Source organism: Sciurus carolinensis, chromosome 12 (assembly GCF_902686445.1).
Source record: "Sciurus carolinensis chromosome 12, mSciCar1.2, whole genome shotgun sequence".
Taxonomy (NCBI): Eukaryota; Metazoa; Chordata; class Mammalia; order Rodentia; family Sciuridae; genus Sciurus; species Sciurus carolinensis.
In genome coordinates, this window is record NC_062224.1 from 19,177,705 (window position 1) to 19,249,793 (window position 72,089).

The window sequence follows — 72,089 nt, forward strand, 5'->3', positions numbered from 1 at the left end:
TCCAGTCTCAAAATAAAATTTAAAAAGACTAGGAAATGTCGCTGGTTGTAGAAATGTAGCTGCCTAGCATGTGAGACCCTGGGTTCAAGCCCCAGTACCCTCTCCCAACACACTCAAAGTATTACCAGTGATGGGGCATCATGTAGTAGTAACTTACTCTCAAATAGTACGGGAAGAAAAATTTTGGACTTTCAACTTTAATAAAAGTTGAAGTGTATTTCAAAATAAGAAAGAAAAGAGAAATTAATAAATAAATGGAATAGCTAAGAAGTTTTTAAGAAAATTGATAGGAATAACTTGCCTGTTCAGGTATTAAAATGGACTGTACAGCTCTAATACTTTAAAGAAAATGGTAACTGGCACAAATCCAACAGTAATATCAGGAGAACAAAATAGACCATAGTTCATAAGAACTTAATATAGTTTGTAGGAACAACTCAAATTGCCAGCATTCAGGGAGTGGTATATAAATTGTAGCACATTCATGTAGTCAAATGGCAAATCACATTTTTTTAAAAAATTATAAATGACAGGCATGTGATATAAGTGAAAGTGGAGTACAAATAATCTGTGGGCCCATGGTGAGCTTCTGGCAATATTCCATGACTTGATCTTGGTGATAGTTACATGGTTATTAATTTTGTTGCATAAAGATACTATATGTATTTTCCTGATATAGCTATATTAAAAGAGTTTTAAAGGTCATACAAGACTAGCTTTCTGGACTATATTCCAGCAGTTGAGCTGGTTTATATAGATGCAGAACCAAATTCTGAAAGGTGACCTCATTGCTCTCTGGGAGCTGATAAATAATAGGCCAGGATGTACGCCTATCCAGGCTCTTGCCTCAGTACTGCCCTGGGCCCCTCATACAGTTTGGATCTAGAATATTTTCCTAAAATCTCATGATCCCCAATAGAGCAAGGTTTAGAGGTGGGGCTTTTAGGCAATGATTAGGGTTCTGACCTCATCGGGGGGTTAATTATGGGGGTGGGTCTTGGACTGTATCTGTCCTTGGTCTCTTCAAAGACTCCCATCTGGGGCTGGGGAGATAGCTCAGCTGGTAGAGTGCTTGCCTCGCAAGCACAAGGCCCTGAGTTCGATCCCCAGTACCGCAAAAAAAAAAAAAAAAAAAAAAAAAAAAAAACTCCCATCTGCTCCCTGGCTGCCATAAGCTAAGCAACTTTCCTCTGCCAGAGGTTCTGCCTTACCTCAGACCCAGAACAATGGACTCAGTTGGCCACAGACTGAGACTTCTGAAACTGTGAGCCAAAATAAACTTTTCCTGCTAAGTTTTTCTTGTCAGATATATTGGACACAGTGATGCAAAACTGACTAACAGTACCCTGGTTTTAGTGATGCAAGAACTAACAATCATCGCAATAGTCCCTGTGACTGGGTGTCCAGGTGCTGGGAACTTTATACATATCCCTGCTGAACCCAGACAGCAGCCTGGATGGTGTTCTCACCTCCAATTTACAATGAAAGAAAAGGGATGCAGAATCAGTGAGGAATGAGGCTGCAATTGCCATCCTGGTTAATTCTCTCGTTTAAATAGACCAAACTCTTGTCACACAGGTACTATGTAGCAGTCACAAGTTAAACCCTGTGGACTTCAAGATTTAACTACAGGCTATGCTATTCTCTAATCATTTAATCAAGCTATTTGTTAAGTTAAATGCTACTTCTTCTGAAAAAATCTGTGTTATCCTCCATGTCACTAATGGGGAAGTGATACAAGTTAGCAATAGGGTGTCTGATCATACGAGAGAGGAGTAATCACCTTTGCAATTTTTCAATTTAAAATTGTGTTTGCAATATAATAAATGTGGATTCTGTTTGTATTATTGTATGTGAGTTGGTAACAATAATAACTCTAGAGTTCTTTTTATGATTAAAAGAGCTTGAAGAGTGAGACATTTTGACTAAATTGTTCATTGAATTTATTAGATGCTTAGAACTATTCTGAATGTAGGATAAAAATGGTAGAAATTAATACAAAGTGAATGTCTTCAAGCAGTTAAAATCCTGGAAAGTTTGCAGTATGGTCTTTGGCAAGTTAATATCTCAGGTACTCTTTGTCTATATAAGGAAAGAATTATTTAGTTTCTATTATATTTTGTAATGTACAATATTTTTCTAGATAAATGATTAAATATAATGCAATAAATAAATAGACCAAACTCAGTATCAGCTGTATGACAGGCACTGAGAAGATTCTAGAGTTATGACACACAAGACGTGCTGTTCCTATCCCCTGAGAGCTTAACGTCCTGAAGAACTCCAAGTTTAGGCCACTCCATCTCTGGATACCATTATTCTTCAATAGAGAAGCTGTTCTGCTATTATTTAAACATGGTCCAAAGTCAGATAGCAGCAGTAGCAGCCTAGTTATCTCTCCCACAGTGTCCTGCCCCCAAAGTTAACAATAGACCAAACAAGCAGAACCCCCAAAAGCTATGAGTCAGTTATCCTACTTGAGTTCGGAATTTTCTTTTCTAGTTGACTGCTATTTAAATACTGTGTATAGGGAATGGACCCAGAAGGCCTAAACAGAGATGAAATCAAAAACAAAAGATACTCTTCCTATTAAATAGATCATATTTCCTAGTCCTGTGGGGCCTTTCTTGGAGGTTCCCAACGTGTAATGTAAATGTGAACTCATTCTTCCTTCTGATATCCTTGGGAGGCAGGAAGCCAATGTTATTTCATAGATAAAGAAGTTGGTGTCCCCAGAAGTTGAATGCCTTGCCCGGGGTCACATAACTATAGGCAGTTGGGGGTGCTGAGAATGGGCTTAAGTTTAGGACTCCCTGCCTGGGGTCCCCTGGCTCCCTAATGGGGCTTCTTTTCTAAGAGATAACTTAGTAGTTAAGCCTCCAAAGGAATCTTGTTCTATAAAAGGACTGTTATGGGAACATGGAGATAAAATGCACATTTTCCTTCTCCGCACATTAATATATGGTGTGTACTTAGGAGGCAATTTTAGTACATGAGCCACTGTCTATAATAATTCCAAATTCATTCAGTTTAGTTTAAGTGATCCTTATAGGACTGAGTCCATGATAACTCTGTCCTCTCAGGACAGGATAAGAAAAAAAGAATTAAACCCTTGACAGACATCATAATCTTTGCATTTTAAGTATATACATTTCTGAAAAAGAAGGGCTAGGTTTGGAGGTGACAGGCATCCACATAAATACATTGCTCCTTGTCAGGTGCTATAAGCATTTCAGCCAAGCAACACGCTTGCCCCACACTCTATGGTCATGTAGAAGCATTGCCAAAGGCCCTTTCATGGTGACAAAATGAAAACAGTGGACTCGCTGACTTTTTCAGGGAAGTGATGTGAAGTTTAAGAGCTCCTGCTTTAAGTCCATCAAACCCAATTCCCAACATCTTCTTGTTCAAATTTTCAGATATCAAATGGAAACAGTAGGCATCACCTGAGCACTTTGACCTTGATGTTAATCATTAAACATTTATATTTCAATGAATAGCTTTCAATACTTACCTGTCAACTAATACATGTAAGTCGAGATTCCAGGCATGGGTTACAGCAATGAATGAGACCCAGGCCTGCTTTGCACACACAGCCATCAGTAGTCAAACTGGTGTGATCAATAAGGTGAGGAGAACAAGATTAAGCTCTGAAGATATGACCTTCACCTGGAAAAGAATGATTTGAAAATCTCATTCACTTTGGAAATGCCTTCATTCAAATGTCCACAGCACCGACAAGGCTAAGAACAAGCATACCAGAGTCCAGGTGAGTCTGTCCAAAGCAGAACTTCCCTTCATACATCAGAGCAAAACAAACCTTATAACTGACAGTGAGGAGGGGCTCCTTGACCTTCCTTTCACATCTATGTCCTTGGAATAAAATGAAAATAATAATAACAATCCAAGTTCAAGAGGACTGGAGAGGTATGTAGTTACTATCTTAAAGCTGCTCTGGGCTTTCCTGTTGTGCTGCCAGCAAGGACTTCTTTCCCAGAGGAAGTGAAGTCTCTTGGGGATGTGGCAGAAGTCTTGATGAGTGGAAGAATGGAGCAAAGTTCTTAAAAGGGGAAAGTCTTCCTGCCGAAGGGAAGACCTGGCAGCTGCCCCATGCAACTGCTGCTGACCACATTGTCCCCTCTGATGGATTGCCTGACATCGCAGTACATCACAATCTGCTCCGGGAATATGTGAAGCTGGTAGAAGAGCATACATGGGAAAGTTTATAAAGACTTCCCACATGCATACCACTGTGTGTTTCAATTCGCTTGTTCAATGTGTCTGCAAGCTGCCCAGAAGTCTCAAGGTCCTGTTGAAAAGCTTACTGGAGGGACAGTTTCTCATTCCCGGGAAGGATCTCACAGGATTTTCAGCTTGGTAGGACATCTTGATGGACTGTTGAGAAATGAATAGAAAGTGTGGATGAAGTTTGGTATTCTTATATTGACTGGAAAGATAGTGCATTAAAGAGGTCAATAAAGATTGCTCTGAAATAGAAATAAAACTAGACTTCAGCCTTCTTTTGGCCTCAAGAAAAAGTCCAACTGGTTCATTCACAAGGCCCCAAGCTGTCACGATTGGAGCACTTTTCCCTGAGTGATTCTTCACTTGCTCTCAGCAGGTGTTGGCCTGTGTGCTGCCATTTCAGAGGCGCAATGAGATCAGGATTTCAGCAACTTGTACTTCTAAGGTAAGTTACTTTGTGGGAGGATATTTACTTTGTCAAAATTTTCCATGACTGACTTCGGTCCATTTAAAACTATCATAACTTAGTACTGGTGATTGCACTTCACACATTATTGCTTTTAAAACTAAGTTTCCCAAACCTGCATTCATAATATGAACACTAGATGTGATAATTGACCCTGAACAAGGCATTCGAATGTTTGTTGAATGGACATGTCCTATAACTAACTATAAATGTGCCATTGGAGGTTCATTTGGCACTAAAACAGTTTATTTACCTTAAATGTTCTCTGCACATTAAGACATATTTTAAGAGGTAATTTCAGTGCATGAGCCATTGTCTATAATAATTCTAAATACATCTAGTTTAGCTTAAGTGATCCTTCCAAGACTGAGTCCATGATAATTCTGTCCTGTCATTTTAGTACAGGTGACCTTAGTACATTTTATCATGCACTTTGTGTGTTCAAACTAAAAAAATGTAGGCTAAAAAATGGAGGGTAGACTATAGCTATATAGCTATAAATGTTCCACTCATCATTTGCAAAATGTAGTTCTTTGGGAAATAACAAAGTTTAATATTTACCAATCAAAGTAGATGTGTTTGTGGAAACCCTTTTTAAAATTAATCCATCCAGAATAATAACATCATTTCCTTTCCTTTCCTTTTTTTTTTTTTTTTTTGGTCTTATCAGTCACAACTTAATCCTACAGCACGCTCCAGATTTTCACTTCAAAGCTTTTCTCTTCACTTTGGTCTTCTCTTGAAGTCAACTCTCTCCTAGTTCCAGTATCAGGCTTTAGGCAAAGTTGGCTTCAAAAAATACTTGCAGTTTTTTTCAGCAATAAGTTCTGAGAGTTTTAACTCAAATAAGAGCTCAGTCCTGTGACTAGCTGCTCTTAGTCTATTGCTAAAATAATTCTGCCCAGAGGTGTGGTTTCCTGTGTTCAGTTCTCTTTCCTCTTTTCCACAGGGTAGAACAAAGTGAGCAATGGAGAGTGATCAGCCCTCAGAACATGACCCTTTCCTCCTCTCTCTTTGTGGCTTCCCAATCTGCCACCATCCAATGGGTAGGTTCTCTCCAAGAAGATGGATATTGCAGAGGGGTGGAATTATTGAGTTTTTCCCTGCTTTTCCACTTCTCTAGCACTTTCCTTCCCCGATCCGGCCACAAGAGATGAAGAATGACGATGGTAATTGATAACAGCTTAGGGCATTCACTTCTTCATCTCTACAAGTGAACAGGCTCATGGTTCCATTATAGTCAACAGGTGAGCCATTCTCTCTCAGCCTCCTCCTGAGACTGCAGAAGCTCTCTTCTCAGAGTCAGTTTCCCTCTCTCTTTTCCACATTGTCCACACCTGTAACAGCGTGCATAAAAACAGCCCAGTACCTGATTTAAGAATCCAGACTTCTCTGACACGTTCCCTCCTCAAACTTACACCCAAGTGGTTTGTTGACAAGATTTAAATCCAGAGTGAAAAGAAGGAAGTCTCTCTTAGACCATGAGCCTAAGTCACATGCTTCAACTCAACTTTTCCAAAAAGTCCAGCATCAGTTGGTACTAGGCCCTGTTCAGTCATAAACTGAATAGTGCAAGGACCCCTTACTCTGAGAATCCACTATCTGGATTGTTCAATAGAAACAAAGTCATGATAAATCAAAACCATCTATTAATAAACTGGTCATTTATAATGTTAATCCCCAACCAAATATTCCTCCTCTCAAAATATTGGTATCTATTCACCAGCTTAATAACAGAAAATAAATTTAAGTATAGTGGAAACCTACTCTGAAAGGAAATTGTAAATATATTGCAAAAGGAGAAAGTTTTTATAAAGTTGATGAGAGTACTATTGCAGACATATCCCACTATTAACAAATAAGAACACAGCACTTGGGAGTGTGAGGTCACTTTTGTCAGGGGCGGGCTCTGAGGGCCCCAGAGCCGTACCATGGCCTGATCTCTAACATGGCACCTGGCAGCTTGCCAGACTTAGCTGCACTCGTAAACAAGTTTTAGGAAGTAACTCTGATTGGCTGCTGTACATGAGGCGATCCTGGTATCTGCCTGGAGACTGTTCCTTGATAGGCTGACTTTCCTGGTAGTCTACTCTCTGATAGGCTGATGTTCTCAATATAAGTCGGAGACTTGTGGAATAAAGCGGCTTTTTGGTTCCTGTGATCAAGAGCGTATGTGTTGTGATTGTCCCCGCGGGCGGTGGGCGGTCACAACTTTTATTTATGTGCTGTCACCACCCACCTGCCTTAGGGACCCTGAAACAGCAAAGGAAACATTTTCTGAATTTAAGTTCTGTCAGTAAGGTGAACAGTGAATGATTTTTCACCCCCAAGAAGTTGAAGGTTTAAGTTTGATCATTGAAAACTTTGTAGCAGTTCATCACTGGGACAGTTGGAGGGTGCCCCCTAAGGAGGGTCTCCAGGAACATTTGATTTCTTTCATGATTAGCCTCCTCCCCAGAGAAATTTGGAGGTCTTGAGGCATCTTTTCATTTTAAACTTTCTCTGCCTTTTTAGTCCAGGCAGATACAGTTTACTTGATTTTCCTTTGTAGTTTCCTATGCATCTAATTGTAGTGCACTACATGCAATGAAGCTGCATTCACAGATCTCTTCAAGGCTATCCTCTTTTCTGGGCCTGCAAATCAGAGTGAACAGCCCTAAGGTTCTTACAAGTCTTTTGCATCTCTGAGAGGATCTTGGAGATATTCCTTAACTCTTTCTGAGATCTTGACCCAGAGGTTAGATTTTACTATCAGTATCTGGGTTTCATCTTCCAACCAATGCACTGTCTTATTTTGAAATTTCTTTTCTGGGAAAAACCGGGAATGAGAAACAGTTTTATTATCGGACCCAGCACATCCTAGCTTCTCTTTCATTCTGGGTCTGTGTGAACTCTGAAGAGTTCCTTCTTCAGCTCACTGTGTTCCTCACCAGCAGCTAAAAGGAAGCAGATGGCACTTTCAGCATTCTGCATGGCAACCTCCTTGACCAGACCCACAAGTTCACCAGCTATGCTTCCTATTTTCCACATTACCACAGGCAACAGTTCTGATAATTTTTCTTCCACTGAATAACTCTGATTCTCCTTTCTCTAGCTCTCAATAGGAATGTCCTCGTCCATCCAGCCCCATAACAGTCTCCTTCTTATTCTTCCAAATGTCTCCATTTCTCTGCCAGACTCAAAGTCAATGCCCCATATTATGACAGGATCCCACTTTTAGTTAAGCTTCTGTTTTAGTTATATCTATTGCTGCAAAACTGAGCACCCCCAAATACAATGGTTTGTAACAATTTATGACTGCTTATAATGGCTCAGGATTGACCAGAAGGTGATTATGCTTCACATATTATTGACTTGGAGCTGGAATTTCTAGAAGGTCTCAAATGACCTCACATACCTGGCTGGATATTGGTGCTACCTGCTGCCTTGAAACTCAAGTAAAGTTGATGAGGGGCCTCAGTTCTCCAAACCACTGCCTGGGCTTTCCCACAACATGGCAGATGGGTCCCAAGAAGAAACATTCTGAAAGGACAAGCTTCAATGAGCAAGGATTTATCAAGCCTACTCTTGCACCACTCTAACTAATACGCCATTGGCCAATGGTAGTCACATGGCTGAACACAGAATCAGTAAGAGAGGGATCTCATAAGCGTGCAAAAACCAAGGAGCATGGTTCATTAAGGGTCACCAAAGTCACAGTCTATCACTTCCTTCAGATCAACACTTGCTTTATTTCTGGTTGAGCAAATGATTTGGGGATAATTGTCATTTAAACCATTTTCTTAATTGTAAGACAAACACTTTTTATAAATTTTCATTTTATTTTTCAGAAAATATACCTAAATTAAATGTCTGCTATAAGATTTTAAGTGTATTCCATTTGAGTGGTCCTTTTCTAGATCAGTTGTCCTCAGATAGAAGGAGGTCCCACATTTTGTTTTCCATTTAGCTTCTGCACCTTGAGTCTCACTGTCGGGTCAAGAATCCTCTGGAGAGGAGGAATGAGTCATAAAACAGAATCTGGGCATTGCTGGTCTCTGGAAAAAACACCATCGTAACAGCACCAAACACCAACCCTCATCCTGATGAATATCTTTTGTTTGTTTTAACTTTACTCTTTAAGAAGAACTAAATGGACACTTTCCCACCAGCTTTATAACTAGACACTGGCAATTAGGTTTGACTAGAAATTATATCCAAAATTCTTTCCTTGCCATGCCTTAAAAACAGCAGCTTTTATAAACTATTTGAGCAGGAAAGTGCTACCAAAATGAATTCTAAAGGTCTATGGTTTTTACACAGAAGATTTTAAACAAATGTATAGTTTTTAAACAGGAGTTTGATTTTGTGCTCTACTATGTAAGCTTAAAGTGAAAGTTTTAAAAAATAAGAGTACTCAAAATGCATTCTACTGTCATATATGACCAATTAGAACAAATTTAAAATTAAAAATTAAAAAACTAAAATTAAATGAGAAAAATAAATAAATAACAACATTAAGGAAAAAAATTTTAAAAATAAGAGTACTTCATGTTTTATAATGCAGGCACTCTGCACCTAGCACTGAATACCTGGCATGTGTCTTTTCACATTGCTGCAGGAAAAAACCCTGAAGTGATTGAATTTGCTAAAACTTAGGAAACTCTCTATATTCTTATCTAATCCTAAATGAAACTATAAGTAATGTTTTTAAAGGGATTTAAAATCCAGTCAAGAAGTATATTTACTACCTATTTTGTTTTTTCCCCCCAGAGATTCTGTTTCATCTCCTAATAGTCAATGTAACGCAAGCTTCTCCCCAACCCCATCATGAATCTGAGGTAGTTGAAGTCCAGCTCTAATCAAAATGCTTCCACAGAGCTGGTGATTTCAGCAGTGCTGTTTGGGGGCCTCCCCAGGGGTGTTGTTACCTCTTCTTCCATTTCCTCTTCTTGACGAGATCTATTACTTTACCAGACCTGAGATTTCCTTTCCTTTCACATATCTTCATAAGCAATTAAGCAATGGATACTTCCCCTTGGAGTTTTGTCATTTTGTCTTTCGTTTCCATGGCAATCTCAGTAACTTGTAGAGAACTAAAGAACATATAGGTGCTGCTTTAGAATTAGCTCTGTTTCTGTCAATCTTGAAAACAAAAGTGAGTGAGATCAGTGAGTTGTTTATCAGCAAGCTGGAAGTTGAGACTGCAATGAGGGATGAGCTTAGGAGAAGGGTCATGGGCAGGTTCATCAATTCCTCTGCTAAGAGACATTTCCCAGAATCCAAGACACGCTTCAGAAACTCCAGGTTCTATACCAAACTCTTCCCCAAAATGGAAGCTGTCTCATTCTGAAGAGTTGAATGATAAAGAGATTCAATAACATCCATCAGAAATGATTCCCATTTGCCAAGATTTATCAGGAATTCCTGTACAATCCCAAAATACAAAGTCTTCCCCTTTGTCCCTTTCTCTCTGAATTACTGCTGTGCTAAGACATTAGTGAAGACATTAACCGTTAATTCATGAATAACCATCATTTACTGAACATCCACCAATGGCCACATTGTAAAACAACAATCCCCTGAGTACTTACTGTATGTTAGCTCATTTAATCCCTAAAACCTTACAAGGTAATTGTTATCAATCCCATTTTATTGATAATGAACCAAAGTCATAATTTAGAGAGGTTATATCAATTTGCCCAAGTCTCATGGCTAAACAGAGTAAATACTGGAGTCAATGTATAAACCCATGTACAATCTTCTCAATTAATGCTGGATACCCACGTTAATACTCTTCTTGGGGGATGTCATTACTCCACAGTAGTGTGTTTAACACGTGTAACCAGGACCCTTTGGTTACAATGACCAGGCCAACACCCTATATAATATTTCAATGCAAAAATCAGCAGTGTAGCTAGAACAGAATCTAGAACATGAGAGAACCAGATCACTGAGAGAGTTGAACAACCTCACTGGGCTTTCAAGTTTATTCTTTTTTTTATGTAAGAACTACTCAGTTCTCAATTCATGGAGCACCCACAGATGATAGGGCAGAACCAAAAATTCAGGGTTTTAAGTGGATTGTCCTATATCTCCAGAAAAATGATATTGCTGTGAATTCGTAGACTATTGCTAGTCCTGTAGCCCCAAACACTATATAACTGGCATGGGTTGCAGTCCTAGGAGGATGAATTAATGGCTTACAGGAATAAATATTTAGGAACAGAGGGCTGTGGAGGCTAAGTCAAAGGGCACTGTCTGTGTCACCAAGACCAACATTCAGCCTCCTGAAAAGTAAGAAATTGCTCTAGGACCAGGAGTGTCACTCAGTGGTACAGTGTTTGCCCAGCATGTGCAAGGGCCTGGGTTCCATTTCCAGCACCAAAAAAAACCCAAAAAACAAATAAAGAAATCAAGAGAAAAATAAGGAATTGGTCCAGACCTTTGCAGGACAAGAAGCATGGTGTCTGTGACCTGCCATACCACAGCACCTGCCACATGCCAACTGGATCATCAGCTCTCAACAAGATGGATTGGCTCACTGAAAGATTTAGCAGTGTGTGAAATTTTCTGACAGCCGCCATTCCACAGCTAACCAGGATGTGTGGGCATGATCAGCGTGCAAGAGAAAGGTTCTGGCCTCTGCCCTGGGTGCTCATGTGGTGACCTCTCTGCATTCAACTCCAACTCCCAAACTTTCTGGTTCCTAGGAAAGCTGTTTCAACACTGCCTCAGGGACCATTTCTTCTTATCCAATTTGGGTAGAAAAGGAACTGGAGGAAATCACTGTGAAAGCCAGTCTTGGCGTCCTTTCAGCATGCCCAGCTAGAGATCACAGTTTCTGTGTTTCTGGGTAGCAATCTTCCAGACTGAGGCATGCTGGGTCACAGTGACCCCTTCCTTTTCTGCTGTATTTGCTCTAGCATGTCTTACATTATTTTTTCTGCTCACTTCCTGAAAGCTATACAAAAAAATTCTCACTTTTTGGTGTGACCACAATGATGGATCTTGTAGCTCTGTGGTTAGACAATAGATACCAGAGACAAAAACAAAACTAAACAAACACTATGTAATAACCAAGATAAGTCTCAACTTGGTTCTGGAAGGAATGACAACATCCTTCCGAAACACTGCCAGGACAGCTCTCCTACCCTGCACATGGCCCTTGCAGAAGTTTTCCTGTGTTTCCACATGGTCTTTTTGGTTACATCTGTCAACCAGTTAAAGACAAGAACCATATCATGTTTATATATGTTCTGTTGAATCAAGCATGCTCTGCTTGTTTGATTCATGTTAGAGAAAGGACTACATTATCCCAAGGCATTTTTTAAAATACCAGGAACATCCAGGTCTTGTGGTTACTGTTCATATACAATTCATGGTTCCTTGACTTAAGATGCCCTGGAATTGGCACTACTTGGATAGACATTTCAGAAAAGGAATTGGATAGACAAAGCAACAAACCAAATCCTTCCTCTAGGAAGAGAAGCTGAAAGGAGCTCAAGGGTCTAATACTGCAAAAGCTTAATTGTCCATCAATCTGAAGTAAGAAGAAAAAGGAGGACATGGGAGAAACATTGCTTGGGCGGGGAGTAAAAAGTGTTGTAGTAAATTCCACCCTCTTTTTTTTAACCAGTTGACACCACTGAAATTCAGCAATTTTCCCAAAATCTATTGAAAAATCCGTAAAGCATATATATTTTAAACTTCAGGCAAACCACCCCAAACTTTGAAAATGGAAATCTTTTTCCCAAAAAGCTTAAATAAGACAACTTCTAGACCATGCTCTTGCTAGGCTAAACAGAGAGGGAAGGCCTTATGTTCTCAGAGTACCTATATCATATAGCTAACTAATTCCTACATTTTTTAATTAAAATGTATAATTTCCTTTCTTGTTAATGTTTTTAGTAGCAATCTCCAAACATTCCCCAAAATAGAATACAACAAGGTACCAATTAGCCAGTTTCAATAGCCACCAACATTCTGTCATATTGTTTCATCTGCATTTACATTTTTTTTTTGCATTCGCATCTTTGAAGCTGGAACATTTTTAAGCAAATCCAAGTTTTCAAGCCATTTTACTACTAAATACTTTATTAGTCATCTCAAAAGAAGGGACTATTTCGAGTATAAAATCATAATGTCATTAACCCACCCAGCAAAATTAATCAATTGATACTAGATCCTTCATGAAAAGTTCCCCAAATGTCTAAAATAATCTTTGCCCTAAGTTTATTCGAAACATTCTATGCAGTTATTATGTCTCTTAAGTCTCCTTTATACTTCTTTCTCACTAGAATCACTAGCACATTCACCTCTCCCTTTCTTCCCATGTCCCTGGGTAGCTGAGGGAACCAAATGAACTCACCACAAAGCAAAAAAAAAAAAAAAGAAAGAAAGAAAGAAACTAAAACCAGAAAAAAAAAAAAAAAGAAAGAAAAGAAAGAAAAAGAACTCACCACACTCTGAATTTGATCACAAAGTCATTCCTTAAGTTTTGAATACTCTGGTCACTTAAAATTTGCAGAGAAGCACCTTTTGATGCTGTGGAACTCAGTGCTGCCTCAGTGAGTGCCACTGGAGAGCATGTAACCTGAGTGTGTGCCCTGTCCCCCTCCTTCCTGGGATCACCCTAAAGGAACGGAGCCAAGGGCTTAGATCTGTAGGAGAGAGTGTCCCTCGAGGGGAAGTCTCCAACAGATTTCAAAGGAGAGCGAGAGGACCCAGAGAGAGCTCCACAGCTCAGCAAAGAGAAGGGGATGCCTAGGGGCTGTGGAGGAGCTTTGCTGAGAAAGAACAAAAGCTGATTGTTTAAGGGTGAAAAAAATAAATAAATAAAAAGCATTTCAGTTCCAGAAAAGGAAGCGCCTACCACAAACGCTCAGGACTTGTTGAGGCTTACCAAGAGGCAAGAGGCCTAGTGCTTCTCACTGGAAAGGTACAGGGCAAGAAGCAGCCTGGGGTGCTCAAAGCACAGCCTTCTCCCTACCCAGCCCCATTCCTTTCTTTGTTTACAGACAGAGAGCCCAGAATCTGCAGATTAGAAGCCATAATGAGGAGGATGTTTGTGCAGCTCCTTGTCCCAGGCAGCTCAGGGCGCTTGGCAGGCAGCATCTCACTGGCACTGCTTGGGCTCCTGGGAAGGGGAAACTGGCAGACGGGGGCTCTGTCTGCACCACCTGGCCCAGCAGCTCTAGGCCCCATGGCGGCCACACCTGTGCAAGGTGGCTCTTTAACCTGATTCAGTTCTGGGATACTAGTTTTCCCCCCTCTACAGGGGAAAGAACTCAGGGGCACTCTGAGGTACCCCTCCCCATACTATTTTTATGAGACGGTGTCTTGCTAAGTTGTCCAGCCTGGTCTCAAACTTGTGATCCTCCTGCCTCAATTCTCCAAGTCACCAGGATAACAGGTGTGTGCCATTGTGCCCTGTCTTTGGGCTACTTGTGAAGGCCTAGTTTCCCACCTCTATTCAGAAGACCCTGAAATAGAGTCCCTGGAGTAGTTAAAAGTGAAGCCCCAAGAGAAGCCATTTGGCCAAATATCTGGGTAAAGAGCTCAAAGGTCAACGTGCACATGCTTCAGTTCAGATGGGCCAGCTGGGTGCAGAGAGAATGCACCGCAACCGACTTCTAGAAACTTTCAGTCAGGAGCACAGCTGTGTTCCTTCAGCCATCCCTGATCTATCTTTTTTTTAAAAAGTATTTCCAGGTGGATTACAACCTAAATTATTAATTACTCATATCAATTGTGCCTTGAGCTATAAACAAATGATAAATAATTTGGGATAGTTTAGTATCTTTTATCTCAGACTTTAAATTTCATGAACACTAGCCACGTATAGTAAATGAATAAGTAGATCTGATTTCTAACATTGGTAAACGATCACTAATGTCTTCTCAACTGGACAGGTTTCGGTGCCTACAAAGTCCAGTCACAGAGATTAAGTTCTGAGTTCCGGTTGCCTATGATGGGAATGAGGAAGACATTTCAAAGCTGGAGGTGAACAGAAAATTGAGATGCAGTTACCATCTGCAAGTTTTTCAGGTTACCCAAATTTCACTTGGGATGCCTAGGGGCTATGGAGGATCTTTGCTGGGAAAGAACAAAAGCTGATTGTTTAAGGGGGAAAAAATACAATATGGGATTTAATAATTGGTCCCCAACTTACTACTGTTCAACTTACAATCTGCAACTTTACAATGGTATGAAGGTGGGTCTGCATTTATTAGAAACTAAAACTGGACTTTTGATATTCTCCCAGGCTCACTCTATGCCCTACCACACCCTCTCACGATGCTGGGCACCAGCTGCCTGTCACAGCTCCCCATCAGTCACCCGATCATGAGACAGCACAAGGGATACCTTCCAGTGTACTGTGTCATGAAGCTATGCTATTTGGTGGATTACCTGGAGTAAATACACTTTCAACTTATGGTAGTTTCAACTGATTATGGATTTCTTGGGACATTACCCCATCATAAGTTGAGAAGCATTTTGTATATTTGTAATACTATCTGTTTATGTGAATATGTTCACCAGTCCAAGTCAGACTCTGACCCAACAAAGTGGTGCTAGCTAGAAATTGAGGCTGACTAACTCTCAGGGTGGGTTGTGCTCAGAAGTAAATAATCAGCGAGGACATGTGAGATAAGTTCCAGGTTATTAAACTCCTGACTATCTTCAAGCCCAAACTTTGAGGATGAGACTTTGAGGGTGACCTTCTACTGGGTACAAAACTGTAGTCTTTTCTTCAGTAAATTATTTCATGCATGCATTAAGTGAATGAAAATTATTTACTGTGCCTCTTACCTACAGATATATTCCTTTAAGGCCTGGAGAAGCAGTCCTTTTTAGAAATCCCAGTTGACTTTACAATGTTCTTAAGGGCTCAACCTCAAATGATACACCTCACTCTAAGAAACAAAATATCAAGCCCCAAAGACTGAGTAATCATTTTTCCAACATGGATGTCTTGAAGCCTTCCCAGTGAATACAATAAAAAAAATTCTCAAAAAATTTTCACATACAGAAAGTATATAGTTGACCGATTCAATCAGAAGGGCCTATTCAACTAGACCCTTTAAGGTAAGCAGAAACAGAGTCAGCACTTCTCTTGGTTTTAAAAAGCCTTTGTCTTCAATTAAAAATACAAACAAATGCTAGATGACTGGTATTTTGACATCTGACCAAGTCTTATTTCTGGTACAACTATGACAGACTGAAACACCACTTATGGCAAATCTTGCACATTTTTATGGGAATGTTTATGTATACTCTTTTTGTCTTGGCTCCACACCACACTATCTTGTTTCACATTATATGTCTGTAGTTGATTTCTTCCTTGCTGTCCATAAGTCCATCCAAGTGTCTGCCAGAGAACCGATGGAGGATGCCCAAGAGTGGCCTGGCCATCTGCCGAAAACTCTAGGAACACCTACCATCATCTCCAGAAGCTGAGCTAGTAAGGGCACTGAGGCGGTCACCAAGACTAGGAGATCCTAATTGTTAGGCTTTGGCTTTAGACCAAAAAGACTCCCCAGAAGCAAGATGTCATAGACAAAACAGAATTTGAAGACCAATGGCCTGGATCCAAATATTAATTTTGCCATTTCCTGCAGTGTAATTTCAGGCAAATCACTTACCTCCCCTGAGCTCCAATTTCTCCATCTATCCCAGCAGACTCTAGTGAGGAATAAATGGGATAATAGAGAGGGAAGCACGTCGAAAACTGCAATCTACAGATTACTGCTAACTGCCGAGATGGCAATGGATAGACTAGGGTTTGGGAATTGGGATCAGTACGGGATTCCCTACTGGCTGAGGCTTTCTAGGATTTAAGGCAAGAATGAGGTAGGAAGTGTGGGGCAGGGAACCCTGCACTCTAGGACAGTTTTCATGCAGTGTTCTGTCTTACTCTGTTTGTGCTGCTGTAATAAAATGCCTGAGACTGAGAAATTTATAATGAAAAGAAACACTGACTCATGGTTCAGAACACTGAGAAGTCCAAAATCAAGGGGCTGGCATATAGTGTGGATCTGCTTGCTGCATCATCTCACTTCAGAAACGCAGAGTAAGAGATGAAAGGCGACTGAACCTTCCTTTTGTAAGGAACCCTCTCCCACTGTAATGAGTCCGCTCCCACACTGGTGGCATGAACCATTCATGAGGGCAGTGCACTTGTGCCCTAATCATCTCTCAGCAGGACACACATCCAAGTCTGATTGCCTTAGGGATTAAGTTTCCAATACTTGCTTTTCAGGGGACACAAGTGAAGCAGAGAATTGTCCTACAGTCAAGTCAATAAGGTAGGTTAGCAAATATGAAAGAAATGAAGGAACAGCTCAAAGCCTTACAGAGTCTGAACACCACAGCAGGCATGGAAGACGAGGCTACATGGGTCCCACCATCCTCCCTGCAATGGGTCTCTTGCACCCTCCACTTTAAGCCCAGGACCCAGACTCAGATGCCCAGTTGTACTGTGGAGTGAAGGGTCAGAAGGGTGATTGGCATTCATGCTGTGAGCTTTCCTTCTGGTTGTGGCAATAGCAAAGTCAGAGATCCAGAGGTTCCAGTGGGAACAGGTTAGGAGACAGACCATTGTTCTCTCTCCATGAGGAGCAGCTCTTATCAACAGCCACACTGATAGGACCTGTATTTTGGAAAAGGACTCTTGACTTAGAGCCTGGGTTAGAAAGATCTCAGGAACCACTGGGGTCTCCTTCTGGAGGCTGTAAGAAGCAGTGGTTTCCCATTTCCGAGGGGCCACCATCCCTGGAGAGGAGCAGGAAGCTTTTTGGAACCTGTGATGAAAACTTTCCTGGAGGAGAACACTGAAGTCACCTCACTTGCTGAATCCAGTTGTGGCTTTTGACCCTCAGATACAAGTCCTGGTGGGAAAGAGCTGACCTGCGGCCACACAGTGATCCTTACTGAGCCATCTACTGGTCAGGAGGCTGTCTAGTTGACTTGACGAGCATGCTTAGTTTTTTATGTGAAACTGTTCTCACACCTGCTGAAGAGAAAGATCAGACAATGATGTTCTCTCTACTGCCACCTCTGCCCAGCCCACCTCTTCTCATTCTAGCCAGGACAACTTGCGACTTATCTTTTGGATTATCCAATGTTGTTGAAGGAAGAGCTGTATAAGATCTTGGGAGTGGTTGTGGAACATAAAGTACTGCTGCTCAGAAGAGTGGAATGTCGGGCCGGGGAGATAGCTCAGTCGGTAGAGTGCTTGCCTCACAAGCACAAGGCCCTGGGTTCAATCCCCAGCACTGCAAAAAAGAAAAAAAAGAAGAGTAGAACATCAAGGGTCCTGGCTCAGGACACAGACCCTACTGCAGGATTGGGGAGTACGCTAAATTGTGAGTCAAACCCTCTGAACACTTTTCCCACTTTAGCAAAATATATTTCAAATTTGGAACAAGATGAATGGGACATTGTTGTAGCTGGAGACATGTTTTAAGATGAAGAACCCACAAACAGTCTCCATCAGTGGTTGCTTTGGATCTACAGAACTTGAATGCTGATTGGTGACCCTGGGTGGTCCCAGTTCAGGGGACATAGCACTCAGCAGCACTTGCACAATTTGATATTGATTTAATTCATTTAAATATACATGAACAGGCTCATTCTTAACAGACCAAAATGTATTATTGTTGCTTAAAATTAATTTCCATTCCACTTTCTACTATGTAATTTTGTGTTAATAGGTTATATTTTATGCCTGAAATTCTTTTATTGATCACACAAATAAAAATATGAATATAAATTGAAATTAATTTTTTAAAATTTCTTATGACCTTGAACTTCAAGATAGCAAAGAGATACTTCTGGACTGAATTATCTTTATAAGTAGTCCTAACATACAATTTATCAAAACAATAGAAATGTATGGTTTTTAACAAATGATTAAACACAAAAAGTGGAATGTTATTGGAAAAATCACTCTTCATCAGATTTCTTACCAAAATTACACAAGGTTCTTCACCAACATTATTCCTATTTCGCAATTGTCATTGCTGCTATTATTACAAGTCCATGAAACCTCCTTCATCTAAATAAGTAAATGATAATGGAAAAGATTTTTTCATAGCAATGATAATTATTCAAACTCCTTCTGATGTGATGATCTGTCACCAAAGTTATTTAATGATCAAATTCCCTGACAACTCAATTAGGTCTTCTCTCAGTTTTCATTAAAGCAAAGAATTAGGAATCATTTGAGTTTAAAAGATATTTATTATTCCATCAATAGAAATAATTGACTTACTCAAAAAAAAAAAAAGTAGAATTTGTCTGGCATCCAGAGTTTGGTCCACCCAGGGACCATGCGTGCTGGCAAGCTGAGGGAGAGTGAGGGGCTTTCTTGTGTCTAAGAAGTGGTGGAATGAGACAGACATCATTTCCCTATGCACATGTATGATTACCCAAATGGTATGAATCTACATCGTGCACAACCATAGAAACAGAAAGTTGTACCCCATTTGTGTACAATGAATCAAAATGCAGCCTATAAAGAATAAAAAGTAAATTTAAAAAAGAAGTGGCTATTAAAAGGGCGAGGTTAGGAGGGAGAGGCTGCATTCCACTGGGCTCCTCACTGCCACCCCATTCTCAGCTGAACAATGTGGCAAAAGAGTACACAAGAAAGTAGTGTACCTAGAATATTTCTAAAACTCCAAACCAGGTGCAGTGGTAAATGCTTGTCATCCTGGCTATTCTGGAGGCTGAAGTAACAAGATCGCTTAAGCCCAGGAGCTCAGGACCAACCTGGATAACAGAGGTACCCCGTCTCCAAGTAAATTCATTAAATTTCATTTAAAAATCCATGTACTTGTGTGCCCTTGGAAAGTCTCTATGCACGCCTAAGGATGTCAGTACTCAAAATTGAGGCTCCCTGGTTTGGAATGTCCCCACTGAACTGTGAGTGGGAATGTCACCACTAAACTCATTCTCAATGGAGCTGGGCGACAGGACAGCTGGAGCTTCCCTCATGTCTCTAAGTGGTGTTCTCTACACTGGGTTATGCAGGTCCTAGTGAGCTGAGAAATGCTAGAGATTTCCAGTGAAAGGAACTCTTAGAACAAAAGGATTTAAGAAACATGCCCTATTATTTCCCACCCCCTTTAGAGATTCACAGTAAAATCTGCATATTAAAGGTTTAAAAATTTGTTTAATGCAAAATTTAATAAATTTCCTCGATCCCTCTCTCCCTTTCCCCTGCAGAATACTTAGTATAATGCAACAACTGTAATCTGATCTAGAGTCTGGTTTGGTCCCAAGTGTTTCAAGGTAAATCTCCTGTGCCTTGAACAATGCTATTCATGGCAAAATTGGGTCTCTCTCAAACTCTCCTGAGACACTAAGATCTGATGTGTGTGTGTTTCCTTGCTTTTTACCCCATGGGCCATTACATACTCAGAAAACACCATGCTGGGCATGGTGGCACACACTCCAAATTCCAGATACTCAGGAAGCTGAGGCAGGAGGATTGCAAGTTTGAGGCTAGCAGGGGCAACCTAGCAAGACTGTCTCAAGATAAAAAAGACTGAGGTATAGCTCAGTGCATGCCTAGCATGTGTGAGGCCCTGAGTTCAATCCCCAGCACTGCCAAAAAAAAAAATTAAAAATTAAAAAGAAGACATTACCTTCTGCTCTTGCTTTCCTACTGATGTCATCCATTTTCAGATGGAGATTCTAGTGTAAAAGGAAGTATTCTGTTTAACCTTGAACTTGAAGGTGCTTCCTAAGCCTTATTGTCAGTTACCAAATAGCTACAAGAGGATGGTCAATGTGGTGATTCCCTGGTTACATTTATGAGTTTCCTGCCAAGAGGAATTGTAATTAAATAAGAATAGAGTAAAAATACAAACATATATAGAGTCCCATATGTGTGTGCCTCTATAGGGGTGCAGGGAATTGTGTCGGAGAGTATAGGCCTGTCTTTCATTATACTCAAGGCCACATTTTTTTTAATCATCTGGTTTTAATCATCCATTTTTCATTGTAGAACATGAGGAGCCAGCTATATAAAAAATGATGAAGATGAGCATACAAATTTCAAGGGTCACAGGTGGGGAGAGAGACCTCCTAAGTTGTTTATTGCATAGAATGAGGGTCCGGTCGCCTGACTTAGTATGTGGTTTAGGACATCTTAGGCATCCTCTGCTGTCTCTAATCCCCTGAAGCTACACGTAAATCAGCCCCTGTTATCCTTTCCCTTCATTCACCAGGAAGACTGGAGGTTAGAAATGAGTCAGCAGTCCATGCACTAGCCATGAACATTTGTGGTAGCATGGAGATGCAATCCGACTCTCCATCCTCCACCGGAGCTCAAAATTCAAACAAATCATCAGTCAGTGTCTGCTGGAAGAAAGGCTGGGGAGAGAACGTGGAGGACGTCTTGCAATACAGAATCCCTGAGACCTCTGCCTGTGTCTTAATTCTCTTCACCCATCCAGAGCAAGCGAACGGATGGAGTCAAAGGCTAACGATGTGGATTACAGGCTCTGACTCACCGGAATCCAGTTTGCTCTTTGGATACCTCCGTCTTTGCCTGTAAAGTTCAAAAACAACTAACCAATTTTCATAAGCCTCCAGAAGCCAAGGAGAACAAAACAGAAACTAGATGGAAGAAATGAGATAATCAAATCTAGCTTTTTATTTTAAGATGACTTGAGATTTCTTGGAGAATTATACTTTTTAAAAGTCCTGTTCGTGGGAAAACAAAGGCAGCAGTAATTCATGTCCTTACAGTTGAAGGGAGAGTTTGGTAGGTAAAAGGGGACCAAAATGTCTTAGCACTCAGGTCACAGAGAAAGCTGTCCCCAAAATGCCCCAAATACACACCACCAGCGCCACCACTGGCCACCTGTTTGCGAGGGCTGATGCGCTAAGTTCACATGGAAAACTTACCCGAGGTAAGAAAATTGCTAAAACTGATTGCCAGCAAGACAAGGAAATCATGTTTCCTTCTCCACCAGTCCTACCAAGGAATAGCTAAAGGTGGGGAGAAGCAGGAGAAGCAGGAGTGTTTCTCCAGCACTTTCTGACCCAAAGGCATAGTGCGGCATCAATCTGCCATCAGAATTTCATTGGAGACATCGCGGACCCTGAAAAGTGAAAAAGAAAAAGAGCCCCGCGTTTGCCTGTGTTTGTGGTGGTGTGCAGACACGCATCCTTTGTCACGGCTACAGGTACAGATTTGCGGGTTTCTGTTTTTCAGCCTGTGAATGTGTCTGTGCGGACAGAAGTCTCAATGCCTTCTCCCTGTGAGTCTGTGAAGCTGTCAGACTGCAGGAAATCAAACCATGGGGGCAGGGTGCTGGTATTTAAATGCTTGAAGAAGCCAAGTCTCTTCGAGGACTGAATGCGTGGGTCACTGCTGGCCTTTGGGCTTTGAGAAAAGTGATCACAGTAATCAGTGGGTTAGATAATGTTGGGATTCCTTTGGATTTATTATTCCTATTATGCCCCAATCAAGCCTCAAGTATTTCCAAGCATCTTACTTTACTCTATTTTATTGTATTATCTATTTTAGTCACAGCCTGTCCATTTGCTTGTTGTGGGGAGGTGGGGTGTGATCTCTTACCCAGCAAGGCCATTCCAGTGCAAATTTGGCATTAAAATAAACTAATATCCACCATCCCATGTCCTACAGTGGTGTTTTAAAAAAAGGGTGTGCCAGAAAGATTTGGGCTTTGGTGACAGGTGGGTTATTTGTGGCAATTCCAAGTCAGATATAAGGCTTTTGTTCTCAGCCTCAAATGTCTTGTCCCTAGGAGGTCACTCATAAAGTTGTTGTGCGACTGGAGGTTATCTTCCAAAGTATAGGACATCTAGGTAGAAAAAATGGCAGCTACCACTACATTATTATTGTATTATTATTTTCCTTTAGTCAAGGTAACACTGTCACTGGGTGGAGCACTTGTCCATTAAAGCTCCCTGTGCACAAGGCTGTGGAAGAAGGGGAAGGCATTTGCTAGAGAGACGGGTAGAGGTGCTGAGCATCGGTACCTCAGAGCCAGAAAATGAAGGAGTGAGGACAGTCCACGTGTCATGGTGAAGTCATCCGATGGGAGGGCCATCTCTCAGCAGGAAAAGGAACAGTCTTCAGGGCTCCACAGTTCTGCCTGGACAAGTCAAAGCAGAAATGGACTGAAACCAAGGAACCTGCTGGGGCAGGATAGGAGGAACTATGTCCCTGGTGCCTCCGATGGATGCTGTATATGGAGCTATGGATGAGGACAGAAGGATAGGAGGGTGGCCCTCATGGGACTTCAGGATGGTCCTGGAAGTGCAGACTGCTGCAGAATATATTCTCCAAACTTTGTCTATTGCTTAGCTGATTGAATCAAGTACCTACCATATGTGTGCCTGTTTATAATGTATTAATAAATACTAATATACTAATAATATATTCAGTGTGTGGCTTAGATTATAAAACAAGCACAAAGAGATCTGCTATAAAATGCTGTGCTTATAGATGACTATACTGAATTGTGCACTTAAAATTTTGTAGAGTAAAGGTTATTACCACAACACACACACACACACACACACACACACACACACACACACAAATAGAGGTTAAATGTTTTCCTTTAACCCCCTCAGTGGATCTTTGTAACCAAATTTGGATATGTGTGGTCCCCCAAGACACAGAAGGTGGGGTCAGGGAAAAGGGTTTTCCCCTCTCACCTCAGAAGGGTAACAGAACTCATTTTTCATCCTCTAACACGAACAGGCTGAAAAGAGGGCAAGTAGAGTCACACCTTTTTGTTGGTTTTGTAGGTGGAAGAGTTCAAATTATGGAAATGAAAATATTTGAGGACCATTGATTTGCATAATAATAGAGTTCAAATTGAGGCTGTTTACAAAAACCAGAGGCAATGCCAACATAACTACCACCACTTCTAGTGAGGGATGTTGATGAGCCCAGTGAGCACTTTTGATTCATTTGTCACTTGCAAACTGGAATCAGACACTGCATTTGCATGTCCCTCTCCCATGAGAGCCACCTCATATGTTCTGGGTAAGCAGGGTGGGCAGTCATGAAGGGCACACTCAGTCTCATGAGCTGTCAGGAACAAGGGAACTCTGCAAGGGGTCCCTCTGCTTTGCTGCTCTCAGCCCTCAAATGCAAACTGTCTGTGTCCCCTCCAGGTACCCGGATGCTCTCCTGGCTGTCTTTGTGCATGATCTCCCTCTGCTTCCTGAGAGTCCCCTTCAGCTACCCCTCACTTCCCACTATCTTTTAAACTCAGCTTACATGCTTGAGAAATGGATCACTTTCATGTTTTTCTCTGCCTCCAACTCAGCGGCAATTCAGATAACTAGATATTTGTCTGCATCTCTCTGTCTGCTTTGCTGTGAGTTCCATGAGGACAGGAATTTTATCTGGATGATCTTTGCCCCTCCCCCATCAAATCAAGTCCTAAGGGAATTCGGTGATTTATTGTTGAAGGATTTTCTTCGCTGCCCCACCATGTCTGATTCCCTGCCACACCCCTGGGGCGTCCACCTCTTGCATTAAGAGCATTTATCATTTATCCTGTGCTTCAGTTATCTATTGCCACAGGATAAACCACCCACAATTTAGTCACTAACAACATGATTTATTGCCTCTCATGGTACCACAGGTAGGCTGATCTTAGATCAATAACCCTAATGCTCCAGGTGGTGTGGATTGTGGTTCCCTAATGCAGCTGCATTCACTGGGAGCTCAGCTGGGGTAGGACATCCATGAAGACTTCACTCAAATGACAAGCAGGCAGTGCTGGCCTTGGGCAGGGGCCTCTGACTCCTCCCCCCACCCCCTGGCATGGCCTCCCTTCTGCACCACCCCAAGGTGACGGGCAGCTTACTTCCAAGGGAGCAGAAGCTGCCTATTCCTGAAGCAGCCCAGCACACTACCAGGACTTGTGTGGCCAAGGTAAGTCACATGGCCAACCCAGATTCAGGGGGAGGGAAATAGCCTACCTGCTTGTGGAAAAATGAGTGTGGGGGATGGGAGAAATAGCTGGTGGCCACCTCTAAAGACCATGTCCCCATCAAGAGTAGTTCCTGACACAGCAACTTTGGTTTTCCTCCAGGGTTGACTCCACTCCTCAATACTCCACCATATATTGGTTTTGCCCACAAAGTGGACCACATGGTACAGTTCTCTGTCTTTATCCTGAGCTAAGCTGCATTCTTCCTGCCTGCCTTCCAGTCCACACATCGAGTCCTCTGCTTGCTGAAACAATTGTGGTGGCGAAGTCTTTGACATTTCCATTAGCTGGGAGCAGTCTCTTCCTGTTTGGAATCTAATGTGGAAACAAAGATCCCTATCATGTAGAAATATGGATATTTTCTATGAATATCTTCCCCAGGAATACCATGTGGGAATTAGGTTTTCAATAGTTAATTTTTTTTTTTTTTTAATGCAGTGCTGGGGATTGAACCCAGGGCCTTGTGCTTGCCAGGCAAGCACTCTATAAACTGAGCTACAACCCCAGCCCCTCAATATTTAATTTTTTATTGGTTGAGGGAAGTGATCTCTGCCACAACAAACCTTAAGTCTTAGGTGGATTAACACACTAGAACTTGTTTCTTACTCCTGCAGCACCCTGACGCATGACCGAGCAATGAGTGGATGAGGCTCCAGCAGACATTCAGGTACTCAGGGTGGTGGCAACTCTGCCACCTTCCACCTCCAAGGTCTTCCTGGTCAAGGATATCCAGTTTCTGGAGGGAAAAGAGCCTGGAAGTATTTTTTATGCACCACGCCTGGAAATGGTACTTATCACTACTTTTTGTATTTCACTGGTCACAACTTGGCTGTGTGGCCAAATCTACTGGAAACCATGAAACTAGTCCAGTTGTGTGTCCAGGAAAGAGAGGAAGTAAGTTCAGTAATGAACCAGCTGTCTATGTCACCATACCCAGAACCATGTAAATTCCACATATTTAGACAGTGTTACCTGTGCCTGTTGGCATCCAGCTCACTCATCAGGAGCACTCCAACCGAGGAGAGGAGAGTAAAGATGTCCATGAGATCAAGGGGGTGTTTACAGAAAGCTTCTGAATATAGAAAGTGTTTCTCCAGACTTGTGCACAGTGCCATCTGCTGCTCGGAATAAAGAAAAGGAAAGGTGGTTGCCCTGGGCTTGGGATTCAGAGTATCCAGGTTAGAAGAATCAGAATTTAGTACTCTGAAATCTTGATCAGTTTGGTAACCACTGGAGATTAAAGGATATCCATACAACCATCATTTTCCTTTGACAGACACTAACCAAAAATTGTGAGGATACAGCAGAGGACTTTTTTTTTTTTTAATTTCATTTCATCTTTTTAGTTTACCTTTCTATGAAAGTAAACTAGGAGGGAAATACAGGAAGGAGAATCAGGGAGTATATGAACATTCATATATAGAAAGGCAGCTGTGTATAATAAAATGCTTGACTAGAGTGGAAAGACCTAGATTCTAATCCCAGCTTTGCCTCAGTTCTAGAATGAGGGAACAGGAAGACTTTCAAGATGCTGCTGGCTATGAGCTCTGATCCAGTCGTAGATGACCCATTTTCAAGATGGTAGTTGAAGCCAAGTGAATGGCAGCTGGATCCCTCAAAGACAGTGATTTTCTGTTCTCTTTTTGAAAAACCCAAGTCCATATGTTATGATTTCCATACAGAAGCATCTATCACTTGCCTTTAGGAAAGCATAAATATATATGAACTTTCAAATTGGATAAGTAGGACTTGCTGACTGGAAGTTGGAGATGAAGAAAGAGTTTCTAGCTTGGTATAACTGGGTGGTTGAGGAAAACCTGTAACTAATGGTGACAATGATAGTTAATCAACTACCGAATATCAACTATGAGTCAGGAACATTCTACTTATTCTATATAGATTATATCAATTGGTGGGGTCTAAATGCTTGAGTCCCTCCAAATTCATATGTTGGTACCCAGTCACCACTGTGATGGTATTAGGACCTGGAGCCTTTGGTAGGTGACTAGATCATGAAGGCAGAGCCCTTGTTAATGAGAATCAGGCCCTTATGAGAGTCTCAATGAAGCTCATCTGCCCCTTCCTCCTTGTGAAGATGCTGAGAAGATCCCATCTATGAACCAGAAAGTGAGTCCTTGCCAGACACCAAATTTGCCAGTGACTTGATCTTGGAATTCCCAGTCTATGTAATTGTGAGAAATAAATTTCTGTTTTTAAACTGCCCAATCTGTGATACTTTATGATGCTCAAATAGACTGAGACATCAATTTTCAAACCTCTGGGAAGAGTATCATTAGCCCATTTTATGGAAGAAGAAACTGAGGCACAGGAAATACTGGTGGAAGAGCAAATTAGGAAGGGAGAACATAAAAGACGAGTAGTTGTCCATCAACACTGGGTGCTGTGCTCCCCTTCCACAGTGTAGATAAATTTCTGGGACAGGAATACTTCCCAACATGTATCACCAAAGATGAGATGTGCCCTTCTCCACCCTCTCTTCTGCTCCACTTTCCTGTCTGATTATTGACACCAAGACGAATTTAGAGACTGTAATGTTGAAGATGGCAGAGTCTTCTTTAGTCTGGACCTCTGAATGACTTTGTGGAACAGATCTCCAGTACCCTAACTTCATCCCCCACCTCCTGGCTCAGAACACCTTTACATGTGTTGAAATATTATACAGATGAGATATAAGTTTTTACTGGTTAACTCAGAGCGAACATCTTGCTCCATCTAATTAAAACTGGATGAAAAATAAAGACAAATTAAATATAGAACATGTTAAGGACGACCCAATGGGAATGACTAGTAGACACTTGGAGTTTGGGTAGAAATACATGGAGTCACCATTATGCAAATTCACCTGTATGTGTTTAGTCCTAAATAAATAAATAACACAGAAAGAGAGAATGAATTATTTAATTTTTTCCCTTTCTTCCATTTCTCCCCATGGCTGTGTGCTCTAAACTGACCATGAAACGAGAGTCTGAATCTACTGTTCCTCCAGATGGTTCCATTTCTCTGTGTGACCTCACAATGTGAACAACGCACCTCTCTAAGCCCAGTTTTTGAAGAGATATATTTTCACTATAACAGCCCCAAATCTGAGCCAGTTGTTTTATCTCATATTCAACTGGAAAACATAACAAAACAAAACAAAAACAGGGTGCAAATTTCATGGTGAGGAAGCGCCATTTTTACCTTCGACCCTGACTTTGAAACTCAGTGCCTGAAAGATGTGCTTGTTTGGGAAATCCTACTTTCAAGATGGGGCTGAGTCACGAAAGGGAATGGGATGTCTAGGGACCAAAGATGGGACCCTAGGGAACTCCAACATCTGGGATGGGGGGTAGAAGAGCAGCTACTCATAAAGCCTGCTAAGCAGAAGTAGTAGGAGTGTAGTGGGAGAAATAAAGGTAAATGGTGTCCCAAAAGTCAGAGAACAAAATTCCAAAGAGTGAACAGTTATTATATCAAATTTTTAAAGAAAGGAATCACTGGATTTGATAATAAAAATATATCATTTGTGACTTTGGCAGTAGCAACTTTGATGGATTTACAGATATAAAAATCCCTTTTTTTGGTGGTGCTGGAAATTGAACTCAGGGCCTTGTGCATGCAAAGCAAGCACTACCAACTGAGCTATATCTGCAGCCCACTAAAAAAATAAAAATCACATTTTAATGAGTTAAAAAAATTAATTGGTGGTTAGTAAGAGAAAAGGAACTCTAGGAGATATGAGGGTAAAGACAAGGCCAAGGAGTAGAGAGGGAACTTGGGGGTTGTGCAGGATCCACAAAATTTCTCAGAGCTTCTCCAGCTGTCCAACCCTCTCTGTTTTAAATTCTTCCTCTGTAAAATGGGTTTTATAATTCCTGTTTCTGAGGGGTATCTGATGATTAAAGAAAAGGATAGAAGTGACAGTGCTTTAAGAAACCAAACCACCAGGAATGAGTGTAAGTTATATTATCTCTAGACATTCTAAACCCTTCTCAATAAAGCAGGAGGGACAGAGAGCTGAGTTCCAGAACCAGACAATTCCACCTCCCCATTGAACTATTTCTTCTAAATGGATTTTGGGGCTGCTTTGAAAAATGTTATGAGAAGCATCATCGAGAAATGCATCTGTTTGTTTATTGTAAATGTTTAGTATGTCACATAACCTTTTCTCCAGGATGGTGTTCAGAGGTACCCTCTCTGGACTCAATGTAAGGAATAGTTGTTTTATTCCTTGAAAATTGGTCTGTTTTTTATCTTATGAGTGGCTGATCGGCTTTCCCTTTCTGCAATGATTGCTACAAATTTCAGAGTCCAACGTGAACCACCCAGTGCATTAGACAAGACACCAAGGTGTGCATGACTAGATTTATCACTGGTCTCTTGGGTTCTTGTGCTTGCTGTTCTCATATTTTAAATCTGTGCCACATGATTGTATGTTTTGCATTCCTATAAACAGTCTTAAATGTTTTCCCTTACATGGAAGACAAATAATAGTGGGTGTGTTATTACTTTAACCCTACATTTATATTTGCTTTTGAAGTATATATTAAGGCATGTCTAGTCTACCTGAAAATTTGGTGAAGAATTAAACTTCTGTGCCCTTGTGTACCTTCCTTAATTAACAGACAGAGCTTATGACAGTAGCTAACACTGAGTGAGTCCTTAATGGGCTGATCTAAGTGGCTTATGTGTATGAATGTATGTGGATTTATGTAGTCATCATAATCCTTTCATGCCTATTTTACAGAGAAGGAAACTGAGACACAGAAAGGTTAAGTTACTGCAGCAAAGTCAAGCACACAGTAAGTGATGGATCTAACACCAAAATTGCAATTGTCTGCTCCAGGCACAGCACACCACACCTGCAATCCCAGCTACCAGAGAGGCAAAGGCAGGAGGATCACAAGTTCAAGGCCAGCCTGGGCAACTTAGGAGACCCTGCCTCAAAATAGAAAATAAAAATGCCTGGAGATGTAGCTCAGCCAACTCCTGGGTTCAATCCCCAGTACTGTGAACAAAACAATGTCTGGCTTCAGAATCTGCACCTTACCCACCATACCACACTACCCCTCTCAAGCAGGTGTCAGCTCGGGGGCACACTACTTAAATGCTTGCATTTGATGTTTCATAGGATGTCAGAAGGAAGAGCTAGGGAAGGAGAATGAGATAGCTAGGTTAAAGTTTCTTTCCTGTAATAAGATGAAAAATAGGGTAAAAAAATCGTGTTTCTATGTAGAAGTCTTAAGGTACACAGATCTCTTTGTTAAATAAGACACGATTTTTAACTGGACTAATCTACCTCCCTAACAGTCCTAACTATCTTCTTCAGGTGCTAATAGTTGCTATCCTTCATTTGTCTCATGATCGGAATTTTAACTTTTTACAGGTAGCTGAATGAACTAGATATGAATCTACAAGAAAAATGTAATAATATAAATCATGTTAAAGTATCCTCCTATTTGTCAACTTATTGCTGTAAAAAAAAATGGTTCAGTTGGCTTCAGAATATTAAGAAACCAAGGAGATAATGCTGCTGAGTCAAGAGCTTTGGGCTTCCCTTCATTTCCACTCCTAAGTCAGTTAACAATGAAGTCCCAACTTTTTTTATTTGTTCTAATTAGTTCTACATGAGAGTAGAATGCATTTTGACATATTATACATACGTGGAGTATGACTTCTCATTCTTCTGGTTGTACATGATGAAGGATTACATTGGTTGTGTAATCAGACATGCATATAGGGTAGTAATGCCCAATTTATTCTACTGTCTTTCCTATTCCCCTTCTTCTTCCCTTCCCTTCATCCCCCATGGTCTAATCCAAATTACTTCTATTCTTCCTAACCTCAACCCTTATTGTGAATTAGCATCTGTATATCAGAGAAAATACTTGGTCTTTGGTTAACAATTCTGCAAATATGTCAGTAAAATTGACATAGGTGCCAGGCATGGTGGCTCACAATGTAATCCCAGCAACTCTGGAGGCTGAAGCAGGAGGATTGCAACTTCAACACCAGTCCTAGCAATGTAGGGAGATCCTATGCAACTTAGCAAGACCCTGTCTCAAAATTTAAAAAATTTTAAGACAAGGGGTCTGGGGATATAACTCAGTGGTTAAGCATCCCTGCTGGGATCAATTCCCAGTACCAGAAAAAAAAAAGAAAAGGAGAGAAAAAAAATTGACAAAGGTGCATTAAAATAGATTGGAAATCATAATCTAGAGTTCATTGTATAATTTATCATTAATGTTATCATTAGTATTAATGTCAATATTTTAATGAATATAATTACTAATTATTCACCTATTACTTTTCTCAAAATCACAGAACTCTAAAAACATGAATATTTCTTCCAAAGTTACCATAAGATATATAAGAGGTATATTTGTCATTCCATTTAATTTTTTTAGGTGTCTTCTAAGTGGGACAATGGGCATCATGGGTTAAGGAGATTATAGTTTTCAGCGCTGACCATGTCTTGCTGCTCTGCTCTGTGGACACCATAAAGGATACTAATGCTCCTGTTTAGCAAGCATGATGTGAAACTAACGCTGCTTCCCAGCCTCCAATCATGACTTGCTCACTCCTCGTCAGTCAGGACTCAGGTCATGCCCCACCTCAGCCACAGAGCAGCTCCTCCCCACAACGGTCCCCACACTAGGCCCTTGGTGACAGGACTTCCTTCTAAATCCCTGTAACAAGAAATCCCTGCAGTTAAGATGGGAAGATCACAAGTTCCAGGCCAGCACAGGCAACTTAGCAAGACCCTATCCCACACTAAAATTTTTAAAAAGAGGTGGGGATGTAGCTTAGTGGTAAAGAGCCCCTAGCTTCAACCTCCATTAAAAGAAAAAAACCTAAAAAGTTAATTTCTGCAAAGCTTTCAAAGGCATCAGTCCAATAGTAAGAGGTTACCTCCTAACATTAATATTCATAGAGATATTTATTAGCCATTAGATAGAAACTCCCTTCAGGCAGGAACAGAGATTATATTTACAGTGTCCCACATCACTGAGTACAGTGCTAGAGCACCAAAATGTCCCCAGAATTAATGACTTCAGGAGAGAATGAATGAATGAATGGGAAGTGAGTCTGAAGGCCTCCCTGTGAAGGGTTCTGGAAAATAATATCCCTATAAGACAGCCCCTGGGAAAAGCAGAAACTCAGTGTAGCTCGGGAGGAGGGAGGGAAATTAGCCAAACACTAAACCTCTCCCAGTAAAACCTTTCCCTGAAGGAAGGAGGTGGATACTGAATGCTGGGCTCTAAACTTTGGCCTTCTCCTGAACGGAGGCACAGAAAATAGCGAAACTCTGGGAAACAATGAATCTCAGAGGAAGAAGAAAAGCTCTGAGCGAGATCTGAGCTCCTATCTCTCCCGGTAACCACGAGTTTCAAACTTTTTGCAGCTGCCTTCCTGAGTTAAAATTTTAACCTGCACAACTAGTTCCCTGACTGCCCGATCAGCCCATCCGCAGTTTCCAATGATTCAACCCACCCTCATTGTACCCCATAAAACACAAACCCCCTCTGTAACTGACGGCCATTTTCATACCCAGAAAATGAGTCCCTGTGGTTCCTGAGTGACCGAGTCCGTGAATGCATAAATGGTTTTGCTGAATCTGTTGGGGTCTGCATCTGTCATTTGCACTTACATTTTGGTTCCCTGACCAGGAAGTGGGGCCCTTCCTGTTCTCCCCAAAACCCACATCCTTTCCCCACCGTCAAGTTAAATGGCTAATCAGGCCTGGGGAATGACCATTGAGAGTCCAACACTCCTGAGGCCCTCTGAAATCAAAGGCCCTCTGAAATCAGTCACTGCTCACACTATGAAAGAAGCCCCAAAATAACTATGCACCCATCCTATAGAAAGAGACCCTCCACACCCTCCGAGTCCACACTGGCTGCCAGTATGTGACCCATAACCAACCCCAACCCTGGGCTAGATTTTCACAGTCTTACGCTATGTGGATGGAGCAGGGATTTGTATGGAATCCTTTGTTGGTGCTGGAGGCATCCTCTCCTAACTCTTGCCATCCTCTCCCCAGCCCTCCCTTCCCCAGCACCCTGCAGACCTCCAGATCAGAGACCTCTTTGCCATTTGGTTCCTGCATTCAACACCAGCCTCTCAACTCTCCAGAGAGGTCAGACCCCATCCAGTCTCCAGCAGACAGGTTCCCTGCCCTGAGGCCCTCCTGCCTTTGGGCCTACCTTTGGCCTGCCAGGACCCCAGGGGTCCCCCACTATTGAGATTGAGATGAAGACGTTCTCCCATTCTCTGTAGAACCTTCCAGCCTGGTGTCGGGAAAAGTTTGGAGGATGCTCTAATCTTAACCAGCATCCCAGTCGAGCCTATCCCCAACACAGAAGTCACTCCGTCAATTCCACGTGACTCCCCTTTGGGTTGGCTCATTAATATTTTTAAGACCCTTTATTCCCAAACTGACCTCAAGATCAAATGCTTCATTAACCTCAGCACTCAAATCTGGCCACAATACAAATGAGATGATCTGTACCAATGGCCCAAGTAGGAGACCTTTGATCAAGAAATTCTCCAAAATTTAAAAAATGACCTATGACAGGATGGCAGGTGGTCTGAGGTTCCCTACCTCCAAGGCTTTTCTGTCCTTCGCTCAAACCCCTCGTGATACAAATCTTGTCCTGCTTTGCAGTTCATTCTTGTAGGCTCACAACTTCCTTCCTCATTTACAGCCCTGGAAATAGCAGATGAATCCCCTCCTTATAGATCCCAGGGTCCCATGGCCCACACATCAGATCCTTCCCAGAGTCCCCACTGGTCCCCCGTCAGGTTCCCCTCTGCAAAGTCCCACTGCCCCCCCATCGGTCTCCTCTCCCCAGAGTCCCACTGCTTCTGCACCAGAGTCCTCTCCTCAGACCCCACACACATTCCCCCTTTCCCCTGACATCCCTTCCCCATACGCAGTCTAAAATTCTCCCGGCAAAACACATGTTCCCTCTCTTGGAGGTGGCAGGGTCTGAAGGTATGGTCTGGGTCCATGTTCCCTTCTTTGTGACAGATGTGTCCCAAGTAGAAGACAGACTGGGCTCATTTTCTGAAAACCCTGATCAATATAGAAGGAGTCCACCCATCTGACTCAGGTCTACCACCTTACTTGGGCAGACATGAACTATGTATTAACATCCACCCTGAACACATTTGGCAGGTGGCCGGGACTATGAAGATCTCCTACATGGTCAAAACCCCCATAGCTACCCTGCAGCAGAGGCTGCCATCCCCACAACTGAACCCGATTGGACATATCAGCCTCCAGATGCTGGAGTCTAATGATTACTTTTCTCCTTGAAAGCATGGGAAAAAATCATCACACCCAGGCTCATCGTCACAAGGTAAAGGAAATCACCCAGGGGCCTGATGAAAACACCACCCTCTTTTTTGGCCTGGCTTACTGAGGCCATTACCAAATATTCCAACCTAGACCTGAGTAGCGCTGGTGGCATTCTCTTTCTCCATTTTAACTTGATCAGAGGGTCTGCACCTGATATTCATAAAAAACTTAGTTAGAAAAGGGCCCCAAGACACCTCAACGATAGCTTTTAGATACTGCTTTCAAATTTTTTAACAATAGGGAAGATGAAGCCAAAAGGAGAGAGACAAACATCTTAAAGATAAATATCAGCTCCTGGCCTCCATCATCCAGAGTCCAAAGAGAGACCCTGCAGCTCACGGCCCCACCCGACCCTCTAATATCCCCATGGCTCATGGCCCCGCCGGACCCTCTAATATACTCCTGGGTCCTGTTTCTGATGTGGACGAACTGGACACTGGGCAAAAGGCTGGTCTAACCCAAGGCCCCACTCCAAGTCCTGTCCCAATTGTGGACAATGGGGACACTGGAAGGTGAACTGTCCCCAGGGAAGGACACCCCTTCACCCCACCTCCGTACAGCCACCCGATTCCCAAGTACCATTCACCAAGTACCACTCACCGAGTTGAGGAGGCCTGGACTTCATTGTCCTGCCACCTCAGGTGGCACATCCGAGGAGCCCCGAGTTACAGGGATGGTGAACAGCCACACAGTCTCATTAGTGGTGGACCCCAGGGCAAGACTTCCACTTTTAACTCAGTGGCATGGACACACTTTCAAATCAAATACCCCAATTACGGGAGTATCGGGGACTCCTACATGTCCACTACAGACCCCCCCTTTTTTTGCACATTTGGGTCCCTTTCATTATCCCATTGTTGTGGGGTGCAATTTTAAGAACAGACTGATCACCACCAAGAAGTCCAAATCTGAGAGTCTTTATCAGCCGTCCACTGACTGTCTCACACAATGCCCAAAATGACTATTGGGAGAACAGCCCAGAGCGTAGGGTTGCAGGGGTTTTTATATCATAAGTAAAGCATGTCGGTATATTAATCATAAGTGGTTGTTGCTATGATTCAAAACTACAAACTAACATCATGAGATCTAAAATCATAAGCAGAAGGGGAAGTGGGTCAAAACAACCTGAGTTGGGTACAAGTTAAAGAATGGTTACTAACATCTAGACGATCTCTGACAGGGTACGTTGTCCAAGAAAAATAGAAACAAAAAAGAGAACAATTTTACATTATATAAGAATTGCCATTGTGTTGCCAAACATGCTATGCTAAGCAACTGTTGATGGGTACAGAGGCGGGGTGTTCCCACGGGAGAACCATTTCCTACATGACATGGAGTCTGTTTGGTCACTGCCCATATAGCCTGATGCATAACACCATTCCTTTATAGTTGCTCTGCTGCCCTATTGGGTGGAGCTCTTCTTCACAAATTAAAAGCCTCCCCCATCATACCCTCTTTAAAGTTCACTACCATCTTTTTAATACATTCTGGCCTGGACCTGGTCCCATGCCCCCTACGCCTCCTGGTTGTCCTTTGCATGCTGGGATTAACCCCACAGTCTGGGATACTTCTCAACCTAAAATAGCAAGACAACATTCCCGGGCTCATATCCAGCTAAGAGACCCCACCCACTATGTAACCCTTCCCCAGTATCCTTTAACCCCCTTAACCCTTAAAGGTCCAGAGCCCACCATCTCCTGCTGATTATGGCCAAACTCCTCATACCAACCCACTGGCCTCCTGACTCCCCCAATCTCAGAGTAAAGAAACCCAAGGACCAATTCCAGTTAGTGCAGGACCTCAGAAAAGTCAACGAGGCAGCTGTTCCCACATTCTCTGCACTGCCCAACCCCTACACCCTTTGATCTCATATCCCAGCCTCTACCACACATTTCTCAGTCCTAGACCTGAAAGACGCCTTCTTTACTATCACCCTCCATTCTGCCTCATACCCACTTTTTTCCTTTACCTGGACAGAGCCAGACACTACCTACTTGCAGCAACTCACCTGGAATGTTCTCCCCCAGGGCTTCCAAGATAGCCCCCACTACTTTGGCCAGGCTCTCTAGCGTAACCTGGCCACCCTAAATTTATCCCCTAGCCACCATATGCAGTATGTGGATGATCTCCTGCTCTGTGACCCTTCACTAGAATATTCCTCCTGTCACACTAACCTCCAGCTCAACTCTCTGGCCTCCTGGGGGTGCCAGGTTTCTCAATCTAAGACCCAGCTCTGCTCCTCTCGGGTACAATATTTAGGCATCCTATTAACCCCCACCTCCTGCACCAAACCTCCAGAGAGACTCCAGGCTCTAAAAGACATTCCCCTGCCGACCACCCAAAGAGACATGCTGTCCGTCTTGGGTTTTTAAACAATTTTCACATCTGGATACCCAAATTCTCCCTCATAGCCAAACCTCTTTACGAGGCCTCCCAGGGGAACCCCTCAGATTGTCTTCCGTTTCCCCATTCCTTTTCCTCTACCGTTTCTACTCTCCAGAATTCTCTTCTCAAAACCTCAACTCTGTATTGACCAAACCCTGACAAGCCTTTTTTCCTGTTATTCCACTCAGGACATGGACAAGCCTTGGGAGTTCTTTACCAGAAGGCAGGGGATACCCCCACCCCACTGCATTCCTATCCAAACAATTAGACTTAGTTTATCAAGGCTGGTCCCAATGCCTCAAGGTTTTAGCAACTCTCCTTATCGGTGAAGCCAGAAAATTTGCATTATATCCACCCATTACTGCTCTTACCACACACACCCTCCCAGATCTTCTCAGGCACCATTCATTTTTATCCCTTACCCCAACCACGATGCAATTATTCATGCACAGCTCCTGGATCCCCTAACTACCTTCCAGCAGGACTCCTTACTAAGCCTTGCCACTCTTCTCCCAACAAAAAACCCCTCTGCCCCTATAATTTCTCACTCTTGTCCTGTCACCCTTGACTTTTTTAAAGAACCCCTTCTCCCATGTAACTGGTAAAAGCTCCTGCTTCATAGATGGAAGCCCCCAGAAACAGTTCCCTTACCTTGCAGGTTACGCAATAATTCAAGGAAAAGCTGCAGCAGATTCTCCTTTCATCTTCACCCAGGTATTTGAGATGACCTCTTTACCTCCAGGCACCACCTCCCAACAGCTGATTTGGTGGCCCTCACTGGAGCTTTATCATTAGCCAGGGACAAGTCAGTCAATGTGTTTCCTGATTCCAAATACACATACAATATTATTCATTCTGATATCTTACCCCAGAGAGAAGTGGGCTTCCTAACTCAGACAGAAAACCCCCATTCTTTTTTTTTTTTTATAACTCATCTGCATTTATTACTCTTTAGAGCAAACGCTGACTTGGGTACGTGTATTTCCATTCACAAGCCTCACTGAGTTACTTTTTGAATGGCTTTGTTTAACACACATAGGGAGGTTAAAGTTTTGTTCTCTAAACACTTTTCTTTGGAAAACAAGTCCTGGAGAGTTCCTCCCACCCAGCAAGCTGTTTCAGGGTAACACACTTGGTTCTAGAGGACTAGTACATGCACAGTGGATAACTACAGGAGAGTTTAAAAAGCGAATCCTAACAAGATGAAACTCGAGCCATTGTAACAAATATTTTTCTTTTAAACATCAAGGTCTATCTTGGAACACTTCGGGGACAAGATTTGGTCTGGTCTACTAAGGGATACAACTTGGTAGTGAACACGTCAGACACAAAGTTAGTGATAGGTTACATGTCTTAGAACAAACATCTCAACCTCTTAAAATAGCCAATGTGAAACTAGCAGAAGCATTACTGGCTCTGCTTTAGTGCCTAAAGTATCACAGGATCACTTAAAAGTACAAAGAAATCCTATCTCTCCTTAAGTAGTTACTGTCATGCCATATAGACTCTAATAAATGTTAACAAAAATGAACAAAAAAAATCCTTGAAATCATATCAGGAATGAAGGTGAAGTCAGAAACACACCACGGGTGGCTCTTCAGAGGCCTCGTCTGCTTCTTCCAGCGCGACGTGTGGTCTCTCCTTGCAGGGGCAGCATCTCTTCCATTAGAGCAACCCTGGTGTCATCAGCGGTGGGACCATCTTCTTCGATACCTAGCGCAGGTTTGATCATCCTGTAGATCCTGTTAGCATGGGTCTGGGGATCTTCCAAACTGAAGCCAGAAGTGCAGTTTCATACAGCAAGATGAGCAGATCTTTCACAGACTCGTCGTTCTTGTCAGCCTCCGCCTTTTGCCTCAAGGTCTCCATGATGGAGTGGTCAGGGTTTACCTCCAGGTGTCAGAAACCCCCATTCTTAATGCGAGTTACATAAAAATTTTGCTTGAAGCTGCACTTTTACCCCAAAAGGTGGCAGTCTTACACAGTAAAGAGCATTGAGCCAGTAAAAATTACATTTCCGTGGGGAACCAGGTAGGGGATAGGCTTGCTAAAAAAATTGCTTAGTCCGACCACCACCCCCATCAGTTTTATATTCTATGCCTACAAAACTCCAGCTTCCCCCTGATGAAACCAAGGCCCTTTGTTTCTTTCTTTTTTGTGGTGCTGGGGATTGAACCCAGGACCTTGTACATGCGAGGCAAGCACTCTACCAACTGAGCTATATCCCCAGGCCTCTGTTCTTTTTTCTTATCTCTAATATATTCCACCCAGACACTTGTTCTTTCCAAATATTATTAAAGAATTCACTAAGATTTACAGTATCTCCAGTATATTTCCCAATCATGTAAAACCTGTCTCAAGGTCAACCCCAACTCTAATGTGAGATCACCCCCCAAGCTAGAGGAGACCTTCCTGCCATGAACTGGCAACCTGACTTCACCCACATTCCCCCGCATAAGAAGGACCAAATATCTCCTAGTTTTGGTAGACCCCTTACTGGATGGGTCGACGAAGCCTTTCCAACTAACAATAAGAGGGCTTCTCCTTTCTCGAGAAATAATTCCATGCTTTGGTTTACCTGCCTCCCTCCAGTCTGATAATGGCCCCCAAGTTTACTTCCTTTATTACCCAAGAAAGGGCTAAAATTTTAAATATAAAATGGAATTTCCACATTTCCTATCCTCTGTCCGCAGTCCTCAGGAAAGGTTGAAAGGACAAATAGGGCCCCAAAGGCAATCTTAACCAAATTATCTATAGACACTCACTGAGATTGGATCAAGCTCCTTCCTTTGACCCTTCTCTGGATCTGAGCACTACCAAAAAAAACCCCTCATGATCGGCCCCTTGGAACTTCTTTATGGGTGACCCCTCAGCCCACCCACCACTCAACCTCAATCACCTGGCATTCCTACTGAAGCCTGAAACCCCTCCTAGCTCACCTCGGGGCTGCGCCCTGGAAGTATGCCCACACCCAACTTCCCCAGCCCCAGTCTTCAGGGACGCCTCCTCCTATCCATAGCAGACTTTACTTCTCCCCTTCCCAACAAGTAGCCCTCCTACAAGAAAAATGGATGGGCCCCTTCAAGATCATTTTAGCCACTCCCACTGCCGCTAAATTAGAAGGCCACCGCCCCTGGTCCTTCTAAGCAATTTAAAACTCTCTCCTCCTAATGCCTCTTATCACTCCATTCCCCTTGGCCCCACTTCACATTACCCACCTTCCTGCCATTCCTGAGGAAGCTGCTGAGCCTCACACTGGAAATTCCTAATGTCCCTTTCTCAGACCGCCTTTCACCTTTTCTTAACAGCACTCGGAGGTGACCTAAGTTTATCATGTTCACTCCCCCTTCATCTTTCTCCTTCTAGAACATTAGACCTCATTTGGGATCTCTGGTTTCAAGGGACATTCATTAACTTAACCCCCACCCAAATTTCTTTCTCCTCGGTTTTCTTCATAGTCTTTACTGAGAATCCGGTCCCTGCAGGCAAAAATGTTAATGCCTCGAACCTGGACCATGCGGACAGGTTAAGAGAGCAACAGAAATAACCAGGCAACAATTGAGAAAAACAGGTCAACTCATTCATACTAATAGACTCCTCATGCTGGTCTTCATAGTCTGCACAACTCTGAGCATGACCAATGGCACACATTCCACAGCCTGCCGTTGCTCACCCAGTAACACGGTTTGACCTCATCACTTCAGTCTATACAATTCCACTGCCATCTTGCCTGGTCCTTTGTTAACTACTGGGTCCTCCCAACAACTTTTGTTCAATTATTCTGGATTGTCCTCCTGACTCCCACTTTGCATTTCCCTCAATAATTCATATTGTTACCACATTGAGCCTCAAACCTGGTTTACATATGTCCCTAAGAAAGAGGATCAAGAGGCCAGGCTGGGATGGGGAGATAGCTCAGTTGGTAGAGTGCTTGCCTTGCAAGCACAAGGCCCTGTGTTCGATCCCTGGTACCGCAAAAAAAAAAAAAAGAGGTCAGGCTTATTTTCCTCACTGGCAGAAGCTCCCCTGCATGGGCAGGAAGCTATGGTTACTTACTCATTAAACAGGCCCGTCTGCTCTTACCACAAACACTGGGATCTGTTGCATTACAGTGGTCTGAATGTGTCACATCCCCTCAAAATCTTTCTGTTGCAGGAAAACAGGTTATAGCTTGGGGTCTTCACAGGGAACCGATTGATGCTGAACCTAGAGTTTGGGAGTGGAGATTATCTCCGGGGCACAATTTAGATCATGTTTATAGAACTGTTCTACATTCCAACTCCACTATTTACTGGTCATCTCTGACCCTAAGAATGGATTTTGAGCCAATTCAGGACACCATTAGGTCTAACTCAGGAGCCTTTTAGAATCTGAAACAGTGATTTTTGATATAGTAACCTTAAAAATGTTACCCATCTCAATGTTTCCTTTCTTAAGGAGTTCTATCTCACAGCATGGGTGTTAAATATCTATGTTTTATTGTCTGGACCCATTCAAATATAATACAATGCCTCACAAAGTATATATCATGTTAAATGTGAAAACTGCTTGTTACAACAATGTGTCAATCAGACTACATGGCAGAGTCCAGGACAAACTGTTAAGATTCTCAAAAGGCCAGTAGCCACCTGGATCCCTGTAAAATTAAAGGAATCAAGGTAGAAAACACCCTCGGTAGCATTCTCATTTCCTCCAACAATTTCACAAGAATTTTACTGAGATCTGGAAAATTCGAGTAGGTATTGATCAGGAAATTTTGAGTGAAATTCAATGACTAAAAGATTCTGTAATATGGCTAGGAGAACAAGTACAAGATTTATGATGGGCTCAATGTCATTATAACATGACTCCGTTTTGTGTTGCTGGAGTTCCATATAATGATAGGGAGATTCAATGGCAAAATGTACATAATCGCCTAATGGGACTTAATCCTTTTCATAATGCCTCTTTGGATGTGTTAAAATTACAATCCCAGGTTCTGGTCATGGCCAATGCAAAAACACCTACTTTTTTTTTTTTTTCTCTTCTTTTTTTTTTTTTATTATTGTAAACAAATGGGATACATGTTGTTTCTCTGTTTGTACATGGCATAAAGGCATACCATTTGTGTAATCATAAATTTACATAGGGTAATGTTGGTTGATTCATTCTGTTATTTTTTTCCCCTTCCCCCCCACCCCTCCCACCCCTCTTTTCCCTCTATACAGTCCTTCCTTCCTCCATTCTTGCCCCTCTCCCTCACCCTTACTCTAACCCTAACACTAACCCCTCCCACCCCCCATTATGTGTCATCATCCACTTATTAGCGATATCATTCGTCCATTGGTTTTTTTGAGATTGGCTTATCTCACTTAGCATGATATTCTCCAGTTTCATCCATTTGCCTGCAAATGCCATAATTTTATCATTCTTTATGGCTCAGTAATATTCCATTGTATATATATACCACATTTTCTTTATCCATTCCGGTTGGTTCCACAATCTGGCTATTGTGAACTGAGCAGCTATGAACATTGATGTGGCTGTATCTCTGTAATATGCTGATTTTAAGTCCTTTGGGTATAGGCCAAGGAGTGGGATAGCTGGGTCAAATGGTGATTCCATTCCAAGTTTTCTAAGGAGTCTCCACACTCCTTTCCAGAGTGGCTGCACTAATTTGCAGCCCCACCAGCAATGTATGAGTGTACCTTTCTCCCCACATCCTCGCCAACACCTGTTGTTGCTTGTATTCTTGATAATCGCCATTCTAATTGGGGTGAGATGGAATCTCAGGGTGGTTTTGATTTGCATTTCTCTTATTACTAGAGATGTTGAACATTTTTCCATATGTTTGTTGATTGCTTGTAGATCTTCTTCTGTGAATTGTCTATTCATTTCCTTAACCCATTTGTCGATTGGATTATTTGCATTCTTGGTGTAGAGTTTTTTGAGTTCTTTATAGATTCCGGAGATTAGTGCTCTATCTGAAGTATGATTGGCAAAGATTTTCTCCCACTCTGTAGGCTCTTTCTTCGCATTGCTGATAGTTTCCTTTGATGAGAGAAAGCTTTTTAGTTTGAATCTATCCCAGGTATTAATTCTTGCTTTTATTTCTTGTGCTATGGGAGTCCTGTTGAGGAAGTCTGGTCCTAAGCCGACATGTCGAAGCTCTGGACCTACTTTTTCTTCTATAAGATGCAAGGTCTCTGGTCTGATTCTGAGATCCTTAATCCATTTTGAGTTTAGTTTCATGCATGGTGAGAGATATGGGTTTAGTTTCATTCTGTTGCATATGGATTTCCAATTCTCCCAGCACCATTTGTTGAAGAGGCTATCTTTTCTCCATTGCATATTTTTGGCCCCTTTGTCTAGTATGAGAAAATTGTATTTATTTGGGTTTGTGTCCATGTCCTCTATTCTGTACCATTGATCCACCTTTCTATTTTGGTACCAATACCATGCTGTTTTTGTTACTATTGCTTTGTAGTAGAGTTGAAGATCTGGTATTGTGATACCCCCTGCTTCACTCTTTCTGCCAAGGATTGCTTTAGCTATTCTGGGTTTTTTATTCTTCCAGATGAATTTCATAATTGCTTGCTCGATTTCTGTAAGGTACATCATTGGGATTTTAATTGGAATTGCATTGAATCTGTATAGCTCTTTTGGTAGTATGGCCATTTTGACAATATTAATTCTTCCTATCCAAGAACATGGGAGATCTTTCCATCTTCTGAGGTTTTCTTTAATTTCTTTCTTTAGTGTTCTGTAGTTCTCATTGTAGAGGTCTTTCACCTCTTTTGTGAGATTGATTCCCAAGTATTTTATTTTTTTTGAAGCTATTGTGAATGGGGTAGTTTTCCTGATTTCTCTTTCTGAAGATTCATCGCTTATGTATAAAAATGCCTTAGATTTATGTGCATTGATCTTATATCCCGCTACTTTACTGAATTCACTTATGAGATCTAAAAGTTTTCTGGTGGAATTTCCTTGTTCCTCTAAGTATACAATCATATCATCAGCAAATAGGGATAGTTTGAGTTCTTCTTTTCCTATTCGTATCCCTTTAATTTCTTTGGTCTGTCTAATTGCTCTGGCTAGAGTTTCAAGGACGATATTGAATAGAAGTGGTGAAAGAGGGCATCCCTGCCTTGTTCCAGTTTTTAGGGGGAATGCTTTCAGTGTTTCACCATTTAGAATGATATTAGCCATGGGCTTAGCATAGATGGCCTTTACAATGTTAAGGAATGTTCCCACTATCCCTATTTTTTCTAGTGTTTTGAGCATGAAGGGGTGCTGTATTTTATCAAATGCTTTTTCTGCATCTATCGAAATAATCATGTGATTCTTGACTTTAAGTCTATTGATATGGTGAATTACATTTATTGATTTCCTGATGTTGAACCAACCTTGCATCCCTGGGATGAAACCCACTTGATCATGGTGCACTATCTTTTTAATATGTTTTTGTATGCGATTTGCTAAAATTTTGTTGAGAATTTTTGCATCGATGTTCATTAAGGATATTGGTCTGAAATTTTCTTTCCTCAATGTGTCTCTGTCTGGTTTAGGAATCAGGGTAATATTGGCTTCATAGAATGAGTTTGGGAGGGTTCCCTCCTCTTCTATTTTATGGAATACTTTGAGAAGTATTGGAATGAGCTCTTCTTTAAAGGTTTTGTAGAACTTGGCTGAGAACCCATCTGGTCCTGGACTTTTCTTTGTTGGTTGGCTTTTGATGACTTCTTCTATTTCATTACTTGAAATTGGTCTACTTAAATTGTGTATGTCCTCCTCGTTCAGTTTAGGCAATTCATATGTCTCTAGAAACCTGTTGATGTCTTCGAAATTTTCTATTTTGTTGGAGTATAGATTTTCAAAATAGCTTCTAATTATGTTTTGTATTTCAGTCGTGTCTGTTGTGATATTTCCTTGTTCATTCCGAATTTTAGTGATTTGGGTTTTCTCTCGTCTTCTCTTTGTTAGTGTGGCTAAAGGTTTATCAATTTTGTTTATTTTTTCGAAGAACCAACTATTTATTTTGTCAATTTTTTGTATTGTTTCTTTTGTTTCAATTTCGTTGATTTCAGCTCTCAGTTTAACTATTTCCTGTCTTCTACTACTTTTGGTGTTGGTCTGTTCTTCCTTTTCTAGGGCTTTGAGCTGTAGTGTTAGGTCGTTTATTTTTTGAGTTTTACTTCTTTTATTAAATGCGCTCCATGAAATAAATCTTCCTCTAAGTACTGCTTTCATAGTGTCCCAGAGATTTTGATATGATGTTTCTTTGTTCTCATTTACCTCTAAGAATTTTTTAATTTCCTTCCTAATATCTTCTGTTATCCATTCATCATATAGTAGCATATTGTTTAATCTCCAGGTGTTGGAGTAGTTTCTGTTTTTTACTCTTTCATTTATTTCTAACTTCAATCCATTATGGTCTGATAGAATACAAGGTCGTGTCTCTATCTTCTTGTATTTGCTGACATTAGCTTTGTGGCATAATATATGGTCTATTTTAAAGAAGGATCCATGTGCTGCTGAGAAGAAAGTGTATTCGCTCTTGGTTGGATGGTATATTCTATAAATAAGTTAAGTCTAAATTATTGATTGTGTTATTGAGATCTATGGTTTCTTTGTTCAATTTTTGTTTGGAAGATCTGTCCAGTGGTGAGAGAGGCGTGTTAAAATCACCTAGTATTATTGTGTTATGGTCTATTTGGTTTCTAAAATTGAGAAGGATTTGTTTAACATACATGGATGAGCCACTGTTTGGGGCATAGATGTTTATGATTTTTATATCTTGCTGATTTATGCTTCCCTTAAGCAGTATGAAATGTCCTTCTTTATTCCTTCTGACTAACATTGGCTTGAAGTCCACATTATCTGAAATGAGGATGGATACTCCAGCTTTTTTGCTGAGTCCATGTGCATGGTATGTTTTCCCCCATCCTTTCACCTTTAGTCTATGGGTATCTCTTTCTATGAGGTGAGTCTCTTGCAGGCAGCATATTGTTGGATCTTTCTTTTTAATCCAATCTGCCAGTCTATGTCTTTTGATTGATGAATTCAGGCCATTAACATTCAGGGTTATTATTGAGATATGATTTGTATTCCCGGTCATTTGGTTCATATTTAAAATTTTATTTATTTATTTATTTATTTTTTGACACATCTTGGTTCCTCCTTTATTTGACAGTTCCTTTAGGGTAATTCCTCCCTTTGCTGATTTGCTTCTTTGTTTTTTTATCTCTTCCTCATGGAATATTTTGCTGAGAATGTTCTGTAATGCTGGCTTTCTTTTTGTAAATTCTTTTAGCTTTTGCTTATCATGGAATGATTTTATTTCATCGTCAAATTTGAAGGTAAGTTTTGCTGGGTGTAAGATTCTTGGTTGGCATCCATTTTCTTTCAGAGCTTGAAAAATGTTGTTCCAGGCCCTTCTAGCTTTTAGGGTCTGGATTGAAAAATCTGCTGATATCCGTATTGGTTTCCCCCTGAATGTAATTTGGTTCTCTTCTCTCACAGCCTTTAAAATTCTGTCTTTATTTTGTATGTTAAGTATTTTCATTATAATGTGCCTTGGTGTGGATCTGTTGTAATTTTGTGTATTTGGAGTCCTATAGGCCTCTTGGACTTGATTTTCCATTTCATTCTTCAGATTTGGGAAATTTTCTGATATTATTTCATTGAATAGATTGTTCATTCCTTTGGTTTGTTTCTCTAAGCCTTCCTCAATCCCAATAATTCTCAAATTTGGCCTTTTCATGATATCCCATAGTTCTTGCAGATTCTGTTCATGATTTCTTACCATCTTCTCTGTTTGTTCAACTTTGTTTTTGAGGTTAAATATTTTGTCTTCAATATCTGAAGTTCTGTCTTCCAGGTGTTCTATCCTATTGGTTATGCTTTCTATGGAGTTCTTAATTTGGTTTATTGTTTCCTTCATTTCAAGGATTTCTGTTTGGTTTTTTTTCAATATCTCTAACTCTTTATTGAAATGGTCTTTTGCTTCCTGTATTTGCTCTTTTAACTGTCGATTGGTGCTATCATTCAATGCCTGCATTTGCTCTTTCATCTCATCATTCAATGCCTGCATTTGCTCTTTCATCTCATCATTTTGCTTCCCTGATCATTTTAATTATGTACATTCTGAACTCCTTTTCTGTCATTTCTTCTGCCATGCTGTCATTGGATTTTATTGATGTAACATCTAGATTTGTTTGGGGCATTTTCTTCCCTTGTTTTCTCATAATGTTCAGGAATCAGTGGGTCATTAAGATATTGCAGATTTCCTCTATCGACTTATAATGTCCCTGAAGATTGCTAGTATATCCCCTCTTATCCTTCAGTAGCCTGAAGTCTTGGAGGAAGTTGATAATGCGGAGCTCCACGAAGAAGCTGCCTCTCTAGGAGTGGTGACCCTCAGGTGGCGTATATTCCCTGCTAGTGGGCAGAGGTGCCTCCACTTGTTGACCAATGGTCATCCAATGGGGAACTAGGCTGCGGGCTGAGGCAAGTCCTGTTTGTGCCTGTGTCTCTGGTTTTACCGTCCCTGTGGGAAAACCTCACTCGGCAGGGAAGATTCACTCGGTGGGGACGTCTTGCTGATCAGTTCCCCTCCTAGAGGTTCCCCTCAATCTACAACTACCGCCTGGGCTGGGCTGTCTTCCTCTGCAATGTTCCCAGGGGCCCGGACCTACCTCCTGGGCCTGGGAGCCTCACCCTTCGCAGGCGAGTCTCCTTAGGCTGCCTCTCCCAGAGAATCTGCCCGCAGTCCTGGAAACTTCGCTCCGCCCCTAGGCGTGTCTCTGTGCGGCTCTTCCAGCAAGAAGCCACCTAGCTCCTGGGACCCTGCTCTGCAACTAATCGCCTGGCTATGCGGCCCCTCCTCTGAGCCGCCACCTGGAGCCCCGCACAATAGCTCCGATACCCAGAGACCCGCCACACACCTCCTCCTCTGGACAGCGGCCGGGTTTCCGATGCAGTCACTAGGAGCCCAAGCAACTCACTTCGTGTCTCCTCCTCCCGCCAACCGCCCGTAGCCCTAGGCAGTCACCCAAGCCCAAGTGACCCGCCCTGTTCCTCCTCCTCCTCCTCGGGGTAGCCCCCCGGGTGTTCAGGAGCGGTGGCTCTGAGACCAAGTGACCCACTACGCTCCTCCTCCAGGCAGGCCACCACTGTTCAGGAGCGGTCGCTTTTAGTCCAATCAACTCACCACTCGCCTCCTCCTCTGGCAACCGCCTGTGGCTCTGATGCAGTCACTCCTAGACCAAGCGACCCGCCGCGCTCCTCCTCTTCCTCTGGGCAACCTCCTGGTGTTCAGGAGCGCTCGTTCTGAGTTCAAACAGCTCACCACGCAGCTCCTCCTCTGGCAACTGCCTGTGGCTCTGATGCAGTCACTCCTAGACCAAGCGACCCGCCGTGCTTCTCCTCTTCCTCCGGGCAACCCCCCGGTGTTCAGAAGCGGTCGTTCTGGGTCTAAACAGCTCACCATGCATCTCCTCCTCAGGCAGCCGCCCGGAGCCCCAGTGGTTGCTCCGAGTCCAAGCACTGTGCTGAGTCGCCTCCTCTACGATGATCCCAGTTGTCCGTGTTTACTGCTCCAGCGGGGGGAGGGGCGTCTCGCCGAGCAACTCCACTTCACAAAGTTCCCTGTGTTCCGGGGCTACCGCCCCATCCAGGACGCCTCCCCAATGGGAGAGACTCACCTGGCGGCTTTGAGTTGGTCCCAAGTCTCTCACTATCTCCTCTTTTGAATCTTGCGTCCTGGAGCAATGTGAAATGCAGCCGCCCCCTAGTCCGCCATCTTGAAACTCCAAACACCTACTTTTAATAATGAAGAAACTTGGGGCAGTTTAACTGAACAAATTTTTTCCCTTAAATACTTTAAATAGATGTAGCTGGGTTACTGGGTATAACCATACTGTTAATTTTATCTCTGTTGTTGTTTTGCATAATTTTCCAAGCAGGATGGAGACAATTAAAACACCAAGTAACTGTGGTTCCAAAGTTAATCATGCTTGTTATGCTCTGAAGGACTCACACTTTGAAATCATGGAGAGCACACCTTAAATTTGAGTAGGGCACAATGGCCCAGACTAAGGACAACACAGTCCCATCTATGTTACCTGATGAAATTTTCTTATTATTAGCAAATCAATTAATCATCACCTTTCTTATAATAGCCTGATTTCACCATTCTTATAATAACCTTTCCTCTGCCTATTCTTAATTTTGTACAGAAACAATTTCTTAATAAGTTTACCAGCTCCACTTGAGCTGCCTCCCAGGAACACATGGATGCCATTCTCCTCCCATGTTCACTGTCTGACTCACTGAGACCACAAAAAAGAACCCTGCCTATGTTGACCTCAAGGCTCCTCCATCAGACACCCCTCCCCACCAGGGTCTCCATACTCTATTTCAGACCTCTGAAAGGAAGGACCCCCCACTTCGCCCCCTCTCAGCAGGAAGTAACTAGAGATCTGATCTCTTCACCCCAACCCATCTCTCCCTTTCAGAATCTGAAATGAAGGATTAAGGAAAATAATGTTCCTATAAGACAGTCCCTGGGAAAAATGAAAAGACTGTGTGGCTTGGAAGGATGGAGGGAAATTAGCCAAACATTAAGCCTCTCCCAGTGAATTCTTTCCCAGCAACAATGAGCCCTGAAGGAAGGAGGTGGATACTGAACGCTGGGCTCTAAACTTTGACCTTCTCCCATTGCAAATTAGTCCTGAACAGAGGCACAGTAAATAGTGAAACTCTGGGAAACATGAATCCCAGAGGAAGAAGAAAAGCACTGGGCAGGATCTGAGTATTTGTCCCTCAGGATCTGAGCTCCTATCTCTCCCAGTAACCACAAGTTTCAAACTCTTTGCAACTGCCTTCCTGAGTTAAAATTTTAACCTGTACAACTAGTTCCCTGACTGTCTGATCAGCACCTCTGCAGTTTCCAATGATTAAACCACCCTCATAGTATCCTATAAAACGCAAACCCCCTCTGTAACTGACAGTCCTTTTCATACCCAGAAAAGGAGCCCCTATATTGCCTGAGTGATTGAGTCTTGGAAAGTATAAATGGCTTTGCTGAATCTGTTGAGTTCTGTATCTGCCATTTTGTGCTTACACCCTGACTGATCAGTTCTGCTTAGGGATTCTCTAAGAGAGGTATTTGGATCTTCAGCATCTGCATCCCCCTAAGAGGTTAAGATGCAAATGCTAGGCTCCTCCCTCCCATGTCTTTCATCACAAAAATCTGGAGTCAGACCTGGGTATCTGCATCCTAACAAGTACCCCGAAGAGTTTCGAGTACACAAATTTGAGTGCCACTGGTTTGTCAGAGTATGTTTAGTGGATTTTCTTTTTGAATCATTAATTGAAACAAACTGGGTAAATACCATTCCCTCCATAGATTTCTAATTAAACTCAAACGAGTAATAATATGTAATTTTTTGGTGAGAAATCAACTTTCTTGGGAGAAAGGAACTTTCAGTTGTGGGGCAAGTATAAAATCATTGGAAAGGAGGTAAATTGCAAAACCTGTTGTATCAGTGTAATCTGATGCTTTAAAAACACTTCTGCCTGTAGCAATCAATTCATTTAGAAGTTTTATGATTTGCAAGAGTTTGGGAAGAAGCAGCATTTTACTGGGGTTAACTATAGTAGATCCTAAGTGTTCTTCAGTGCTGGCCTGTGCAAGCTTTTGGAATAGTTCATGAATGCTCTTTGTCTTCCTTTCTGAAAGTTCTCAGGATGGGTGACATAGGACATTGAGTCCCCCCTTTCTTCCTTGGTGCTAAGGATGGGACCCAGGTCCTTACACTGTACCCCAGTCCCTGAGTCTTCTAAACTGATCAATAGATCTTTCAACTGCAGCAGGAATAAATCCCCTTTTCCATCCTTCACTTTAAAGCAGGAACTCATTCAAGAATAAACTCTCTTGAAATGAACAATTCCATCAAATTGGTTCTAGATGGATTGGTGCCTCTCCCCGCTTTATTCTCCATTTATATGACACTCATTTGTAATTCAGATCACCTGTTAAGAGGACATAAAAACTATGGAATTGAATGCTTTTTTTCTGGAGTGTTCACACTGTGCCTTTAAATCAAGATCCCTGACTCTCACTCTCGTTTGAGCATTTGCTATCTCATCTTCTCCAGCTTTTTAATTTTCATTACAGGTTTTTCTACAATACTTTCTTTTTGCCATTTAGTTTTTCTTACGCTCTGCATTTGGGTGCTGTTTTTCTGAACTGTCTCCTGCTCCTCTAGATCCCCATTATTCCACCATTGCCACATTTCAGGAGTGACCATTTTCTTGTTTATTTCTTATTTCTCTTCACATCTAACATTAAAATGGAGCAAAAAAAAAAGGACCTCAAACTGACAATATGTGTGCTTTCCTTAAGACGATGACCTTATACAACCCCATTACATGTTTTCCAGGGGAGACAAGCAACACTGCAGCAGTCGGTCATGTGGCGCCATCTGCTGGACACTATTGTAGAAAACCAGATTTGAGAGGAAGAAGGAACGCAAGAGACAAATCAGTCTGAGATTGCCAAGTGGCAGGCTGGATATTCATGCAAGAGTTGATTTTGGGTACAAATTCCGCAGAGCAACAGATTGGAAACTTAGAGTTTCCATCATGTACGTTTGAAGAAGGGAAGTCCTTCTGCATTGAGGACCTGTCTTTATTCTTAAAGCTTTCAACTGATTGATGAGGCCCACCCCCGTACGGAGGGTTATCTACTTTATTCACAGTAGCATTTCAATTTTGGGGGGTGGGGGTGGGGGTGGGGGTGGGGGGCGGGGGTTAGGGTAGTTCAGGGCGACTGGGTGGGGGTAGGGCATCAAGCAGCCTGTGCACACGCCTGAAGGAGCAACCAATATTGGTTATGCGACCCCAGCCAGTCCCAGGAGGACACGGAGTCCTCAAGTTTCCCCTCCCCCCCCCCCGGGTTTGAAAAACAGCCCCATGGGGGCCTCGCCCGACTTCTCTGGCCCAGCACCCAGGTGGACCCTCGAACCTTGCCTGAGAGCAGTTCTGCAATAAAGTTTCGTTTTGATTCACATCTGGCCTGTCTGTTCTCCGCTTACCATCGTCTGATGAGCTTACTCCTGTCTGATCTTACAGCAGGGTTACCAGGGATTGAACCCAGAGGTGCTGGGCCATACCCCCAGCCCTTTTTATATTTTATTTAGAGACAGGGTCTTGTTAAGTTGTGGGGCCTCACTAAGTTGCTGAGCTGGTTTTGAACTTGTGATCCTCCCTCCTCAGCCCCCTAAGCCACTGGGATTACAGACGTGCACCACTGTGCCGAGCTTAATTGGGTTTTGACCAAACCTGGGTCCCATAGCCTGGCCAAGTGGACACATAAATTGAAACATCACAATGTTAATTTGCTCATCGTATATTTTTTTCTGGGAGCAGACACTGGGGATTGAAGTCAGGGGCACCTGACCACTAAGCCACATCCCCAGCCCTATTTTGTATTTTATTTAGAGATAGGGTCTCATTGAGTTGCTTAGCGACTCGATTTTGCTGAGGCTGGCTTTGAACTAGCAGTCCTCCTGCCTCAGCCTCCAGAGCCGCTGGGATTACAGACATGTACCACTACACCTGGCTGTTCATCATAAATTTTTAAAAATATATGGGACATCTAGTGTTTCTTTAATAGTGTCCCAAAGATTTGGGTACGTTGTGCCAGTATTTTCATTTACCTCTAAGTATTTTTTTGTTTCATCCTTGATTTCTTCTACTATTCATTCGTCATTCAATAGTATATTATTTGTTCTCCATATGTTAGGGTAACTTCTATTTTTTATTTTATCGTTGATTTCTAATTTCATCCAAGAGCATCATCCAAGAATCCAGACAAGTAGAGGCTCACTGAGACCTGGAAACCTGGAACTCACCTTGAAAAGCAGCTCTTTCCAACCACCCCTCCAAGCTACTGTCTTCTTGCCTCTGGCTCCCAGGACATCTGACTCAGAGCTAACCTTAGGATACTCTGGATACCTGAAGGACCCATACCTGGCTCAGACCTCTCAAAGAAACTGCCCAGGCCACACCTCAAGAGAAGGAAAAGCTTTACCACTGTTAGACAGAACTCCTTGCACAATACAGTCAAAACGCTTAGGGACAGATAAGTACCCCTAAGCTGCTCTGGGGAAGCCCCCAACAACACGTTCCTGACAGACATTCCTGTGCTATTGTGGGTGTCTCACCAGCATGCAAAAGGGCTGATGGCACCTTCTGCCCCTGTGTCCCTTCTGAAAGTGTTCACTGGGTACCATCACTGTCAGAAGGTCGCACAACATTTGCATTTTACCCCCCAGGAAGTGCAGAGCCCTGTCCATTTGGAGGCACTTGGAATCATTTGTTTGTGTGGGGCGACCTCTGTAGTCTCTAGAGGTCTCACTGGTCCCTTACTAAATTCCAAGTACTACATGACTACCTACTGCTCCACCTGAAGCATGCTCTGACCCAACTCTTCAAGGAAGATGCCACACTGCAAAATATCTGTGACCATCTTTGGTGCATTAGTTTGATGACAACATGCATGAGAAACTGAAATTTATTTAGAATCATCTCTGCTGTCCCAGAAAAATGGGAGAAGAAAAAGAGAGGAGGGCAGGGACACATGTCCCAGGAAAATTTCTCTGATGTTTCTTCCAGGTCAGGGACTGGGGTCCACTGGAATCCAGGCATCTTCTGAGGCTCCCCTGACTGGAATCTGTGGGAAGGAGGCCGTGGCGGGTGGCACACCTCCTCCAGCAGCTGTTTCACCTAAGTGAGATCCTGTGACATCTGAGGAGACAGATACATTAATTAGCATGAGTCAATCACTCCAAACCATTGCACCTCACAAATGTGTACAGCGGTTTGTCAACTGAAAGTGACATCACTAAAAGCATACTTGCAATAAAACCTGCATCCCCCCCGCCCCCGCCAACTTGGCTGTGCCTGTGTCTCAGCTGTCCATTGTCACTGCAGCCTCTTTGTGTTTTTATCCCCTGGGTGTTCACCCTCCTCCCATTGGAGTCACTTGGTTTTCAGCCTTGGGCCTGTCTTTCAGTCTGGCATGCAACAGCAACTGCACAGTTGTGTGATACAGGTGACAATCCTCCTTGTCACCCATTTCCAGCCATTGCTGTGTTCGGGGCACTGGGGAGCAGTGCTGCCAGGGTTTGCTGGGGTCTCTGATGGGAATGGGGATCCGAGTCTTCAGGCTGCAGCAGTCGATGGCAGGCAGGCTGGCTGTTCTGCGGCCTTCCTCCTCCTCAGGCTGCTGGTCCTCATTGAGCAAGACAGGGAGGGAATGATGGGCAGGCACCCTGCCACTCCTCTTTGGGCAGAGTGTGAACTGGACCTGATTCATGGTCTTCCTCTGGACTATGAAGCCTGCCCCCGGGTTTTCTGGTGCTGGAGTATAAGATAGATGGACATCGTCTCATCAAATTTTCAGGTCCTCAGAGATAGCCAGGTGTCAAGTAGGCCATAACCCAGGTCCACCATGACCGTCATGGCAGGGTCTTGCTCCTTGGAGGGGGACTTACTGGAATCACTGAGACAGCATACTTGCCCTGGCCCAGCCAGGGGTGCCCCATGATTTCGTCTAGGGTGGACCTGTGCTTGGGGTCCACAGTCAACATTTGAGCACTGAGGCTTGTGCAGCAGGGGACAGGTGAGTGGGCATGCCATACCTTGCCTGCCAGACCCGCTTTCTGAGCTCCACAAGGTGGTCACTGAAATGGCAAGCATCCCGCCATCATCAGATGCAGGAGGACACCCAGGCGCCACAGGTCCACCCCGGAGCCTTCACACTCTTGCGAAAGGCAGAGCTCTGGGACCCAGTAGGAGGAGGTGCCACAGATGCAGCACAGCCTCTCGGGCCCTGAACATGTGGCTTAGGCCAAAGTCACACAGCCCGATGTCTCCTTGGGCGTCCATCAGGATGTTCTCCACCTTCATGTCCCTGTGCTTGATGTCCTTCTGCAGGCAGGAATGCACTGCACTGGCCATCTGCCTGAACACCCTGCGGGCTTCCTCTTCCTGCAAGCTCATGTCCTCTGGGGTGTGCCACAGCAGCTGTCCCTGCCCGCATGCTCCATGATCAGGCGGACACTGCTGGGCATCTCAGTCGCTTCAAACCACTGCACCCCATGGGCGTACTCCACAGCCTTCTCTGTCTTCACCTTGGACATGATGAGAATAGAGCCCTGCTTGCCCTTTTGTGGGACTTTCACGGTCACCTCTGTCCCCATCAGGATGTGTCAGGCCAGCTTCAACGTGGCAAAGTTGCCCTGCCCAGTGTCTCTCAGAACCTGATACTGGCCCGTGGGTTCAGTGACTTTTGGCTCCAGTGGGTTATGGAGAGTGATATTTACCTGTGGAGGCAGAAGGACTGAACCCACGCCCTCAAGTCCAGCCCTCCCTTATTCCTTTCTTCTTTCCGTTTATGGGACTGGCTGTTGAAACTGGGGCTTAACACGTGCTGAGCAAGTGCTCTACCTGTGAGCTCCATCCCCAGTCCTTTTAACTGTATTTTGAGACTAAGTCTAAGTTACCCAAACAGACCTCAAAATTGTGTTCCTACTACCTCAGCCTCCACAGGGGCTGGGATTACAGAAGTGCACCGACATTCCTGGCTTGATAAAGGTGTGTGTGTGTGTGTGTGTGTGTGTGTGTGTGTGTGTGTGTTGCTGTAGACCAGCAGAGCCTTGTGCATGTGGCACTATGCTCTTTTGTAAAGGCACACATCCACCCATAATGTCAGAGCCTATGGCCTGAACATGTCCTCAAGCCCCCACCTCTCAATACTGTTGCACTTGGGTTGCTTTTTGATCAAGAACTTTTCAGGGATACACACTTCCAAACCTCAACACCAAATATGCAAGGGCTGAGGGACTTGGTCACCCTAGAGGTATCCCTCAAGTGGGAGTTCTTCCAGATGAACTGAAGGGCATTAGACAAAAATTTATAGCTGGATGGAAACAGAAAGAGCTCTGGTAAGGACAAATGCATGAAAACTATAAAAACTAGCACTGTTTTGTTTTTATATGATCAAAGAGGATAATGTAGCAAAAACTGCAATTATTAAGTCAATGTTACTGAACACACAATACACACACATGGAACTTTGTGACATCTGTAACTGAGGAGGGATGGGTTAGAGGTGCCTAGGAGCAGCACTGAGAAGCTTACTGAAGTCACCTGCTGTCAATTCACAGAAACAAGGTATCACTTTTGCCCACTGAATGGAAACCAGTGGGAACCACAAAGATATAGCTTAAGTACATGATTAGAATGAAAGGGATGGGGATTCAAATGTTTTACTACAAAAATCAGCTATGCAGGAAAGAAGATGAACATGCAGGAATTGAGGGACAGAGGAACCATAGGAAGCAAACATTGAAATGACAGAGATAGTCCTCCCTTATCAAGACATGCTTTAGGTGAAAATACATGAAATCTTCCAATCCCAAGACAGGGAGTGGCAGAAAGAAAAGAAAACAGGATCAAATTTTCTGTCTACAAGAACAGAGGAAGTGTATCCAGTCCTGGCAGGGTCTGGGGAGCAGGTTCTAGTCAGAGGGAATAGCAAGGACAAAGGTTGTGGTCATAAATGGGCTTAGGTACAAGAAGGCCTGAGTGTGTGACCCCGTGGATGAGCCAGCAGCTCATGGAAAACCAGGCATAGGTCAGATCAAGGTCAAATTGGGACCTGGGTGTTCTTGATTCCCTTATGTATATGAGGAAACTGAGGCCTAGGAAAGGTGAGTCATTATGCTCAGTCCCTTCTCTCACACCCTGAGTCCAAAGGCCTCGCTCCCCAAAACATGGTAACTGGGTCACACTCACACATATGTGGAGCTACACACCTCCTAGGTATTTATTGAAGATAAGGATTGCAATAGACATAGATATCCAGACAGGCTGATTCAACATAACTAGTCATTCAGTGCAGTCCCCCTTCAAGGAGGACAGTCACCAGAGGGCATCTCTAAAGTACCAAGTCAGATGGATGCTTGGGTCATCTTGAATTTGACTTGAGTCTGATTCCTATAAGATGTTTCTACTCCCTGTGTCAGGACAGAACCATGATCCTCCAGAATGCCCCCCAAACAATCTGAATCTGAGTGGAGAGAGGAAAGTGTACAACAGAGCCCAAAGGGACCCTCTCCCAGCTGGGACAAGAACATCCTCCTCTAGACACCTTGGTTCACTTCATACCATCCCTCAAAATTTGAGGAGCTGAGTCTCCTCAGTGGAGAAAAAGAAATAAGAGCAGAAAGAAACGATGTTTCCTTGAATGCTACTGAATCACATACTCTCTTATGATCTGCCTCACTTACATGGTCCATGTCCTTGAGGCTAATATCTTGGCTCCCATTTTGTCATGGGGCAAAAATTCACTTTATTTCATAGGTTTATGGGCCTTTGGGGGTTAGCACAGAGAAATGCACACAGTAGATGATCAATAAAGACACTTGAAAAAGCAAGAGCTCTGAAGCTTGCAAGTTCAGTGTCATAGCCACAGTTACGTCAAAGGTAAGTGAAAGAGAATCCATCTGAATTGTGAATAAATTGACCCCAATGCCTCCAGTGAATCCACATTCTAGTCAAAGTCTGTGAGCCTCCTGCTATGGTCTGGATCATAAAGGTCCCCTGACAGCTCATGTGTTGAAAGCTTGGCCCCAAGGAAGTGGTATTCAGAGGTGGGGTCCTCAGGTAGGTGATTAGGTCATGAAGATTGTACCTACATAGGTTGATTAATCCACTGATGGATTTGTAGTTTAATGCACAATGGGGATTGGTGGAGACATTACTGGGTGGGGCCAATGGGAAGAAATAGGTCATTGTAGGCATGCTCTCTCTTGAAGGGTATGCTATGTTGCCGGTACCTTCCTCTTTCTCTCCCTCTCTCTCCATTCTCTTTCTGCTTCCTGTCCACCAGGAGATGGTTAGCTTTCCTCCACCTCCAGGTCCCTGCTGTGAAGTTCTGCTTATGAAAGCCCCAAAGATTGGGGCCAAAAACCCATGGACTTACACCATGAGCCAAATAAATATTTCTTTTTCATACCTTGTTTGCCAAAGGTGTTCTGTCACAGCAACTGAAAGCTGAATATTAGTAAAATTAGTAGAAAGAAAAGAAAAGAATTACCCAAATTAGTAGAAAGAAACGAGATCATGATTGTGACAGCACCTGACCCTGTGGTTCAGAAGCCTTTGCAACTGGTTTGCAGGAAGAATTTGGAAAAGTTGGAAGTGCCAGGGTAACAAAGGCTTAGAGTTATGTACTTGGAGCTGAAAGGGTGGCTCTGGTGGTGGTTGAGAAGAACAGAATGCTGGTAGGAATGCAAGCAGGTCCTGCTGGCTGCTTTCCTGCAGGTTTACCATATGAAATAGGAGCCAAAAGCAGAGCAGAAAGATTATTTAAAATATGAAGTTGGCCAGAAAAGTAGAAGGTATCAATTAGAGACCAAGGAGGGCCTGGATGCTGGAGAAAACAAGTACTTGGCACTGGGATGCTAGGAAAGCTATTGAGGACTCCTGCCACACCCTCCATCCCACTCAAGGTGTAAAAGTGTGAGCTTTTGAAAGACCCTTTTGGGAAGAAAGCCTCAGGCCACCCTGTTGGGGCTTAGATGGGTAGAGAATTGGGGGTGCAGGTTTCCTTCCCATGTTCCAGCCAGTCAGGCACTCAGAGCTGCTGCAGCCACAGTCCAGTTGAACCCAGTTGTTGCTCCTGTGGGCCAGGCTCTGAGTGCTCTCCATCATGCTCCTTTCATTGGTATTCAGGAAGCATGATAGTGTGGAGCGTGGTCAGAATCCTTGAGGAAAGTCCATGACCATGTGATTCAAGAAGCAGTGAGAGCCCATCACTTTGTCCCCTGCCATCATGTTCTAACTTGCCAGAGCCCAATCCAATGTAGCCAAGTAACCTTGGATAGTAAAAAGGAGCAATGTATAGATATCATGACCCAGAACAAGCCAATGACATTAGCCGGATACTGTGATCATGTACCTTAACCAAAGATAGTTCAGAGATAGCATAACCAGGCACTGAAAAAGACAATACCCAGATATGATGACCAGATACACATCAGAGACATAGTCCAGACATCATGTATAGGTACAGTAAACAGACCCAGTACCCAGATGCTGTGACCACTAAGCAAAGACACTAACAAGATAAATAACAGCTATCATATCCAGAGACATTAGCCAGATTCCATAATCAGGTAGAGTAAGTAGAAACAAAAACTAGGTACCATAACCAGGAACAATAACTAGAACAAATAATTAGATACCATGTCCAGATAATGTATTCAGAGACAAAACCCAGATTCCAGGACCAGGTACAGTGATCATAGACATTAGCCAGACACCTTGACCTGATCCAGTAACCACACAATACCAGATATCTTGACTAGGTATAGTAACCTGAGACATTAGCCAAATTCCATGTCCAGGTATAACAAGCAGACCTTACCAAGATATTTTGACCAGGCACAGCAACTAGAGACATTAGGCAGTTACAATGACAAGCTACCATAAAAAGAGATAATACACAAATTCCATGACTAGGTACATCATTCAGAGACATTAGATTAACACCATGACCAAGTAAAGTACACAGAGACAATACCCAAATACCATTACCAGATACAAAAACCAGAGATGTTAGCCAAATATTATGAACTACATATAGTAACTAGAGACATTAGCCAGGTACCATGCAGAGAAAATATCCAGATACCATGAATAGTACAGTATCAAGAGACCTTTACTAGTTCTGTTACCAAGTTCAGTAACCAATGACATTACCCAAATACAATAACCAGGTATAGAAACTAGAGACATTGAATCAAATACTGTCAACAGATATAGCAATCAGAGACAATGACTTGATACTATAATCAGGTACAGTAACCAAAGACCATAGCTTGATACTATAACCAGGTACAGTATCCAGAGACAATAGCCCAATGCTAGGACCAGGCACAATATTCAGATATAATACCAGATACCGTGACCAGGTAGAGTATCCAGAGACATTGGCCTGATTCCATGACCAAGGACAGTAACCACAGGCATTAACCTGATAACAAAACCACACATAATATATAGAGACATTAATCAAATACCATACCAGGTATACTAACCAAGCCAGATACAGTGATGAGGTAGAGCAGCCAGAGGCACAAACATGATACCATGACTTGGTACCATAACCTTAGCCCAACACCATGACCAGATACATTAAAACAGAGACACTACCCATAAACTGACCAATTCCAATCAAGAGACACATTAACCAGAAGCTGTAATAGAGTATGGGAAACATAGACCTTAACCAGACACTGTGGCCAGGAACAGTAACCAGCAGTAACAACCAGATTACGGGACAAGATTCAGTAAGAAGATATTGGTCAGACACCAGGACCAGGTAGAATCACCAAAGATATTAGTCAGATATTCTTGACCAGATACAGTTACCAGAGACATTAGCAAGATAATGTGACCATGTATAGTATACAAAGACAATACCCTATTATATTATGATCAGGTACAGTAAACAGACATAACAACTTCATGTTGTAACAATGTATACTAAACAGACACCTCAACCAGCTAGGAAGAGTATCCAGAGGCAATAATTCTAGACCAAGTCCTGTTGCCATGAGAGTAGATATTACATATTGTGACCAGGTACAGTAACAAGAGACATTAGAAAGATACCTTCACCATGTACTATAAGTAGACTTTATACAAATATCTTGACCAGGTACAGTAACAAGAGACGTTAGCCAGGTACTGTGACCTAGTACAGGAATAGGAGATATCATGACTAGATGCAGTATCCAGATACATTAGTCCAATAACATAACACGGTATAGTAACCAATGACAATTTCCAGATATTATGACTAGGGAGGCAAGCAGTGACAATCCCAAGGTAACTTGACCGTATAGTAACAAGACAATTTAGCTAGATACAATGGCCAGTTATAATAACCAAAGGAAAATAAAACAAATCATACATATAGGTAAGTAACCAGGCAAGACCCACATACTATGTAGTAGGTACAGTAAAGAAAGATAAAACTCAACTACCATGACCTGGTACAGAGACCACAGATATTAGCCACATACCGTGGTAAGGTAAAGTAATCAGAAACATTAGCTAGAGACTGTGACCAGGTACAGTTACCAGAGGCATTAGCCAGTTACAATGACCAGGTACAGTGTCAGAGACATTGGCCAGATAACATGACCTGGTACACTAACCAGAGAATTTAGACGGATACTGGGAAAAGAGACTGTTGGAGATGAAGGCCACTGGAAATGCAGTCCACCTGTGCACCGCCCCCCATGGGTGGCTTGTGTGGGGGCACTGGGGCCTGCAGATGTCAGTCCCTGTGATGACTTTGCACTGGAGAGGTGACCCTGTTGCTCCAGGCATCCTTCACTGCTGCAAGGGCTCTGGCTGCGATGGATGGGGGCAGCAGAACCAGCACTGGTCACTGGGCCGCCTTGCCACCCAGGCCTTGTCCTGATCCACCATGCCTGGTCATCAGAAAGGAACCCACCCGATCCTGCCCATCTCTCAGCCTTTCCTACCTGCTGCTCCTCTGGGGACTCCAAGGTCTCTGCATCCACAGCAGCTTGCAGTATGGCAATGGAAGGCGGGCACCTCGACACCAGCTGGGCCCAAAGGCGTAGAGAGAAGGACCACTCTGCAGGCAGCAGATCAACAGTGGCCAAGCGACACGGCAGAGTCTGGCTTCACAGTGTGCAGTTATGTTGGCTGCCAGAGGTTGGCGCCAGTATAGACCAAAAGAGATCCTGAGCTTCTAGCCAGTTTCCGCCAAGGGTGGGGCCACAAGGGACAAGGCCAGCATGGGCTCCCTGCTCCTGGGTGTGCCTCAAGTATGCCCACACAGGTGCAGCAAGGCAGATGCAGGAGGCAGGTGCAGGGAGATCACCGCAGTCCCATGCAGTTAGGGCTTCCAGGGCTTGTGGGGTGGTCACAATGAGGGCAGAGATATCAGAGCAACTCCATGGGGTAGTATCCATGCAGAATCTGGCAGTTTGAACAGGAATTCCTCAGGGAGAGAACAGATGCAAGTACCAGGATAAGGTGTGTGTGTGTGTGTATGTGTGTGTGTACATGCCTCGTGACTTTATCATGTGATGCACGAAATGCAGAGGACTGCACCCCAGAAGTGGAAGACCCAATGCTACACCTACTAGACAACACCTGAGGCAGAACACAGCTCTGCTGCCTCAGTGCCTTGCAACATGGGGTCATGAACCCAGGGCTTGCGAAGGAAAGTTTCAGATGTGGGGTGCTTGCCAAGCCACAGAATACAGAACCAGACCTGAGTCCCCAGGTACACAGATCTCACCCAAGACTGCGAGAAAGGAGGATGTGAGGAGCTGATGCCTGAATCTGAGCTGGCAGGAAATCTAGAGCAGGGCTGGAACATATTCCACTTGCTGAGGGTGGAGGCTGGCAAATCGGTTCCCAAGGGGACACAGCCTGACCTCCTAGTGGGCCAGCAAGCAGCAGGTACTATATCCTATAGCCCCTAAGGGGATGTCTGAGTGCCCTCAACCCATGACAGATGTTTTCATGTCCATAGTCATAAGGCAGAACCATCATGTCTCATATCAGGTAAGCCCAGGGAACTCAAGGGACTAAGAAAAAAATGAGAGGTGGTGGGGCCTTGGCCCAATGCTTCTGCCAGAACTAGTTCATCACTTGCTCTTCAGGGTAAGGATCCATGAAAGCCCCTCAGTCACTAGTTGTTCTCTCCACCCTTCCCAGCTCACTGTGCCCACCTGCAGCTCCAGGTGCAAACTGTGCTTCCGGAGGCGGGGTGTCCCTGGACTTCAGTCCCTGGGAGGGCCCCTGTCCTGATTAGCCCTCATGCCCAGCCCTCTGTGTACACCTCTGCCCTATGGCACCCCAGTTGCCTACTCTCACCAAGCACACGTCCACCCAGACTGGCCAAGGACCCAGGCACACTGAACCCAAAAGGGCCTGTCTAGGCCGCTCAGGTACTTAGCCCCAGGGAGCTGCCACACAGGTCTCTTCCCAGGCTGCCATCCCAAGGGGCACAGCAGCATATTCTGACCTCATCCCTTAATGCAGTAATCAGTTACTGTACGTATGTGTAGGGGCTTGACTGTGTGGACACCATTTCCTCTGCTGAGGGTACTGGATTGGGTTTTCTGACTTGATTCCTTTGTGGCAGAGGCCAAGTCTGGGCTGGGACAGGGAAGAGTGGGAAGCCAATGAACTGGGCCTCTCTAGTCCGACCTTCCACGTGAACATCATAAAGACCCTTGGGGAATCCTGCTTCCTAGTATGGACTTCGGAGTCCCCCAACCCTCCAGCCCAAACTCCAAGAGGGCTAACTCTGTACCTTACACAAACTGGCCTCTGGGAGGTGACCACCCATTCAACTTGGTGCACAGAACTTTCTTCTTCATTTCTACCAGGATCTGCTACTTGGAAGAAATGATGCTCTCTGGACCAAAATAAGGAAGAGGGACTTGAAAACAAAAAAATCATTATGAACTTTTTTCCCTACATTTATGATGTTCTGGTCTTTTTTCCCTTAAAATTTGTAACAACCAACAATGTGATTTCTACCATAGATATGATTTGGGTTAGATGATCATGCAAATTTTATTTCTCTGAAACGTATATTTTATATATGTATGCCAACAATTATATTTGTATTTTAATTCTTGTTCTTTTTTTTTTTTTTTTTTTTTTTTTTTGCGGTGCTGGGGTTTGAACCCAGGGCCTTGTGCTTACAAGGCAAGCACTCTACCAACTGAGCTATATCCCCAGCCCTAATTCTTGTTCTTGTTAACATTTTTACAGGCAATATCTCAAAAATCATACAATGGTTCACAAACATTAATAAGAAACACCATTTTATTTTTAGATTTCTTCAAGATGTTAATAGGTTTAAACATGGATATCACAGACTCATAATTATAGGACAGTTATAGTGTTAGGTCCTATCCCATACTTGCTGGTTAGAAGAAAACCCCTTAGACCTATTAAATTTAGCAGAGTTTACTTAAGCAAGGAAAAAAGACGGGAAAGAAAATGCTCCACTTACTTAGCAGGCCCAGGATTGGAACAGCTTCAAAGAACTCAAGCCTCCGATACAGCAGGGCAGCATTGCTGAACAGGAATGGTGGGGCCGAAAACAGCTTCCGGGTCACAAAGAGCTTCCGGGTCACAAAGAGCCCACTCCTGGGACTCCACAATTGATGGCTCAGCCTTGCTACTGCCGAAACTCTGATGTGTTAGGAGTGTCCTCTGCGCTAGGCCTTCAGGTAGTGACAGCACTAACCTAGTAGGCAGACCCCAGACTCAAGTATCTCCATACTTGAGACCAAACCTAATTTAATGTAACATGACACATAAAATTTTAAAAAATGAGTAGCAATCTGATTTACGCAAATTATTTTAGAGAAAAATGTCTTTGGGGACTGTAAATACTGAATATCATTTTAAGATATTTTCAATTCAAAGGAAAATTAAATGAGCAATAACTAAAACATTATCAACACTTTTGACTATAGCAAGCAAAATGAATACATTTTAAGTAAAAGTATTGTGAAAAGTGTGAATAGTTCTTGGACCCATATTTTAAGAAAGACCTATAGTGTAGAAAGTAGTACATAGAAAATTCAGTTTGAGGGTTGGGGATGTAGCTCAGCTGTGAAGCACTGGCCTAGTGTCCTCAAAGGCCTGGGCTCAATCTCTATCCCTGTATGGGGAAGAAAACATGGATTTAAGTTGAATATTTAGAAAATTAAATATCTATAAGTAATATACTTCAGAATGCAAGATATTTTAGTGCAATAATCATTAAAAAGCTTCATTTGTTCAGGCACTGTGGCACGTGACTATAATCACAAGGGCTCAAGAAAAAGAATGGAAGATTGCAAGTTCAAGGTCAACATCGGTAACTCTTTGTGGGCCCAAGCAACTTAGTGAGACCCTGTCTCAAAATAAAAAAAAACAAAATGACTGGGGATGAGACTCAGTACCCTGAGATCAATCTTCAGCACCCCCCACAAAAAAAAAAAAAAAACACCTCATTTCACCTCACACATATACAATCCTGCAATCCTGCAATCCCAGCTACTCTGGAGCATGTGGTAGAAGGATAACAAATTCAGGACCAGCCCAGGCAACTTAGCAAGACCCTGTCTCAAAATAAAAATAATAAGGAGGTCTGGGGATGTAACTCAATAGTAGTGTGTCCCTGGGTTCAATTTCTAACACTGAAAAAAAAAAAAAAAAACTCACATGAGGCATTGTTATATTCCATGTAAAATTAAAATATTTCAATATGTAAATCAAGAAGAAAAAGAAATTATGAATACCCCCTCACATAATTTTCTCTAGTTGCCCATTTCTTAGATGATCTTGCACCTATTTGATCTTAAAGAAAATGATCAGTGTACTTATTTTTACTACATGAGACCCAAAATTATGAGGATCCTAATATTTACTGAGCTTTTAATTTGATAATTATGTGTAATTAATTTTAATAAGATTATGGATGCTTCCTAAATTCAGGTCAATATACTTCAAGAAAAAAGGTTTGGAATGTATGGTAAACTGGTGTGTTTATTTTTCAACAATACAACTGCTTACCCTTTAAATCTTTGTTCAATGAGATACCATTGTCTTTGAAGCAATATTCTTCTAATCACACTGCATACTGAGTAGCATTGAAAATTAAAACTTTTTCTAGTTGATGAATTAGCTACAATATTGGATTATATTGCTGATCATTTTGCATCATTCACAATTTAATCACAGGAATGTGTGTCTTCTGGTAAACAGGGTTCTTAATCACTGAAATAAAGAATTATTCTTAGACTTGATAGATAACTCTTCAAAATTTGTTTATGCTGATTCACCAGAGAACTGTAATACCTGATTCTGCTGTAAGACCAAATATTAAGTATTGATGAAATCCATACATGACTTGATATTTGTAAACAGTTTAAGCTCTCATAAAATACTCCCAGATGTTCAAAACAATTAACATCAAGTTGACTTAGAAAAATGGTGATATATATAAACTGGAGAGAAAAGTTCTGCTGTGGGGTGCCCCTTCACCCCCATGTCCTGTCAGTGAGGATGGCAAATCGAGTCTCACTCACTCACCACACTCACAGGTTGAAGTCACTAGATTAGTGAAAACTCCCAACTCAGAGCAGTACATTTTTTGGATTGTCTATTTTCCATAATAATAATCTACATCTCAAGTTATAAAAAATGTCCTTGTCTTGCAATAATGATGACTTTTTGTTTTGTTTTGTTTTGTTTGTTTTGTTTTGTTTTGTTTTGTTTTGTTTTGTTTTTGCAGTACTGGGAATTCAAGGGCCTCACACATGCTAGGCAAGACTCTACCATTGACCTACATCCCCAGTCTCCTTTAAATCTTATCTTGGACAAAGTTTTCCTAAGTTACTCAGGTTGACCTTGAATTTGTAATACTCCTGCTTCAACAACCTGAGACACGTGGATTACAGGTGTGTTCCACCATGGCTGGCATGATGACCCATATTTTTTTATGAAAGTCCAGTAAAAGACAAGCAGGTTTCTGATCTTTCAGTACTTTACCGAGACTTAAATGGGATTTATATTCATCATAAAACTACCAGCAACATAGTCACAATACAGATTTGGGGATACCTGTGAGGTAATACCAGATGAACTCTGTTTTTAACACCAATCATTATTCTGTCTTTTATTATGTCAACAGTATCATAGCTGCATTTATGTTAGGCACAATGATCAGAATCAAACATTTCAAAATTTCTAAAATAATCGATTGGAAAAATAGAAAAAAGTTATTTTGGTCAAGAGAGTGGTTTAGAGGGGCTGGGGAGATAGCTCAGTTGGTAAAGTGCTTGCCTTACAAGCACAGGTCCCTGGGTTCAATCCCCAGCACCGCAAAAAAATAATAATAATAAAATAAAAGAGTGGTTTAGAACAATCAAAATCATAAGCCACACTACTATGTAATGTAAACACTACTTAGATGAGTGTTTCCTACTTATTAATTAGTATCAGGTAGTGAATTACTTCAGGACACATTTCTACCCTTCAATCCTGCCCTTCCCTTTTTGTCAAGTTTCTTGCTGCTTGAAAATAATGCTGAGCAAGGTATGAATGCTGTCATAATTCTTAAATTAGAGCCCAGGTTTCAGAGTTACTAAACAGCTGCATTCACTTTTCTCCTTCAGTGTTAGCTGCCCTCAAGCAGATAATTTTAAGAAGTCATTATACATCTCTCTCTGATAACATGGCAGAATACAAACTCAGTTGCATTCAAACTTATAAAGGATTCAAACTGAGAGTGTTTACTTTTAAATGCAAGCTCATATGGTGCTGTTGCTTTTTATGAGATGGGGATCTCACTAAGGTTATCGTCTTTTAAAACTATCATTAAATGATTAGGCTTTCATTGTGACATAATGAAATGCGATGTGGGGTTTCATTTCAGGGGTTCATCTGCTGAGCAGGGAGGATGAAGAGAGTGGAGGCTCCACCAGTCAGCATGAGCTGAAGTTTGCTGAACACTGAAGCTCAGTAAATCGGCTGGGGTTGTGACTCAGTGGTAGAGCACTTGCCTAGCATGTGTGAGACACTGGGTTTGATTCTCAGCACTGCCTATAAATAAGTGAATAAAAATAAAGGTCTATCAACATCTAAAACCATTTTAAAAAATAGAAAATGAAAAATAACTCAGTAAAAAATGTCTAGACTGTGATGTGACTTTCAAGGTAGAGACTGATAATCTTTTCTACACATTGATTTTGTCAATTTGATCCTGCCTGCCTCTGAGGTAACCTGAGAGAGGCCATAAAGGGAAGGAAGTGCATGAAAACGCCTATCCCCATTGATCATATATTAGATAAAAGAGGGAAAGTGAATTCATAAGGGGTTGAGTACCTGAGGAAATTGACAAGTGAGTGGCAGTGTAATGTTAAAACCTGAACTGTGTGTGCAGCTGCTGTATTTCACAGGTCAGATCCAATAGACCACAAAGACGCTCCCTTATAAAAGAGGGCATTTCTTTTAGTAACAATATGGAAGCAAGAGTAAAAGCTAAAGTGATAGGCAAAAGAGAAATAGACCAGATCGGGTAATACACCAACACCTTATCATGTAGCTGGGGAGTCCTGAGGCAGCTTTTCAGGACCCAACTGGGAACTCCTGCACAGAGCATCCACTCCATGGGTGAGACTCCAAAGTATTATTCCCAGAGGGGTTCCATAAATACAAGTTAAAGCAAAGAAAGCTCCATTCTAACAACCTGCAAGACTTAGTGATAACCACAAGGACACTGCATCCCCCAAGGACTGGCCAGATCCCCAGAAGGAGGAAGGGAGAACCTTGGGATAGGTGAATGGCTCTGAGTTCCCATGAGTTGGCCTAACCCACTCAGTCTTCTCAGTCTTCTCTAGATGTTCCTTCAAGGTCAAGGAGGATCACTAATGTTTCCTTAACTCTTTAGACAGTGAATGGACTCATGCAGACAAATATTCCTATCTGAAGAGGAACAGGACTCACACAGAAGAGAATGAAAGGCTTCCCCACTGGACCTGCTTCAGAAGGATCCCTCACTGCCCTAGCGACACACCACCATGTCAGTTCTGCCTGGGAGCCACTGCCCACCTCAGCTGCAACAGAAGAAAAGGAGTTGGGAGATGGAGAGGAGTTGGGAGATGGAGAGGAGGAGGGGAGTGAGAGGGAGGCAGATGGTGGATGGGCTCAGTGAGCCTTCACATCCTCCTCTGCTCCCTCCATGTGGCCTCCCACACTTCCCCCTTAAGCCCAAGCTTCACTGACAGAGGTGGGAGAGCTGGGGAATCACAAGCAGCTCAAGGGAGGTTTTCAGCAGCTGCTGCAGCAGCATTTGGGTACCCCACAGGAACATAACATTTGGGAGATTACTCACAGACACAGCCCAGATCCTCTACCCTGTGTATCCTTAGCATCAAGAAAGTGGGAAGGATCTACACCCAACATTGTCTGATCGTGGGCTCTGCTCAGGTCAGCAGCATCCTGGGAGTGTTGGGTCCCTGTCCATGGTGCTGAAGGTCAAACAGCTGAAGAGAAATGTGTAAAGATCAATGACAGCTTATTGGAGCCAAGACAGTTTCTGGATATCACTTTTCCTCAGTGCCCCAGTGATAATGAGAAAGCAAAGCCCAGAGAAGGAAAGGGATTCACTTATGGTCACACAGTAACCTTCAGAATGGGCCTAGAATTAGCTTCCAGCTGCTTGCTCAGACACTTCTCAAATCCTAGAAGATCCCCTGGGTGACCTCTGCTGGCCAGGATCACCACGGTTCTGAAAATCCAGACAGGCATTTCCAGGGATGTTGGAACTCACACAGCTCCAGGATGATCCCCAAGGCTGAACGGGTGGGCCCCTCTTTCTCGCTCTGATCCCATCTCCAGCTGCTCTCCTCCCTACTGCCCTGCTCCCTGACCAGCTGCATTTCTACACCTCTGCACACAGGAGTGTGCACACCTCAGATTTGGGCCAAATACTCCTTCTGCTGGTATTTTCAGGCATTTCGGGTAAGTTCTTACACTAGGAATAATCAAAATAAGAATACTACTTCATGACAAGTGAAAATATGTGAAATTCCTAACTTAACATTCATTTACCAAGAATTATTGGAGCACATCACACCTGGTCATTTAGGTGTTGCCAGTGCTGGTTTTGAATGACAATGACTGATTCAAGCAGCTGCAACAAAGGGCTATGGCCATCAAAAGCTGGAATATTTTCTATCTGGCTCTTGACATGAGTGGACAACCTCTTTTCAGGGACCCCATGTTAGCTCTAACCTCAGGAGTTTTGCAGTAGCTAGGGCCTGAATGGGATACTCTTCCTCTGATGGTCACAGGACATGATCTGATATCCGTCTGGCACCTCCTCATAGGGTCTGTTTCTGTTCACCTCCCTGCATCTCCATGGACTCTCTTAGATCCATTTACCCCACTTAACATTTTTCATTTGGACTCACCCATCTGCCCTTGACTTCCCAGTATCTCAGCATTCACCTTAGAGTCTCAGTTCCTTGAGGGCAGGAATATCATCATTCCTCATGATCCCGGCATCCAGCAACTAGTGATGGCCTTGCACACATCAGGTGCTCAATGAATGTTTGTTGATTGAGTAACTGATGTAACATGACACAAGGACCAGGTCTAGAAGCCAGGAGAAAATCCCAAATTCACCCTTCACATAGGGAAGTCTTACTATGTTTTGGTAGTGAAATGGGTGTGGGAAGGGAAGAAAGACTGCTGTTAATTCTTCTATAAACAGATGACAATGAGGTGTGAGAGGAAGGTATAAATGGGCACAACCCCAGAGAAGAGGCACAGAGGATGCAGCATCTCCATCCTGAACCCTGCTCACAGGTATGACAGGATCTCCCCGACCCCCGAGAACATGGCAAACTTCTCCCAAGGCTCCTGGGAGGTTAGGTTATCTGACTGCAATCTAGCCAAACAGCAGAGAGCATCCTCCCTGGCCACACTGAGTAAGGACTGTGATGCTGATAGGTCAGGTCCCAGATCTGGAACCATGGGAGAGGTTTGCAGAGAGTATTGGTGGTCAGCCTGTCACCCTGAAGACAGAGCCCTCAGGAGAATGACACCCATTCAGAGTTCAGCAAGCAGGTAGGGAGAGGTGACTCTTGCTGACACCACCCAGCTCCCAGATGCAGCCTTGCCTCAGGCCATCTGCCATTGGACTTCTTAATTTCTTAGATCATTCTCTGCTTTCTTTGCTCACTTGTCTATGACAATTTGAAATCCTTTCTCCACTACTGTCCATCCAAAGAGTTCTGAGAGTTCCTACCAGCTGGCTAAATGGAGAACCCTGGGACTCAAAAGCATGGATTCAGGCTAGCTTCCAAAATTAACTTCCCTTCACACTGTGAAACGCTGAAGTAAGTGAATGTCCATGGGGGTCTAATTGGAGGATCCAATGGATTCCAGCAATATCTGTCTTGTGATGGCTACTGGCTGGCCCATTCTCGTCTATGTCATTCTCAAGGGGGTAACCCTGTTAAACTATCAATCACATCCCCACTGCAGAGAATAAAACTAAGGTTCAGAGAAGGAAGAAATGAGCCCAGAGCCAGCAAGTGTGGAGCAGGACAACAAACCCAGCTTGTGTTCTGAAAATACAAGTACTATGGGATTATGGTTGATGGGGCATCTGACCCACTCCCACACTGTGGGTGTCTAAGCCTTGTAGCCCCCATGGAACTTGGTTGAGATGCCCAAATGCACCCATACAGAATGGAGGCAGGAAGAGATGTACATGAGTCTCCTCCATGGTGATCATTCCTGTCCTGCCTTCACGGCCACCCACACCCAGCATCCCTTGTCTCACAATGATGCTCATGTAACCACAGGGCAGGCAGAGCCTCCATCCCCGAGCAGATCCAAGGACATCTTTTCCCTTTGGGCCTTGTAGATACAATGCCCCACTGCACAGCAGAAGACTGTTGCAGAAAGTGCAGAGAACCCACTGGGAAGGGGATGAGCCCTCCCCGCCCTTCCACATCTCCCTGGACAGTCACCCTTCCCTGCATGGGAGCTCCCACAGTTGCCTTAGGAAACCCTGAGCTGATGAGAAATCAGCATTCTGTCAGTCCCTACAGGGATGAAGTGGGTGAGATCTGACTTCTGTGACACTCGGATGAACTGGGAGGCAGGTTTCATGCTGACAAAGCTGACAAAGCCTCTGGGGTCTAGACCCAGACTTTGGACCACAGGGGAAATGGAGGCTGTGGAGGACTGGAGGCTTCTGGTCACAGGGAGTGCAGCCAGTCTCTGAGTTGAACTGTGGGGACAATGTGCACAGGCTCCAGAGCACACAGAAGAATAGGCAGAGGTTGACCCACGGGTATACACAAACCACATGGCACAGGCCATCAGTCAACGCCAGTCAGGCAGAATGCACTGATGAGCTGCTTTGGGGTGTGAAGGACAAGGACAGGAACTGAGCAGAGTCTGCTGGGGACCTAGTTATAGCCACCCAATTTGTAACTGAGATTTGAAGGCTGAGTCTGGTAGGAGTGTGTTGATGTGAAGTACCATCAAACCTTCTAACAGTGGCTTAGTTGTAAAAGCTTCTAACATATACTGTTAATAAGAGGTGAGTGATGGAAGATCCAAGGCAGTCAGCTCCATGGTTGGTCAGGTGGCCCAACAGTATTCTCAGTGACCCAGACGCCACCCACTTCTGCCTCACTAACAGGACGTTGGTGTCACTACCTTGTGGTGGTCCTGTTGCTGACTCACTCCAGGCATCACGTAAGAAGGCTTTCTTTCCTTACCACTTCTTTCTTTTCAGGCAGGCCTATTGCACAAGCTCCAGTAGATTCCTCTGATTGTCCAGAACTGAGTCACAATCCTTTTGCTCAACCAACCACTAGGAAGAATGAAGTTTGGCCATGACCTAGTTGGGCCAACCATGATCCCTCCACATTGACCTTCCACAGCAAGAAGGGAAGGGGAGGCAAAAGTTATTGTCTGAGCTTCCAACCTCCCTGTCCTGAAGGAGTCT

At 43.0% G+C, this 72,089-nt stretch overlaps 1 pseudogene; it reads left to right on the plus strand.

The window, feature by feature from the left end:
* The first annotated feature begins 4,655 nt into the window (after nt 1-4,655).
* On the plus strand, nt 4,656-18,299 carry LOC124961980 (electron transfer flavoprotein beta subunit lysine methyltransferase-like; annotated as a pseudogene).
* The last annotated feature ends 53,790 nt before the right edge of the window (nt 18,300-72,089 follow it).